Here is a 56273-nt window from a genome sequence, read left to right on the forward strand (position 1 = left end):
GATTCTGCGCAGCACTGCTCTTGCTAGGGCCAGTGTTAGCAACACTCCGGTTTGAGCCCCGTGAGCTCACCTACACGTTAGGGTGAAGCTGAAATAGCCTCTCAAGGCTATCGGCATAGGTAGGAAGAGAGTCATGCGTTTCGGTATAAAGAATGACAGTCTTGGACTTTATGCCTAAAAGTGAGTGGGCTGGCATGCTACTTCGTTATATCTACGGGTTTTAGTAACCACTTAGCATCATGTAGGTTCTGATTTAGCCCATCCACAAATTTCTATAAAAATATTTTAACAGCAATTTTTATATTGTAGGTGATCTAACTTAAAATATCGTTATAATACGTACTGGTAGTAGGTCCTCTTGTGATTGCGCACGGGTAGGTACCACCACCCTGCCTATTTCAGCCGTGAAGCAGTAATGCGTTTCGGTTTGAAGGGTGGGGCAGCCGTTGTAACTATACTTGAGATCTTAGAACTTATATCTCAAGGTGTGTGGCGCATTTACGTTGTAGATGTCTATGGGCTTCAGTAACCACTTAACACCAGGAGGGCTGTGAGCTCGTCCACCCATCTAAGCAATAGAAAAAAAAAAGTAACAAAACATTAAAATCGTACTCAAAATATGTATAAAAATATGAATTACATATGTGTACACGAAAGCTGATGTGAATGGAACGAGAATATGTTTCTGTACTGCACGAAATTCAGAACGATAGTCGATTATCATCAATTTCCTCGGTGAAAACGCCGAAGCCGTTCTCCCGCGGATGCCGTGACGAGTATGACTTTATGTTATAGATTGCGGAAATCGATTTTATTTCCAATGCTCCTATGCGATAGGAAGTTTCGTGTTCTCGGTTGCATTTAATGTTTGTTTACTTGTAAACGACTGCTTCAAACTTGTGGGTTTTAACTTAAAATAATTTCTTCCATTCCTTTTTAACCACCACTTGGGCAGCGGAAAAGGCTTGATGCAAGAAATTAGTGCAGTTTTTATGTTTGCGCTAATGCAAGCCGACGCAAGTATGAAAGCACGCCTTTTTTTAATTTTCTCTCATTATCAGTGTACAATTGGGATTTTCGCACATAAAATGAAATTATTCTACTCTTTTACAATTATTATCTAAAATCTTCATTAATATAATTAATTAAAAATCAACTGACACCTTTTACGCCTTGCCCATTCAACCGTCTTCGCCATCTCGATATATACTAAGTGTATAATCAATCTATGATCTTGATTTTCTGTCTTTTTGTCTGTCATTCTCTTTTCTCTTTCTTACCGTTTTCTTTCACTCTCTTTTCATACGTTTCGTTCTTCCCAATCGTACATTAGTATAAATTGCAAAAGCTAGGGAAGAAGGATTAATTTATCAATAGTTAATGCTTCTTTCACGTAGTTGAAGTAACAGATTCACATTTTTTTAGAGACTAATTTGTTCAGATTTGGTATCTTATTGTATTATGCCACTGTCTGCATGGCTCCTAGATCGCTTCTAATATGACTGATAACCATGAGTGACAGCAACCGTACGCGATCAAGGCTGAATAGAATTATGTCCTCGAAAGTAATAAAAAAGTAAGGAAAACGCAACGAATTTCATCAATTATAATAATGAACAATTGACGCACGGTTATTCGGCCCCAATTTAGGATTCCCTGTTTTATGGGTGCCAGAGACTAAAAATCATACTTATGGTACGTTTAAATATATACATATAATGTATTATTTTATAAACCATAAAAGAAAGTTTAGCCCAGTGAAATTGTAGCACAATCTGAGTTGCTCTATAATGAGAAACAACGTTTAGAGGTATTGCTTCACCAGTTCTTATGTTTCATTTGTTTCAATATTCAAAATGTTTCAATGTTGTCTAATGTTTCTTCTTCTAATGTTTGCATATTCAAAATGTCATTTATGTCAAACTTATTATAACCTCTTTAAGATTTATGTCATCTATACTTACTAATATTATAAAGCTGAAGAGTTTGTTTGTTTGAACGCGCTTATCTCAGGAACTACTGGTCCGATTTGAAAAATTCTTTCAGTGTTAGATAGCCCATTTATTGAGGAAGGCTATAGATTATTCTCAGCCTTCTAAGACCAATACAGGTGGAGCACCAATAAAGAATGTTTCAAAATAGGGCTTTAAATAGCTCCTTAACATTCTATAATTCAAAAATATTTTAACTTTCTACGTAAATAAAGTTGCGGGTAAAATTTAGCGTTATGCCAAAGTAACTATTTCACGCGAACGTAGTCGCGGGCAAAAGCTAGTAAATCATATAGAGGTTACATACATATTATTATGTAGATAACAGTCAACCAAATACAGAGAAAACACACCTGTTCATCATACAATGTTTGTCCGAAGTGGGAATCGAACCCACCGACCCTTGGTGCAACAGTCAGGGGTACTGACTACTTTTGTTTTGTAATGTAGTAACAGGATTTCAATTTGCCATAATCTATTATATTTTCAATAGTTTAACTACCAGCTTGATAATAAAAGATCAACTTGTCTTTAGGAAGGTAAACGTAATAATTGAGGTCATCCCGTTTCCTGCAATCCAATAATGTTGACATTCTACGATATGATAGAAGTTCGAATGTGATACATATTTTTTTACGTTAACAAATAATAATATACGTATATCTTATTTGCGTAGTAACTGGTGGTAGGACCTCTTGTGGGTCCGCGCGGGTGGGTACCACCACCTTGCCTATTTCTGCCGTGAAGCAGTAATGCGTTTCGGTTTGAAGGGCGGGGCAGAAGTTGTAACTATACTGAGACCTTAGAATTTATATCTCAAGGCGGGTGGCGCGCTTACATTGTAGATGTCTATGGGCTCCAGTAACCACATAACACCAGGAAGGCTGTGAGCTCGTCTACCCATCTAAGCAATAAAAACAAAAAAAAAACCGTGTGGAATGAATTACTCTCCACGATCTTTCTAAGCGCTGTGACATGTTTTTTTATTCGAACAATGTTTGAAGAGAGTCCTTAGTAGTAGCAGTTTAGTAGTAGCAGCAGTTTGTATATCTTCAGATGGGACATCTGACTACAATTACAATAAGAAAAAAAAAAACGATTACTTACGAGCCAAAATTATTCAGAAGTGACTTTTTTACGACGTTTCTATCTGTGTTAAGCTTCGATTAATGATTTAAAAAACACAATTAATAAATTTTGTTACCTGAAGTACTTAGTTCACGGTCGACCTGTGTGTGAAGTGGTTTCAGGCCCCGTAGATATAAGCATCGTAAATGCAATGCAACTTCGTACCCGTAAAGCTTTTGGAGTGTTTCGCCTTAAATATCGGTAGGCGTGTAACTTACCTTTGATTGGCACTAAGTCGTTTAGTTGAGAATTAATTAGATATTCTACAGTTATAGGCTATCTATTATGAGAGTAAATTAAGGTTAAATTTATTAACCGAGGAAATTGATGATATTGTCTTTTTTCAAAACGAAACAATATGCAACGTACATTTGTTTTTATTGTCGTATACAGAAGAATTTACCGCTAACAGACAATTGTAATGTGTAAGCTGCTGTTGTGGTTTTTAAGCCGGAACGCTCAACTGGTTCGCGATGGAAAGAGCCACGTTGGTGATAGCTAAACGAGCAGGCTTACAGTATTGTTACACGATTTGAATCCATCAAAACACGTCGTAATTACGTATTTGTATAAATAGATCGGAGCTTACCTGCGGGATACGAAATTTATTTGATTTGTGCTCTCATTAAGCAATTGCACACAAATGCTTATCCATACTCAATGTCATAAATTCGAAAATGTGTTTCACGAAACGAACCAACGGATTGATATGATTCTTTTAAAGTGATAGTTTTAGTCTATACTAATATTATAAAGAGGAAAGATTTGTTTGTTTGTTTCGAATAGGCTCCGAAACTACTGGACCGATTTGAAAAATTGTTTTTCCATTAGAAGCCGACATTGTCCCTGGTGAACATAGGCTACTTTTTTTTTTTTTTTTTTTTTTTTTTTTTTTTTTTTTTTTTTTTTTTTTTTTTTTTTTTTTTTTTTTTTTTTTTTTTTTTTTTTTTTTTTTTTTTTTTTTTTTTGGTTTCATGTGTGTTTTAATGTTTCCGAAGCGAAGCGAGGGCGGGTCGCTAGTCAGTCAGTAAAGAGTCTTAGGCATCCCGAAAAATCCTCTTCAGTTCTATTAGCTAAAGAAAATTACGTGACCTTTAGAAAAAATAATTGATACTTTTCCCTGAGACCGCGCGTGAAGTCGCAGGTAACAGCTAGTTATAGTTTTAATATCTATACAAATAAAAGTCGAAATACGTACGTTCCCTATTAAACGGTTGCACCGATTTTGATGGAATTTTCAGGAAATTTTCAATTTAACCTCATCCTGTGAAGTAGCGATCAGTTGGTAGCGATGAGGCTAAAGTCAAATCAAATACTTACCGGCGAAGCGGACCGGATTTGACTAGTATTTTCATAAAATCAATTTCGTTACGCAATGATTTGAAACGCCAGTTTTCCCGCATCAATGAAACTCGTAAACAGATTTTTATTTCAGTACGCATTTGGGTTAGAAAGGCCGACAGTAATGACCACAATAGCTGCTTTGACCTTTTCAGAGTACCAAATGAATGATGGCATTAGTCCGAATGCCCTTTTGAGGTGATAAATTGCTTTATAATTTCTGAGGCCCCTCATTGCAGGATCGATGTTGATGGTGCGGATTATGTGAAGTGTATACTATGATTAGTGTTTTGATTATTACACGTTAGATTTTGTCTTCTTGATTGTTCCAATGAGATTTAGGTCTGGTACAGTATTTACAAAACGCCACGCCAAATCTTAAGCTGTCTAGGGCTGTGTGGTGTTCTAGAGTTCTAAGTGGCGTGTATCTGTTCTATCTGATTAACTTTGATACTTTTATGAACTTCTACCATCTAATGTCGACATAAAGCTTGTGCATGAGATTAGTTGAACCAGGTTGGCCCATCCGGATGTCGTTTTCAGTTTATAGAAACTTTAAGCAAATACGTACTACTATAATTAATAAGGTAAATTACTGGATTTTTTATATTAAGCATTTATAACAATTTTTTTTTATCAGGTATCTATCTATGTCACGAGTCACAGAATATTATATAGGGTAAAGCCGAGATAGATGCCCCACTTTTTGAAATAGTCATGTAATTTTGAAAATATTAATTTTATACGAATAATTTCTATTAATGTAGTTAGCTCAATCCTTTATGTTTAATTAATATAATTTTTTTTTAACCTATCAAATACAGATTTTGCAGAAATTCGTTTTTCGTAGAACCTTTTTTTGGAGGATAGATGCCTACCTGTATGGATAGTTGCCCCACCAAGAAAATACTGAGTAGGATAGATGCCTGCAGTGCAGGATAGATGCCCTTTATATCGTGTAAACGAAAAAACCAAACCAAATATTAAGAAGTTCTATTCCTAACAGAGCAATAATTGTCTCCAAGAAACGACCCATGTTAATAATAAAAAATATTTTGTATTTTTTAAGTCTTTGAATGTTTATAATTAATAGATAATTCTCATATGACACAAATGACCATAATTTAATTTTTAAAGCGTTAGGTAAGCGTAAGCTAAACTACAATTTTTTTTGTTTCAACATGCATTATCCTATTGTTTTATTAAATTAAATTTTACAAATATTTATTCAACAAAAATATAAACTCTTAATTGTTTATAAAATATTCACATTAAGTATCAATGTGTACATTGCAAAATCATATTTTTTTATATTAAATTAACACAATAAAGATATCTTTATTATTTTGTCCAATTGAAGTTTAACTGGATAGTGCTTTAAATTTTCCACATCTTCTACATCATTTCTGAAAAAACACGTTTCATGTAGCTGGTTCTGAAACATTAAACATTGAATCCAGTCGGATTGCGACTTCGTATTTTTATAGTTTTCAAAACATTCAATGCCGATATTATTACATGCGTTTTAGGTTTATCCCTTGGATTTCTTTAGGGGCAAATCTATTGTTTTATTTCCTTTCATTTTATAGTTAAGTGGATTATCTTCATCTTCGCTGCTTGAACTGTAAATCATTTGTTTGTGTTTTATGTTTTCGTGGCATATTTCTGCTGTATTCTGAAATGGCAGAGTATGGAGGGATAGATGCCTCTAAAGGCACCTATACCCCAAAAAATCAGGGCAACTATCCTTTGTGATAAGGATAGATGCCCAAATTTTTTGTAAATAAATTATAAACTTAATAGCATTTATTTACACCTAGATGCAGACTCAATGAACCAATATATTCACGTAGCAAAAAATAGAATGGAATTTTACACTAATTATAAAGTTATACCACGCTAAATACTAACCTTTCAATCTTTGACGTGTTCGTAAAATTCCGCGCGGAGAAAATTACGTGCACGAGGAAAACACTTCGTCACCACGCGATTGTCAAATGGTACATAAGGTATAGAGTGACTGTGGTTCCTACTTATTAAATTAATTTTTTGTCATGAGTGAGGGAAGTTAGGTTTTTAGAACATGAGGCATCTATCCCGCTGCGGCATCTATCCAGGTTTTACCCTACATGTACATATATAATAGTTAAAAAAAAAACGAAACATGCTGCAGAAGAAAGCCGAAGATTATTATTAAATAATTAAATTAATTATTAATTAGATAAAAGTAATAGTATTTTTAAACATACATATATATTTTTGATGATGGCTAGACAAACTAACGGCCCATACTCTGTTCAATATTATAGTGACCGGAGCCCACATTTGGGTTGAAATTGATATAATATGCATTTTTCATGTTTCAAGTAATAAAGCTTTTAATGGTTTACATACATTACGCGTTTACTGTACAGAAACTGCCAATGCAAATATTTAATACATTTTAGGGGTTAACTGATTTCGTTGAAGTCGAATATTGTCGAAGATTTATTTGTTTTTACTAAAAAAAATTACAGATCAATCGCTCCAAAGAAAACAATCCTTAACAGAACAAATCTTGAGTTAAGTTGACCCACTAAATATTTAGGGTGCGATCTCGAAGCAATATTAAATTCTTGCCTCGTCTCCGGTTATTTACTGAGAATATTTTAAGAAATACCACGACATTTTATTGCTGAGATATTTTGATCGATTGGCCGCTATAAATGCTAAGATGATATTATTTGCATTGATGGGAACCATTTGTTGACTTTGATATAGGTTCATATCACTTACTGTTGTCTTGTTTGAGAAGATGCTATATATTATTTCGTTAAACAGCTTTATTGATTGCTTAACTTTAGAAAAAATGTTACTTTTATTGCTCAAAGTAATGACGATTCCATTTGTAGCCATCTACTAAGTCTAATTGAGATGATTGTCTTTAATCCATTAACTGTAATCTGAGATTGGCTATAATGGAAAGTAACTAAAGGAAAGGCTACTAAGGAAAGGTTAGTAAATAAAGTTAGGAATAATGTTGAGGTAGTTGTAGATACTCGATCTGGCGTTGATGGCATACCCGTTACTTCTAATAGTAGTCAAATACTTGATACTTCATGCCCAAAAAATATGGTCGAAAGTACATTAAGTTGATTTAATTTCTGGAGGTGTACAAAAAGAGGTATTATTACAATTCGTTGGAAATGTTTTTATAAGTTTTTTTTATTATATTCAAAAAAAATACCGAAACCGAAATACAAATCGACGCTTGAAAGGCAAACGTGACTAAGCGACAATAACTGCTTTGTACATAAATGATAGGTAATAACCATATTCGATGCGCAAAAAAATATATTCCTAGGTCTAATAAAATCATTTCAATCCTACAGCTAGATTCGTTAAAATGGAATTTTTTTCAAGTATTTCAATTTTAAATTAGTCTACTGTAAAGTTCACGCATTGTCGCTTAGTCACGTTTGCCTTTCAAGCGTCAAAATGTTTTGCCAAGGATAAATAAATAAATTTGTGGTGAGAGTCTATTGTAGTGTTCCTATTATGCGAGGGTGAAGTATTGTACGCCAGTCCAGTCGGATGCATTCCATTTGATAATTCCTGCTTGAGGCAATTTGGCATAACGCCCGGTGCTAGATCATTGTTTTTCCTGGAACTGAGAGTCCGCGTGCCACTCCTCGATAAAATATTGCCTAGTTTTGAATTAAAGTCGTTGTGGGCTAGTAATTTGAAATTTTTATTTTTCATTGAAATTTTGAAGGTTTTTAATTGGGAATTTGGGAATCCGTAATACTCCACATCTCGCATGGCTATTTCAATTTAAACGTTCACTGCTTCTTTTTGATTAAGTATGTTTATTAGTATTCTATAAAATGACCACAATTATTTATCTCTGTCTAGCTGGGACAGACATTTTTGAAAGTTACCTTTTAATTTAAATGTGTAGTAGAATTGCACGGGGAACGACACAAAAGATTCTAAGAGGGCAACTGTTTGTCCGGCATCTAAAATCTTAGAAAATAAAACAACGGTCAGCTGATAAATTTATTGGTAAAACAAGATTCGAACATAATTAGTAACTAAATTTATTCCAAGAGGCACAAAAAGAAAAAATCTGAAAAGGGGAATAGTTTTAAAACTTTCAATGCATAGTCGCGGTCTATTGATATTCGAACGTTGCTTTTCGATAGACTTCAACTTTATGTGCGGCACAACTTTGACATTTATGTGTTTGTAACTGTTATCGGTTGGTTTAACCGGGATTACCTTTTCAATTTAACAAAATTATCCCTGGTGTTTTCGAATATTGTTGGCCCTTGTTTATTTTCATCAAATTTTGGTTCGGCAATAAACACATCTGTTTTTTTAGTATATTATGTTTCGGGCTCAACTGAGTTATCCACATGAATCTTTGACTGTATTCAATTTATTCAGTTAGTCTGTTCGTTTTGATCTTTAAAAATTAAACGAATAATTGATAAAACGAAACCTATTATATTATAGTAAATACCTATTTTATTTTAATTAATTACTAAAGAGCCCAAAAGGCATTAACAAAAATTAATACTATTAAAATAGTTTTCAACTTTGTACCACTTAGATATGTATTTGAAAAATTCCGCTATCTGGGCATATAGGATTTAAAGCCAGCAGACAGGTGGTACTAGTTTTTTTAGGAAGGAACAAGCCTAAATTATAAAAAAAAAATCAAAATGTTCAATTTGGAGTTTAAGTAAGAGCTTTAAAGGACTCATTGCTTCATCAAAGCATATTTAGAAATTTTTGCTTGATATTCATACAACAAATTTTCAAATAGGCAGAGAAACAAAGAGTTTTTCAAAACCTTGAATATATAGGTAAGGATATCTCATCTATCCACATACAAAAGAATTTAATAATGATTCCGTAAATGTTTGCTTAGTAAAAGTTCTCTACTCAAACCCAAAACATTAAAAGTTTTGTTAGTCGGGTCACGAACTTTCTGTTCATTGCAGGTGACGCTAAAACGAGGGTACACATAATATAGCGATTGGGATTTTTTAAGCATTGCGGTCATTGCAGTATTTTTTGTTATACAGCTAATTAATATCTGCTATATATATAAAAAAGAATTGCTGTTCATTAGTCTCGCTAAAACTCGAGAACAGCTGGACCGATTTGGCTGATTTTAGTCTTGAATTATTTGTGGAAGTCCAGGGAAGGTTTAAAAGGTAGATAAATATAAAAATACTCGGAATTAAATAAAAATAACAATTTTGTTTTTCCTTTAATGTGTCCCCGTCGGGCGGATTCCTTTTGTTTATTTTATATAAAAGCTTAGGTCTTTTATTTATCGATTGAGGCACTACGAAGTCTGCCGGGTCAGCTAGTAATTAATAAATTCCGTCCAGACTTTCCGTCCATTGCTCATAATGATTTGACTGAAGTCCCAATACCCGCTGTAAATGATGTCCCAATAGTTAAATGTAAGCGGCTAACCTCCTAAAACAACCGTTTCTCTGTTCTTCAAACGTTAACTAAGTAATTAATAAAGTATTTGTTTCTCAGCATTATTCCGTTGAAGACGTAATTTATGCCGAATCGTTTTTTATAAACAATAAACTTTTTGTTTTAGTATAAATAAGGTTTCAATACCCTAAAAGCCAACTCCATTATCAGAGAAATAAAATACTCCAACAGTTTCGGAATGCTTTTGTTAGCTCATCTTATTAAGTGTCATACGATTTATTACAATGAATGCTGTCAAATCATTGCTAACTGCTATGTATGTAATACAGTTGAGTAAACTTTTTGTTTTTTTATTGCTTAGATGGGTGGACGAGCTCACATCCCACCTGGTGTTAAGTGGTTACTGGAGCCCACAGACATCCACAACGTAAATGCGCCACCCACCTTGAGATATAAGTTCTAAGGTCTCAGGTATAGTTACAACGGCTGCTCCACCCCTCAAACCGAAACGCTTCGGGGCAGAAATAGGCAGGGTGGTGGTACCCACCCGCGCGGACTCACAAGAGGTCCTATCACCAGTAAACCTTTCTTTAGTCTATGTACATTTGATTTTAAATCTGAAAACCAATATAAACGTTAGGGCCTATGTACTTTTCTCGTGCTAAGAATTGGAAGAGGAACTTTGCTAAAGCCTTTGTGTAATTCATCAAATATTAGAAAGACAAAGCAAATTCATATAATTTTTGATTAATTTTGTTAGATTGAAATTTTTCGAGAGGGGTGCAAAGTTAATCTTAGTACACACGTTCACCCTCTCTAGATCATTGACGACCTAAACCTAGAACCGATACGTTAGTCTCTTAAGGAAGCATCAGAACGCAACTTTGATAAAGCGGCGCGACACGATAGCCGTGTTATCGTGGCCGCCGCTAATTACATATCCGACTCAGATGACGGGGAAATGCAAAGCCGCCGTCGCACGAAACATGTCTTATTGGATCTCTCGAATCCGCTCGTGCTTTTCAAACACCGGTCTCCGTCCTCTCGAACGACGTGCGAACAACCCCAAAAACAATAACCAATTGAGTTTCTCACAGGATCTTCCTCCTTTAGTTCCTTAGATGACTAACAATTAGGTAGGGAAAAAGTTTGCTGTTTACTTTTACAACGAAGCATTGTAACTGGGTTTGAATTGGAACGCAATTCAAATTTCAGGGTCGTTTTTTTAATTGTCTCTCGTAACAGAATAACTAGTTTGTCTGCAATTTAAAAAGCAGAACATACAATAAATCTTAAGGTAAACTTACAATAAAGTGTTCACATACTTTACTGAATTCAAAGTTTTATCGAAACTAAAACTGACCCACATTCCGGTCTACTAAAGTCCCGGTTTAGTATTTGCATACGAAAGCCACACGCGCTATCCGGGATTCTGCGGCTAGCCACAGCGGCGAACCACTTGTATCATTCAACGCCGCCGCGGAAGAATCACTTGTCTTAAATTATGCAAATTAATTGTGACAGACAATAAAAAAAACTGGTGAAAATGGATATTGAGTGGAGTGTTTTGCCTTTATTGCCTTTGGTCTTGTTGATTTTCACGCTTGAGATATGTACAGACATCATTATTTCGTCTTCTGGCTCTACTAACTATATGCCTCAAAATTACTAATATGGTCTGGATCTGATTCTCAGGGTGAGTATATAGTATACTAAAGTTGTTTTGTATTAACGTTCGTATTGTAACACTAGTTCTTGGCTTGTACACGTGCATGTTACATGGTACCATTAATATGTGATATAATCTTAGCCTAGCTTAAATAAAACGAGCTACGCGATTTAGTTTCTAAAGTGTAATTACAGTTCAGAATGCGAAGCTCGCGCCACTTTTTATGGAAGTCGATTTACAATAGTCCATCGCAACGCCAGTAGATTCATTAATGGCAGCATTAATGGCCACTTTAGTATTATTGACTCCAGCGAAGAACACCATAAATTTTATGTCTTGATTCTGTATTTTATGTTTACGATCGACGCACAAGCTCTCTCTGTTTTTTGTTGTTTAACAAGTATTGACAAGTTTCATTCCAAAAATATTTTTCTGCAAAATACAATATCCTTTTCTGTTCCGCTTCTCACTCTGACATTGGTGATGAGTGGACACAGTCTGCCATCTGTCAGGAACGTATTATGGTCTTCTTCGGACACATTATCGGTCTCCCAGATAGAGAATTAGAGAAGCTTATAATTTCAGATCGCATAGAGGGCAAGCGTGTCGTATGCAGAACGCCAGCGGAAGCTTAATGAAGCGGTTGGTGGTAGTCTATACCATGCGGTCAATGCGGTTCGAACACTTTGGAGAAAAACCACATGTGGTCGTGATCCCTCACTGGAGGGAGCGATGATGAAGAAGGACACCGTAGCCAATTGTATAAAATATAAAGCAACATTTAAGGTAATTTAGAACAGAATACTGTTGAGTTTCTGAAATGAATAATAAAAATACTCTAAGCATACGACGAATTTCGTGGTCGAGGCGGTTGGCCAACCCCACGTGGGGTCTACGGACCGTCGAGGCGGTTTACCCAGTCTTTGATGACTGGGTGAATCGTGGCCGAGGATGCCTCACCTTCCGTCTGGTGCAGGTGCTGACTGGGCACGGATACTTCGGAAAGTATCTGCACCGGATAGGAGCTGAGCCGACGACGAGGTGCCACCATTGTGGACACGACCTGGACACGGCGGAGCATACGCTCGCTGTCTGCCCCGCTTGGGAGGTGCAGCGCCGTGTCCTGGTCGCAAAGATAGGACCGGACTTGTCGCTGCCTGGCGTCGTGGCGTCGATGCTTGGCGGTGACGAGTCCTGGAAGGCTATGCTCGACTTCTGCGAGTGCACCATCTCGCAGAAGGAGGCGGCGGGGCGAGTGAGGCAAAGCTCTCCTCACTACGCAGAAATCCGCCGCCGCCGAGCAGGGGGTCGGGACCGGGGTCTCGTCCGTAACCCGGCCCCCTAAGAGCTTCGGGCTCCACCCGTTTTATGCGGGAAGGAGCCTAGGCGTGGGGCGGCGTGGTAAGCCGCGTTCCCCCGACCGCTCCGGGGGAAGGTGTAGCGCGGCGCCATCAATGCGGGCTCTTGGCCCGTCGACCGAGGGAACCGGCGGTCGTGTCGCTGGCGGCCGCCGGTCCGGCGTCTGGGGGACGGCGGGATGGATGTAATATGCTCTGCGTAAACCCTGTCCCGCCGTCTCAATAGCTCCGACTGGGTTCCCACCCGGTCCGGGGTAGGGCGCCGGTTGTGAGCGGCAGGAGTTTTTAGTGAGGTTCAACTCCCACATACCCCACCCGCCGTGCGGGTGGGGATCCGTCGATATTCTCCTGTGGAAAAAAAAAAAAAAAAAGCATACGACGAATTGAGTTTTAAAAAAAATTGTCACTGCAATTGTTGGCTTGAGAATACTAGCTATTCTTTAGTAACATATGTAATTAATTATAATAGAATAGATATGTCTTTGGAAGAACTAGCACCTTGCGCATGTTTTTGTTCGATTGGGCGGTTGTTCGATTGTTATTTTTTTGGGTGGAGGGATAAGTTGTGGCTTTTCCAGCTGGGTGGGCGAGCGCTGGCTCAGTCAGGAGAGGGGTCAGGTTTTCAGGGTCAGAGGGGTCAACTTTCATAAATTGAAAATTCAACATTATATTGAAAATGTCGTTAGTCATATTTTTTCCTACCTATTCTTGTGACCTCGGGTGTCATACTATACATTCACCGAACGAATAGGTGCGCTCATGGGGTTCTAACCTGAGGAGTTTTCTAATACTAGCTCTAGCAAGAAAAGTGCTTCGCAGAATCTAACCACCGGATCGGAATCTTGACCCACTGAAAAGATTATAACGTGTCTGTGTCTAAGGGTGTCCCTGGTATGCCGATGTTACATGAGGCCCAGTCGCGTCACTCCCCAAAAGGTGGTCTATGGGTCGAGAGACACGAGGCCGAGTCGCACCACTTCTAGACACGTCACCACCGGTAGACAACCGGTGAACAGGAGACTCTGTGAGGAGGATCTCAGGGCGCCACCACTTACCGCTCTGGGAGACTTACGCCAATAAATGAAACAATTACAATATAATATATTACACTTGAGTTTATTAACTACACATGAATACAGAATTAATGTTTATAATTGTTCACACAGAATGAATTTAGTGGTAAGGTATCCTTGATTAAATATGTGTCGGTAAGTATACCGAACACACGAGAAAGTATTTAATGTAAGTGAGATTAAATTAACAATATTATAAACAATGACGGTATCACCAGTTTGGTTCACACTATGATGATAAACGTTTACTGGATTGCTTCCCCGCAACTGGGGTTGCTGGATCCGAGCCAGGTTGTGTATGCAGGTGTGTTTCTTGTTTTACGGTAGTCAAGCACTTTCTTGGATCGCCTAGCCAGAGCGCCTCGCTTCCGGCAGCGTCCACTCAGAAAAGTACTGCGGGATCTTGAAGGTGATAGTAAGGTCACGCTCCGCACCCTAACATGTACATGTAATGTACCAGTTATTAGGACCTACACGACAAGACAAAGTGGTGTTAACTTCTATTTAGATAATGGCTGTGGACACAGTGTGGAGAATAAATTATGAAACACTTACCCTGGTTGAATAAAAATACACCAAGGAACTGTTAAATTGACTTTGGTAAATACGTGATAAAACTTGCACTGCAGCTCGAGAGATGTTGATTGAAAAAAAAGGCTTCGGACAAAGTGACTTGTCCTTTTATAAGAATAGTCTTACGGTTCTCGAATGTTCCACCTATAGTGCTGTGACAATCTCACCCTCGAACCACAGACAAGATAGCACGGTCACGCCATGCAGTGTCGAATAATTGCACTACGCAGTGCTTCATAATTATATATTTCCCACACTGCGCCACGTACACGCTAGAGGGCATTAATTTAAAAAAAAAAAATTTATTTTTCTAGCGTTACAAGATCTGGCGAGAAACTCAGCGGGTGTGTCTGATGGTTAATTTGCTTGCCGAATCCTTCTTCGCAGCAACGGGTTCGACGAAAACAATGAACAGTGCCTGAGGTACCTAAAAGCACCAGTAGTGGATCGGGAGGATCCAAAATGATGTGATTGTTATCACGATTCAAGCTATTGTTTTATAATTTCTTTTCTATATTATCTGTTGCTTCAAATATATGACTCTTATAAAATTATCTTATAGGACTTCAATAAATTTAATTCACAACCTCCCTTTAAATTATATACCAAAACTGTAGCAATTGTGTCGTAATTATTTCGAAGCATACACTTTAATAATGTATTTAATTCCGACATAGGTAATAAATGTACGAATGTGTACGTTACGTCTAGAATTTCAGTTCAAAATTAATTTACTAAACTGGAATGTTGAAATTACATTAACGTAGAATTGTAAGATCTAGAATGTGAAGATATTCAGAAGACTTGTTGCTTAATTTATTACAGTACTGATAGGAGGATCTCCTGTATCTTAAAATGATTGTTTTATTTGTATGTTGGACGACTATGTTTCATCCGCGTACCATATGTAGAATTGAATAGTTTTCTCTAGTGTGTATTTGAACTTCGTCGTTCTTATTAAGTGGTTAATCGGTCTCCAGAGCATGTTGACACACTGCAGACCTGTGTCCTTAACTCTGACCGATATGTGTCTATTAGTTTTTTTTTTATGGCTTAGATTGGTGGACAAGCTCACAGCCCACCTGGTGTTAAGGGGTTACTGGAACCCATAGACATCTACAGTATAAATGCGCCACCCACCTTGAGACATAAGTTCTAAGGTCTCAGGTATGGTTACAGTTTGTCCTATAGAGTCATTGTAGAGCCTACAGTCGCCGCAAAACTCCTTGATCGTCCGTGACGAGGTAAACTGGAAAGTATTTGAAACGCAGGAAATAATATAACGACAGTAAAAAATGCGAGATTAAACCGAGAAATTATTTTTAATTATGTTTACGACTTGTGAAAACCGAACGAAATACTGTCTATGAGTTTTTCTTTATAGGAGTTAGCCCACTGATTTCTCGCCATATTTTCTCAGTGGGTCGCGTTTCTGATCCGGTTGTAGATTCTACGAAGCTCTTGTTAGGGCTAGTGTTAGTGAATTCGTCAGATCCCCGTGAGCTCATATACTCGCCTCGTTACGCTGGTATAACCCCTCGAGATTACCAACATAGGTAGAATAAAAAAATGCAATAGTTATAATAAACTAATCTTCTAATGCCACCGTGGTCGTCCGTGGAGCATGGAAACTGTAAATATTCGGAAATTAGGCTGCAGAAGAGAGCCGAAGATTATTATAAAATAATTAAATTAATTATTAATTAGATAAAAGTAATAATATTTTTAAATATACATATTATATATTTTTGATGATGGCTAGACAAACTAACCATACTCTGTTCAATATTATAGTGACCGGAGCCTATATTTGGGTTGAAATTGATATAATATGCATTTTTCATGTTTCTTAAGTAATAAAGCTTTTAATGGTTTACGTAATATATTTACGCGATTACTGTACAGAAATTAAGAAACTGCCAATGAAAAAATTTAATACATTTTAGGGGTTAACTGATTTTGTTCAAGTCGAATATTCTCGAAGATTTATTTGTTTTTACTAAAAAAAATTACAGATCAATCGCTCCAAAGAAAACAATCCTTAACAGAACAAATCTTGAGTTAAGTTGACCCACTAAATATTTAGGGTGCGATCTCGAAGCAATATTAAATTCTTGCCTCGTCTCCGGTTATTTACTGAGAATATTTTAAGAAATACCACGACATTTTATTGCTGAGATATTTTGATCGATTGGCCGCTATAAATGCTAAGATGATATTATTTGCATTGATGGGAACCATTTGTTGACTTTGATATAGGTTCATATCACTTACTGTTGTCTTGTTTGAGAAGATGCTATATATTATTTCGTTAAACAGCTTTATTGATTGCTTAACTTTAGAAAAAATGTTACTTTTATTGCTCAAAGTAATGACGATTCCATTTGTAGCCATCTACTAAGTCTAATTGAGATGATTGTCTTTAATCCATTAACTGTAATCTGAGATTGGCTATAATGGAAAGTAACTAAAGGAAAGGCTACTAAGGGAAGGTTAGTAAATAAAGTTAGGAATAATGTTGAGGTAGCTGTAGATACTCGAGCTGGCGTTGATGACATACCCGTTACTTCTAATAGTAGTCAAATACTTGATACTTCATGCCCAAAAAATATGGTCGAAAGTACATTAAGTTGATTTAATTTCTGGAGGTGTACAAAAAGAGGTATTATTACAATTCGTTGGAAATGTTTTTATAAGTTTTTTTTATTATATTCAAAAAAAATACCGAAACCGAAATACAAATCGACGCTTGAAAGGCAAACGTGACTAAGCGACAATAACTGCTTTGTACATAAATGATAGGTAATAACCATATTCGATGCGCAAAAAAATATATTCCTAGGTCTAATAAAATCATTTCAATCCTACAGCTAGATTCGTTAAAATGGAATTTTTTTCAAGTATTTCAATTTTAAATTAGTCTACTGTAAAGTTCACGCATTGTCGCTTAGTCACGTTTGCCTTTCAAGCGTCAAAATGTTTTGCCAAGGATAAATAAATAAATTTGTGGTGAGAGTCTATTGTAGTGTTCCTATTATGCGAGGGTGAAGTATTGTTCGCCAGTCCAGTCGGATGCATTCCATTTGATAATTCCTGCTTGAGGCAATTTGGCGTAACGCCCGGTGCTAGATCATTGTTTTTCCTGGAACTGAGAGTCCGCGTGCCACTCCTCGATAAAATATTGCCTAGTTTTGAATTAAAGTCGTTGTGGGCTAGTCATTTGAAATTTTTATTTTTCATTGAAAAGTTTGGAGGTTTTTGATTGGGAATTTGGGAATCCATAATAATTCCACATCTCGCATTTATCGCATTTATGCATTTTTGCTATTTCAATTTAAACGTTCACTGCTGCTTTGTGATTTAGTATGTTTATTAGTATTCTATAAAATGACCACAATTATTTATCTCTGTCTAGCTGGGACAGACATTTTTTGAAAGTTACCTTTTAATTTAAATGTGTAGTAGAATTGCACGGGGAATGACACAAAATATTCCAAGAGAGCAAATGTTTGTCCGGCATCTAAAATCTTAGAAAATAAAACAACGGTTAGCTGATAAATTTATTGGTTAAACAAGATTCGAACATAATTAGGTAACTAAATTTATTCCAAGAGACACAAAAAGAAAAAAAATCTGAAATAAGAATAGTTTTAAAACTTTGAATGCAATCGTGGTCAATTGGTATTCGAACATTGCTTTTCGATAGACTTCAACTTTATGTGCGGCTCAACTTTGACATTTATGTGTTTGTAACTGTTATCGGTTGGTTTAACCGGGATTACCTTTTCAATTTAACAAAATTATCCCTGGTGTTTTCGAATATTGTTGCCCCTTGTTTATTTTCATCAACTTTTGGTTCGGTAATAAACACATATGTTTTTTTAGTATATTATGTTTCGGACTCAACTGGGTTATCCACATGAATCTTTGACTGTATTCAATTTGTTTACTTTTCCGTTAGTCTGTACGTTTTGAACGAATAAATAATAGAACGAAACCTTCTAGATCTACCTATTTTATTTTGATAAGTTACTAAAGAGCCCAAAAGGCATTGACACAAATTAATACTATTAAAATAGTTTTGAACTTTGTAGAACTTATATATTTGAAAAATTCCGCTATCTACGCATACAAGACTTAAAGCCCGCAGACAGGTGGTACTAGTTTCTTTAGGAAGGAACTAGCAATAATTATAAAAAAAATCAAAATTTTCTATTTGGAGTTTAAGTCAGAGCTTCAAAGGCCCAATTGCTTCATCAAAGCATGTTTTGAAGTTTTTGCTTGATATCCATACAACAAATCTTCAAATAGGCAGAGAAACAAAGAGTTTTTCAAAACCTTGAATATAGGTAAGAATATCACATCTATCCATATACAAAAGAATTTAATAATGATTCCCTAAATTTTTGCTTAGTAAAAGTTCTCTACTCAAACCCAAAACATTAAAAGTTTTGTTAGTCGGGTCACGAACTTTCTGTTCAGTGCAGGTGACGGTAAAACGAGGGTACACATAATATAGCCATTGAGATTTTTTAAGCATTGCGGTCATTGCAGTATTTTTTGTTATTATACAGCTAATTAATATCTCTATATATAAAAATGAATTGCTGTTCGTAAATCTCGCTAAAACTCGGGAACGGCTGGACCGATTTGGATAATTTTGGTCTTGAATTATTTGTGGAAGTCCAGGGAAGGTCTAAAAGGTAGATAAATATGAAAATGCTCGGAATTAAATAAAAATAACAATTTTGTTTTTCCTTTGATGTGTCTCCCGTCGGACGGATTCCTTTTCTTTGTTTCAAGTTTATTTTATACAAAAGTTTAGGACTTTTATTTATAGATTGAGGCACTACGAAGTCTGCCGGGTCAGCTAGTAATTAATAAATTCCGTCCAGATTATTCGTCCATTGCTCATAATGATTTGACTGAAGTCCCAATACCCGTTGCAAGTTATGTCCAAACAGTTAAATGTAAGCGGCTAACCTCCTAAAACAACCGTTTCTCTGTTCTTCAAACGTTAACTAAGTAATAAATAAAGTATTTGTTTCTCAGCATTATTCCGTTGAAGACGTAATTTATGCCGAATCGTTTTTTATAAACAATAAACTTTTTGTTTTAGTATAAATAAGGTTTCAACCACCCACCCACCTTGAGATATAAGTTCTAAGGTCTCAGATATAGTTACAACGGCTGCCCCACCCTTCAAACCGAAACGCATTACTGCTTCACGGCAGAAATAGGCAGGGTGGTGGTACCCACCCGCGCGGACTCATCACAAGAGGTCCTACCACCAGTAGGTATTATAACGATATTTTAAGTTAGTTGGCCTACAATAAAAAAAATGCTGTTCAAATATTTTTATACAAATTTGTGGATGGGCTAAATCAGAACCCACATGTTACTAATTGGGTACTAAAACCCGTGAGTGATCTTTAGGCATAAAGTCCAAGACTGTCACTCTGCAAACCGAAACACATGACTACTTCTCACTAGAAATAGGCAGAAAGGTGGTACCAACGTGATGTCACAATTGGGCCCTACTATAAGCATTTAGGTGATATTATCATCTCATATCATACATGTGATTTGCGGTTATCATCCTCGATACAAATCGAAATTTAAGGCTACCGCCATGTTCATACAGTTATGTTATAACGCTATGACAGACTTTTGAGTTCACTAAAAGCCTTTCTTTAGTCTATGTACATTTAATTTTAAATCTGAAAACCAATATAAACGTTAGGGCCTATGTACTTTTCTCGTGCTAAGAATTGGAAGAGGAACTTTGATAAAGCCTTTGTGTAATTCGTCAAATATTAGAAAGACAAAGCAAATTCATATAATTTTTGATTAATTTTGTTAGATTGAAGTTTTTCGAGAGGGGTGCAAAGTTAATCTTAGTACACACGTTCACCCTCTCTAGATCATTGACGACCTAAACCTAGAACCGATACGTTAGTCTCTTAAGGAAGCATCAGAACGCAACTTTGATAAAGTGGCGCGACACGATAGCCGTGTTATCGTGGCCACCGCTAATTACATATCCGACTCACATGACGGGGAAATGCAAAGCCGCCGTTGCCCGAAATATGTCTTATTGGATATCTCGAATTCGCTCGTGCTTTTCAAATCCGGTCTCCGTCCTCTCGATCGACGTGCGAACAACCCCAAAAACAATAACCAATTGAGTTTCTCACAGGATCTTCCTCCGCTAGTTCTTTAGATGACTAACAATTAAGTAGGGAAAAAAGTATGCTGTTTACCACGAAGCATTCTAACTGGATTCTAATTTGAATTGGAACGCAATTCAAATTTCAGGGTCGTTTTTTTTAATGGTCTCTGGTAACAGTATGACTCATTTGTCTGAAATTTAAAAAGCAGAACATACAATAAATCGGTAAACTTACAATAAAGTGTTCACATACTTTAATGAATTCAAAGTTTTATCGAAACTAAAACTGACCCACATTCCGGTCTACTAAAGTCCCGGTTTAGTATTTGCATACTAAAGCCACACGCGCTATCCGGGATTCTGCGGCTAGCCACAGCGGCGAACCACTTGTATCATTCAACGCCGCCGCGGAAGAATCACTTGTCTTAAATTATGCAAATTAATTGTGACAGACAATAAAAATATCTGGTGTAAATGGATATTGAGTGGAGTTTTTTGCCTTTATTGCCTTTGGTCTTGTTGATTTTCACGCTTGAGATATGTACAGACATCATTATTTCGTTTTTGGTAATTTTATTCAAATTCCAAATTGAAGCATGATCATCTAATGGCTCTACTAACTATATTAAGCCTCAAAATTACTAATATGGTCTGGATCTGATTCTCAGGGTGAGTATATAGTATACTAAAGTTGTTTTGTATTAACGTTCGTATTGTAACACTAGTTCTTGGCTTGTACACGTGCTTGTTACTAGTACCATTAATATGTGATATAATCTTAGCCTAGCTTAAATAAAACGAGCTACGCGATTTAGTTTCTAAAGTGTAATTACAGTTCAGAATGCGAAGCTCGCGCCACTTTTTATGGAAGTCGATTTACAATCGTCCATCGCAACGCCAGTAGATTCATTAATGGCAGCATTAATGGCCACTTTAGTATTATTGACTCCAGCGAAGAACACCATAAATTTTATGTCTTGATTCTGTATTTTATGTTTACGATCGACGCACAAGCTCTCTCTGTTTTTTGTTGTATAACAAGTATTGACAAGTTTCATTCCTAAAATATTTTTCTGCAAAATACAATATCTTTTTCTATTCCACTTCTCGCTCTGACATTGGTGATGAGTGGACACCGTATGCCATCTGCCAGAAACGTGTTATGATCTTCTTTGGATACATTATCGGTCTCCCAGATAGAGAATTAGAGAAGCTTATAATTTCGGATCGCATAGAGGGCAAGCGTGTCGTGTGCAGAACGCCAGCGGAAGCTTAAAGAAGCGGTTGGTGGTAGTCTATACCATGCGGCCCATGCGGTTCGAATCGAACACTTTGGAGAAAAATCACATTTGGTCGTGATCCCTCACTCGAGGGAGCGATGACGAAGAAGGACACCGTTGTATAAAATATAAAACAATATTTAAGGTCATTTAGAACGGAATACTGTTGAGTTTCCGAAATGAATAATACAAATACTCTAACGAACTCAGAACTAATTTAGATTTTTGAAATGGTCACTGCAGTTGGTGGCTTGGGAATTCTAGTTATCCTTTAGTAACATATGTAATTAATTAGAATAGAATGTCTTTGGAAGAATTAGCACCGTGCGCATGTTTTCGTTCGATTGGATGGTGGTTTGAATGTTTTTTTTTTGGTGAAGGGATAAGGCTTTTCCCAATGGTTTTCCAGCTGGGTGGGCGAGCACTGGCTCAGCCAGGAGCGGTGGGGTTTGAATGCTTTACTAGAAATTTTCATAAATTGAAAATTCATCATTATATTGAAAATGTCGTCGGTCATATTTTTTCCTACCTATTCTAGTGGCCTCGGGTGTCATACTAGATTCACCGAACGAATAGGTGCGCTCATGGGGTTCTAACCTGAGGAGTTTTCTAACACTAGCCCTAGCAAGAAAAGTGCTTCGCAGAATCTAACCGCCGGATCGGAATCGTGACCCACTGAAAAGATCCGGCGAGAAACTCAGCGGGGTGTGTCTGATGGTTAATTTGCTTGCCGAATCCTTCTTCGCAGCGACGGGTTCGCCGAAAACAATGAACAGTGCCTGAGGTACCTAAAAGCACCAGTAGTGGATCGGGAGGATCCAAAATGATGTGATTGTTATCATGATTCAAGCTATTGTTTTATAATTTCTTTTCTATATTATCTGTCGCTTCAAATATATGACTCTTATAAAATTATCTTATAGGACTTCAATAAATTTAATTCACAACCTCCCTTTAAATTATATACCAAAACTGTAGCAATTGTGTCGTAATTATTTCGAAGCATACACTTTAATAATGTATTTAATTCCGACATAGGTAATAAATGTACGAATGTGTACGTTACGTCTAGAATTTCAGTTCAAAATTAATTTACTAAACTGGAATGTTGAAATTACATTAACGTAGAATTGTAAGATCTAGAATGTGAAGATATTCAGAAGACTTGTTGCTTAATTTATTACAGTACTGATAGGAGGATCTCCTGTATCTTAAAATGATTGTTTTATTTGTATGTTGGACTACTATGTTTCATCCGCGTACCATATGTAGAATTGATTAGTTTTCTCTAGAGTGTATTTGAACTTCGTCGTTCTTATTAAGTGGTTAATCGGTCTCCAGAGCATGTTGACACACTGCAGACCTGTGTCCTTAACTCTGACCGATATGTGTCTATTAGTTTTTTTTTTATGGCTTAGATTGGTGGACAAGCTCACAGCCCACCTGGTGTTAAGGGGTTACTGGAACCCATAGACATCTACAGTATAAATGCGCCACCCACCTTGAGACATAAGTTCTAAGGTCTCAGGTATGGTTACAGTTTGTCCTATAGAGTCATTGTAGAGCCTACAGTCGCCGCAAAACTCCTTGATCGTCCGTGACGAGGTAAAATGGAAAGTATTTGAAACGCAGGAAATAATATAACGACAGTAAAAAATGCGAGATTAAACCGAGAAATTATTTTTAATTAAGTTTACGACTTGTGAAAACCGAACGAAATACTGTCTATGAGTTTTTCTTTATAGGAGTTAGCCCACTGATTTCTCGCCATATTTTCTCAGTGGGTCGCGTTTCTGATCCGGTTGTAGATTCTACGAAGCTCTTGTTAGGGCTAATGTTAGTGAATTCGTCAGATCCCCGTGAGCTCATATACTCGCCTCGTTACGCTGGTATAACCCCTCGAGATTACCAACATAGGTAGAATAAAAATATGCAATAGTTATAATAAACTAATCTTCTAATGCCACCGTGGTCGTCCGTGGAGCATGGAAACTGTAAATATTCGGAAATTAGGAAATAATAAAATTACAATAATTATAACCAGAGGCTAAGCCGTGGTTTTAATTATTAACAAAAAAAAATGTAATGAAAGAGTCCAGTATACCTACACAAGAATATTATCACTTTCTCTGAAATCGGCCTAGGAATAGATTCACGCTCTGCCATTGGATTTGAAGCGGTATTCATTAAGCGAAGATTTCGTTCTTAATGCAGTAACGCCTCTTTAAGTAAAATTTATCGTTTCATTAGAGAAACGTAGACATCTAGATTAGAATTAAAATGGAATAGAGCTGCAATTCCATTGTATTCAATAAATTTATCGAATAATTAAATTCGAGCGCTTTATTTTTAGTGTATTAATGTAAGCAAAAATTAAATTTTTTTTTTGCTCACGTTGCTCAAACCGGAGTGTTGCTAGCTCTGAACCTAGCAAGAGCAGTGCTTCGCAGAATCTACCACCAGATCGGAAATGCGACCCACTGAGAAGATCCGGCGAGAAACTCAGTGGGCTATGTCTATGGGACAAAAATTCAAAGCTGACGACAAATGGAGCAACAATTACCAGTTAAGTGGTAATTTTGGTAAGGTATTTTTGGGATTTAACTTACCGTACCAATATCACATACTGAAAGAGAACCTGCAACATTTAATTTCAAATATCTGTATAATTCACACTTTGAAATCATATCGAAACTCTAATTTCAAATGCGATTAATTACATCAACTAGATTAATTAACGGTCCTACATATTAGACGTGCTTTCCCCGAGACGTCACGTTTGATTGAACAAAATAATAATTGGCAGATGTTGCCATAACTGGTGTTTTAGTTATTCGAGAATTACATAATAAGTTTGGACTTAGTTAAAATTTGGTAAAAGTATCTTAACATTTTGAAGTCGTCGTGCCCCAAAGAATAAGACGTCAGGTGCATTCGTAGAACTTATATCTCAAGGTGGCTGGCGCAATTACGTTGTGGATGTCTATGAGCTCCAGTAACCACTTAACACCAGGTGGGCTGTGAGCTCGTCCACCCATCTAAGCAATAAAAAAAAGTTGAATTTCCTTGTGATGTAAAGGCTTTATACTACACAGAGCATAAGGTCATGGCTTGGGTAAAGTACTGCTTCCATCTCTAGGCTAGAACGCTCAAATACGCTTCGGATCTCTGGATTCGAATCGATCTCTGCCTCACACTGCATGTAGAACATAGAGAGTGAAGAAACTGTTTGAGATGATCTTATCATCTCTAGTTATCCATTGCACTACCCGAATTAGTTATACCACTACAGAGGCATTCTCTAAGACTAGACTAAAACAAGTTATGAAAGTGACAAATGTTCTCGTATGAATCATGAAATCCTTGTTACAGAACTCCGGTGCGGATTGTAACCGACGTATCTGTCCAGCCGAGTAATTCAGTGTTCGCGGTGCTGCGCTTTGAATACGCGCCTGTTTTTACCACTACGCAAGGCTGATGGGCGTGAATTTACTTTTGTTTTACTACGCATATATTCTGGTTTTAAAAATAAATAATAGCTTAAAAAAAACAAAAAAAAAACGCTTTTATGGAAGATCCAACTAAAAAATAGAAAATAAATTTTAATAAATTTGGATTAAAAATAGTGTAAAAAATAATAATTTTACTGTAAAAAAAGCGTGGGGTGCATGGTATCAGCAGCTATAAATCTTATGAACAGATATGAGTAGAAGGGTTATTTTGATAATATTCTGAAAAGCACTCCACGCTTTTTTTACAATAAATTTTTTTCTTACACTATTTTTAATTCACATATATATTAAAGTTTATTTTCCATTTTTTAGTTGGATTTTCTATAAAAGCGTATTTTTTTATTATATATTTTTTAAACTATTAATTATTTTTCATTTTTTAGTTGAATTTAAATTTTTTCAATATTTTTTTAAAATATTGAATTGTCATCGGTCCTTAATAAGTATGCCAAATTTCAAGTTAATCCGACGTTTTGTAGGCGGTCAAAATCATGTTCTGCTAAAAGATTCCGTTACGTACATACGTCTGAAGCTAATAAAAGCATATTAATATAGAATTTTTGTTAACGTCATCGATTTCGACCTTATTATATTTTAAGGTGAGACGGGGAATTCGCGTCGTTTTCAACAGTTCCACTCGCAAATAGATGAGTCGTTCTGCATTATTAAGTAATTGTATGAAAAAATAATTTAAAAAATCAATAAGTAAATTATATATATTTCATTGGAATACTTGTCCGGGCTTTTGTGCGCAACATGTAATTTAATTTAATTCTGTATCATTGAAAATACCATGATACGGATTAATTTGATCTTTTTATCGGTGCGTTATAACATTTTGTTATTGCGTCCTACAAAATATAAGCTTTGTGATAGATCGAAATATAACAAATCCAAAAAAATTCATGACATTGCAATATTAGAAATTTTTGCAATATTAGACAGCTGTTTTTATGATAAATAACAAACATATTGCCAGCCCTACTACAAACAGCCCCGTTTTTTATTTACGGAAAAATGTAGTTAGTTTTTTTTTTTTACTTTTTACATCAGTTGAACACAAAAGGCGTGTACGTTTCGACGTGATTTATAAAGTACGTAAGGACGAGCGACGTAAAATAGATAGACGTATCGAAACTACCCGTACTTCGAATAACATTTTAGACGGCGAAATTTCTGCCGTGAAGCAGTAATGCGTTTCGGTTTGAAGGGTGGGGCAGCCATTGTAACTATACTGAGATCTTAGAACTTATATCCCAAGGTGGGTGGCGCATTTACGTTGTAGATGTCTATGGGCTCCAGTAACCACTTAACAGCGGGTGGGCTGTGAGCTCGTCTACCCATCTAAGCAATAAAAAAAAAATATATATATATATTATACTCCGAATACAAACCTTTCAACAATTGTAATTTAGTCAAGAAAAGACCAGAATTAAGAACTAAGAAACGCTAAAAGAACAACTTCTAAAACCTGTATTATCTACTTTCAAATTCATAGGTACTCAACAATATTTGATCAATTACATTTCATTGATTTGACGATTTATCCCATTAAATTTTTAAAGGAATTTCAACGGCGTAACAGTCCCAAGGAAATGCTCTAAGACGGTTACACCAAACTGCTTAATGAATCAAACGACACTTGTTGTGCCAACTCAACGTAGTGAAAAATAATTACGTACTTGAATCCAATGATGAATTTCTCCAGATATTAAACTAATCAAAGGATTTTTTAAGATTTGCGTAATTACTGGTATTGTTATTAAAAATGATCAGGTTTTCCGGTCATAGTTCTCGTCGAACCCGTCGCTTGCGACGAAGGGCTCGGCGAGTTAATTAACCCACAGATACAGCCTGAGTTTCTCGCCGGTTCTTCTCTGTGGGTCGCGTTTCCGATCCGGTGGTAGATTCGGCGAAGCACGGCTCTTGCTAGGGTTCGTGTTAGTACATCGTCAGGTTTGAGTCCCGCGAGCTCACCTACTAGTTAAAGCTACGCTGATATTGTCTCTCTGGACCATCAGCTTTGTTAGGAGAAAAAAAAAACAGGTTTCATCCTATGTTGATTAAATTTTGTCGCTATGCAATTGTGTTTTTAATGGTAATGCAATAGAGATTCTGAAAAGATATGCCAGTATGCGTGGGCGAGATTCAAGTTGTCTCTGTGAGCTGAACTTGTTTAATAATTCCTCCTCCTCCTTGCGTCGTATTCCTCGCTGCTGAGGGTCGTGACCACCCTTCTGTGTCACCTTCTCACGTACGATCTTTCTCCATCTGTTTTTGTCTAATGTTTACTACTTAATGAGTGTCATAATTAGTGTCGAGAAATAACTTACAGTATAAAACCTATAGAAAAGTATATAGCTTAGTGGTTAGAGGTGAGACAGTAATGATGAAAGAAAATTAATTTAGCAAATTTTATCTTTTTATAGATTACTCAGGAAAATAGTGACCATTCGAATTAAGATTAAGTAAAAAATCGTTAAAGTCTAAAAGTTATAATTATTTTTAACAAACACCAGGTGTTTCATCTTTCGATGCCCACGGGGCGGGCTTAAAGTATCTCTGAGAAAAATCCGTAATATTTATATGTGTAGGTATCCATTTTAGTCAAGGAGACAGCACTGAAGTTTTCAGGATTTTTTTTACCGAAATTATCAACTAATAGTTCGGAACGATATTTGCCGTTGCTTAATTTTTCCAAAAAAGTTTCCTAGAAAAAAACTAAGATAATTAAAAGCAAAGATCGATAATCATTACGTATTAGCTCGTATTATTTTTTCATTTTTATTACAAACGCATGATTTTCTTGTATTATTAATTCACTAGCGACCCGCCCTCGCTTCGCTTCGGAAACATTAAACACACATGAAACCAAAAAAACAAAATAAAAAAAAAAATTAAAAAAGTAGCCTATGTTCATCAGGGACAATGTCGGCTTCTAATGGAAAAATAATTTTTCAAATCGGTCCAGTAGTTTCGGAGCCTATTCGAAACAAACAAACAAACAAATCTTTCCTCTTTATAATATTAGTATAGATAAAGCATTAAAAATACTTTGTAACTATGTATATTGTAACAATTAAGTAACATTATAACATATACATATTATGTATGTTACTGGTGGTAGGACCTTTCGTGAGTCCGCACGGGTAGGTACCACCACTCTGCCTATTTCTGCCGTAAGGCAGTAATGCGTTTCGGTTTGAAGGGTGGGGTAGCCGTTGTAACTATACTGAGACCTTAGAACTTATGTCTCAAGGTGGGTGACGCATTTACGTTGTAGATGTCTATGGGCTCCAGTAACCACTTAACACCAGGTGGGCTGTGAGCTCGTCCAACCATATAAGAAAAAATAAAAAATTGTATAGCGTTACCCCTTCGACTATTTTGTTGTGGTATCGATTTTTCGTCAAACTTTGCCGCAGGTGTTCGAGTGGCAGCCCAAAATTATCTCGACGTTTCATTGGCAGTGGCCTCAATTCTAATAATTTAACTATGAAAACAAAATTTTACGACCGCCAAATAATAAATCGAAAGGGTTAGGTAATGAAAATGAGAAAACACTGTTTGTGCATTTTATTGTTTATTATGTATTTAGGCCTTGTTGCGTGTCAAAGGACCTAACAGTATTAGCAGATGATAATATTATTACATATTTATAGTTAAGGTGTTTTAAATTTATTAGTCAATGTAAAAAAAAAAAACTCGAACGCTAATTACAATAATATTAGCTTTCTTCAAGGCATACTGCATAAATGTTGTTCTTAGATTGCTTCATTTTACCGGCTATTTGTTGCTAAAAAATCAATTCCTTTAAAACACCTTCACATAGAAATAATTTATTAAGACGCTGCTCAAAACAAATACTAAACAATTCACTAACAACTATTTTAAAAATCGTGTATAGCATTTCATATCACATTATTTTATTATTTGATGTTAATTTACTTTGTTTAATACCGTCTAAATGATTACAAACATTTTTAAATTACATTATGTTTTCTAAACTACGTTAAGGTGTGTTTTAAAATCGCCATGAAAGTATATAGCGTGTATTCTATTACTTCTGGATGAAGTAGACATTCCATTTTATTGGTTAGGTATATATAAATCTGGTTGGCGATTATAAACCACGCCCTACATATAACAATGATGTCAAAATGTCATCGATATAATATTTTAATAGTTATTATTTATTTGAAATTAAGAAGACAACAAATTATCTATATCAACGTTACGATCTAGTGTTCAATTGTTTGATTCTGTGGTGTAATTTATTAATTAACATGTTACACCATTTCAGCTTAAAGCAGTGGATATATAAATTTTTTCCTATTAAGTTTTTTTGGGAATCCGAAGACTATTTCAGGTGCAAAAGATTCCAAACAGTAAAATGTCTAAATGACAGAATTACGCATTCCTTTTATTTGACATTTAGTGAGTGAGTTTGGGCATGTACCTATACCGACTATGATGGTCTCCAGCCAAAAATCTGGGTACAAAATTAATTAACGCATAGTGGTGTTAAGGATTAAGTGATTGAAAACAAGAGAACGTAAAGCAGTAAGATACTTAGCATTTGGTTAGACGACTCAGCTCTGGTTGATCCTGGAGCAAGTAATGACATCATACTTAACATTTGCTTAAGAATGATTCCCCTTATGAATGAACCACGTTTTGAAATAAGATTTTTTTGATAATTAATTTTATACTTAACCTAATAGGTGTATAGCTCTAATAAAGAATGGTAAGAAAGGAAAGAAAGAATGTTATACACAAATAATGCTTACCTAATATGTGTATATAGCCTGAATTTTATATTCACAGTCTTTAAAATGAAACTAAGTTATGCGCTAGATCGGCGTGCGCAGCTTCGCCACACGTTAATTACACTGATTTAATTTCTCAAAGTCGAGATTTCCCTAAATCACCGTCTCTAATACAATTGATATTTTGACTAGATCCCGGAGTAACAGTATTCACGCTGTGGACTCAAGAAACTCATTACGACTAAATCGGCACGAGTTCTTTTTGTGTCTACACGTCAATATTAATTTTTTTTAAATAATATTACCTTATTTTTTTCCTCAACGCGTTATTTATAACGATGAAAATGCACACGGAAGTATGTATTTTAAAGTCGTGGATCTTAAAAATAAATTCAACAAACAATTATATCATCCAGGTACATTAATTTAGAAAAGCACTCATTAGTATTTCGTGAATAAACGTAATAAGGCGGTAGCTTTGTTTACTAACTCAGATTAATTAAAAGGTCAGCGTAATTGTTTTTTGTAGATCTTATAACCGAAATGATGGAACTTATTAAATCATGCTATTTTATATTATCTCTTCTCTTCAAAGGAATAGAGGTGAATCCTCCTTAGCACATCTCATATAGGTAATTGTAATTATTTGATTAAGCTATTTGATATCTAAGTTATATTTGTTCCAACAATGATGGAACAAATGAGATTTCTTTTTATAATTCAATATCTATCGATTTTTTTTTAGTAAATTGATGTTTTCGGTTTGAACAAGCTAGGAAGCAAAATTTGCTAACGTAATTTTTAAATTGATATGAGATTAATCTTCATAAAACACGTATTGTCCATTTCATTATTATTTTAATTCTTATAACTAACGTACATTATATAATTTAAATGCTTCGAATACATATATACGAAAGTACTGTAGAATTTTATGCAAACTAACATATAAAGGACATGAAAATGGAGTAAATGAACAATGTCAAAGAAAAAGTTAGACAGACTATTTTTATCCCTGAGTTTCACAATAGAGATAGAGTCACTCACAATAGAGTTATTATGAAAATGATATTTTAAAGCCTCAAATTAATTGTATTCAATTAAATGAAATTCATTCTTAATTCAGAAGACAAAAAGTATCAATATGGCATAATTATCATTATTTACCCTCTAGAAGCGTACATTTTAATGTTTTAGATGACGTTCTCGGGTTTTTCAAACAAAAAGTATTAACTTGAAAAGTAATTTAGTAAGTTCTGTGCCATTCGTTTCAAATCGAAAATACAACAAGTGACCAAGAAAATGAGTTAAATTTCGGATAATTAATTAATAAAGAATTGATGAAGTCGGAGCTGAATGAAACTACTAAGACAATGCGAGGACTACACAAAAATCGAAACTACTCTTACAAACAACGTTCGGCAGAACACAATACTATAACTATTCAACTATCACTTATTAACCTATAATTCAGTCACGTTCGTATTAAAAAGCATTTTATACGCGAATATTTCATATGGAAAATTGAACACAATAAACTATTATGTGCTTTAACTATTAACAATACAGCTGCTTACAGTTTGCGAAGGCAAATGTTTGCGATCGTCTATTCATTGAACACTAAGAAATTATATAATTGAGACCGTCAGCGCAAAAGTGACCTAAGCTTACCATAGATAATGAGGTTTGAATTTACTTTTACTCTGCTTCGTAGGTAAAAATAATACGCGCCAAAATAGTATTTTTCGAAACCATCTGCTATCTATGGGATACACAGGTCATGGATCACATTTATTATGTTTTCAATAAATAATATAAGCAAGAATATGAAAAATTGTGGATTACGCCACTTTTGCGCTGACAGCCTCAATTAGGCCCGATGTATGAAAATTCTAGACAATAGATTATATTCAGACGTAGGTATATCTTAGTCATTTTAGGAACGAACTTTGATTTTACTACTTATTGTACTTGACATTTTTTCTGTCCATGTAAATTCTTAAGTCGTTTATTGTCAAAACAAGTACAAGTTTTTAATTATTTTTTTCGTGTAGCTAATACCAGAGATACTCTCAAGCCACTATCTCCAAAGTACAGTCTACCAGATCGTTTTGAAGAACATTGATAAAAATCCAATATAGATAAATACATTGTAAACTATTTTGTTTCTGCTAATTTTATGTGTAATGCTCCTTCAAAAAAACATTCAATAAAAATTTATACAATATATGTATTTAATAAGCTAAGTTAAACTTCGCAATCGTTTACTGCATACGAGATCTTCACATTCATTTTTTTTTTGTCCATTGCGTCCCAAACCTTACTTACAATAATTACGTAACAAGAATCTCATTTAATATTTACTAATTAGTAAAAAATGTCTACGTTTCCACGATTACATCATAAGGCTTCTTCATAATAAACTCCTACGTTGATCTGTAACAACACATAGTTTTGGTTTAGCGAGAATCGAATCAAAGCCGCAATCCATTTCGGGAGTAAATTTTGTGGATATCGGTACCAAAATAAGATCAGGCTTAGATTTTCGATTTGTTATCGAGATTGTTCTAATAATTATGACACGAATTAATGTAGTGTAGCGTATATTATTTCTTAATGTTTATAATATTCGATATCGGTCGGTTTAAAATCAAAGAAATAAATTGCCGTTGATACAATCCTGAACTTTATCAATCATATAGTTTAATATATTTATTCAATGCTAGAATGATAAAATATAATAATAAAAATCATGACTAGTATTCTAGCCCACGGTAAGATTATCTGCATGCGAATTGTTTAATTCATTAAAGTTTTGATTATTATTGCTAAATTATTTATGATGATTATATGTATGACATGTTGGGAGGTGACCATAATCGCCACGCTTGGCATGAGGATTGGCGATCACGATCACAGAGTGGTGTTTTAAGAGAACGCACGGAGTACGCTACTGCCCATTCTCTGGTGAAGGAGGAGGGTTATTGCTGTGGCATATACTAACTTAGCGCTTTAAAGAATTACATATTAGTTTCTGAATTAGACGTTCGTAGCAGCTTAAAGTTTGTCAACAATAAAAAATAGGCAAAAATACTTACATCATGTCAGTGCTTATATTAAACAATGTGTACGGGACATCCGTCCTTTGCTGTGTCGTTGTCCATTGGTGGCGAGATCACGACATACGTATCACGGCAGCCCGAGGGAAATCCGTCGTCGCCCGCAAACAATGGGGGAGGGGGGATGACGTCATCATCAACGTCGTCTTCTGTGGCTTCCTGGCGCTTCCTTCCCGGCATGTAGTTCATCACACACGTCACAGCGATCAGGAACAGAAAGAATATAAACACGACGTCGAACATTATTAAAAAGTTTAGCATTACTAGTTGCATCACGTCACTTTACCATCTGATCACATTCTGTGTCAGTCGGACAATCACAGTTCACTTCGGGTGGATCTTTAAACATTTTAAATCATTATTGACGGTGACGGTGACACGGTGACGGTAGCTATATCTGAAACAATGAAACATTATTTTAAACAAACGTGTATATTACATGCGTTAGGGTTAAACTTGAATTTAAGTGCTATTAACATATATTACTAAAGTACTCATTACTTTTATTTTGTAATCATTCTTGAACTTAATGAATCAAAATTATTCTCTCATTACCAATAACGTATTTGTATACTTTGCATAGTAGGCCATAAATTAAATAGTTTAAGTTATTTTCAATGTTAAATGTTTGTGATGTGGCAGTACTTTTTTAAATAAATAAATAGAGCAGTATGCAGTGCACTTGACTCATTGTGACGTATAGTAAGCATTTGGAAACATCGAAGGGGACAGTTTATTCCAGGCCTTCAAAGTATTCCTCGCGAAATGGGCGAACCGTGACTGAGGGCGTCTCACATTCCGGTTGACGCAAATGCTCACCGGCCATGGGTGTTTCGGCCGATACCTGCATCGCGTCGCCCGAAGGGAACCGACGATGGAGTGTCACCACTGTGACTGTGACGAGGACACGGTCTAGCACACGCTCACTCATTGCCTCGCATGGCTGGGGCAGCGCCGTGTCTTCGTTTCGCAAATAGGACCGGACTTGTCGCTGCCGACCAACGTGCCTACGATGCTCGGCAGCGACAAGTACACCATCTCGCAGAAGGAGGAAGCGGAACGAGAGAGGGAGAGCTCATCCCTCTCCGCACCTATCCGTCGCCGCCAAGCCGGAGGCCGGAGAAGGACTTTTGCCCGACTACGGACCCTGTAGGAAGCGACCTTCCACCGGTGAAGGCCACGGGGCGACCTGAGGTGGTGAGACCGCGCGGCGTGCTGCCTGTGTTGCGTGGCAGCAGTACCACGGAACTGTTGTATAAGGGCAACCAATTGGCGGTGTATCGCGTTCCGACCTGGCAGGCTGGTTCTGGTCCAGCGGGGTATTCCGGAACACCAGCGGCACCGCCTAGGGCGGCCTTCCAGGCTGCCGTACCGAGACGGCCGACGTAGAGTCGTGACTATCGCCTCGACGACCCGTCGGTCAGGCGTCCTAGGGGGTGGCGCCGCGAGTCTGCTTGTTGTGTTGACCGTGGGAGCTCCCTATTCTCCCTGGGTTCTGACCTTGGGCGGAGATCGAACGTCGAGTGAGAGAGTGCAAGGTGAGTCGTTTGGTGGGTAAGGCCCTAAACACCCTTGGGCCCGCGTTCTGCTCTGAACAGCTGCAAACCATCAAGTCCTACATATCATACGCGCGGGGACGTCCTAGGAGGTTCGGGCCCCGGCCCCCGGCCCGAAAAAAAAGGTCTTAAGTATATACATTAGCCCTTTATTCAGTTTTCGTGATTCGTAGACATAATTAAAATTACTTTTCAATACTTTATAGTTAGTAGAAAACTGTAAAGTATTTGAAACGTCGAAAATAATATAAAGGAAGTAAAAAACACGAGATTCCACCGTGAATTTCAGTAAAGTTAAAACCGTTTCAATTGTGTGTAAAATCATTTACCAAAACCCTAGCCTACTACCATTAGGAAAACGAAGTCTCAAGAAACTTTAATATTAAGCACAATATAGATATTCTGACATTTAAACACAAAAGAAACGCGTATAAAAACTTCGCTTGACAAGAACTCCGACAGAACTTGCCGAAGTTCACAAATTTTATTTGGCTGCAGATTGAAGAGCGAATGTTTGTCTTTGGTAGAAGATATCAATACCGTAAAAGGGGACGAATTTTATCTGAGGATTCGTGGGTTTGTTTTTGAAATGTTATTAATATGATATTTGAGGTTTTTATTATTTTATGAAAACAAGTAACTAAAATTTTAGCTACAAAATAACATTAAAACGGGCAACGATTCTAAATATTTTCATTCGCATTTCAGCAATCTTTTCTTAATTCCTAAGGAAAATTCCTATAGAAACGCGATATTAATGTAAATTGATCACGAAATTGTTAAAATAATAAAATTTCAGGGATAATTTTCTGAACGAAAGCAACTAAAATTTTGTCTTGAGATATAATTGCGAGGACAGCCTTGGTTAAGAATCCGCCAAGTCTCGTTTTGTCCAAAGCAATAATCTTAAAACTCGGCAGATGACTTTTATACCCGGATTATTCCAACGTAATGAGGCTCAGGCCGAAATCTATGAAAATTTGGATTTTAATTTCTCAATAAAAATAATAGTTACAAAGCCTTTTATATCTAAAGTATTTGCTTAGAATGTAATTAAATATAATTTCACTAGTTTTTTTGTAGACCCTTTTCATTTTCATTTTGCTTTGATTTTTTTCTCATCTTTCAGTTTGGTTATTTGGTTTAGTTCGGCATTTTCTGGATTTCATCAGCGTAGCATTTTTTTCTAATATCCATTTCCTTCATATAAAAATGGAGAGTGTTTGAAAAATAATCCTACATGAAACATATTACTATTTTCGTCAAATGGCTTAGTAGATATAAAAATGTTATTAAATAGGTACAATAAATCATTACACACATAATTAAAAAAAAAATCTGTTTTATTGACACATCACAAGAATAATATAATAATAGTATTTGTTTGTCATATTAACCATAAAATTTTATCATTTATTCTAATTGCAGACTTATTTTAACATGAGAAAATTATATTTTAAGAGGTAATTGTTCTACAGATTCCTTGTGACATAAAATTTTATGTATATGTTAAAATTTAATTAAGAAATGAAAAAATACAACAGAAAAATACAAAATAATAATCAGCGGAACGAAAAACGTGTATTTTATTATTAAACTTAAGGTTTAGCCGACTTAACCTAATAGATGTATGGCTCTAATAAAGAATAAAAAAAAAAAAACTTAAGGTCGCAAACAACAATGAAAATAACGATAATGAGGCGATAAGAATTCGTTTTAGATATTAATTTTCAAGTTTCAATAATAAATTCAATTGAATATATTTTTAAGCTCAGATACAAAATAGCTGCTTCCAGAAGTCTCCTAATACTTGGTTTTTATAGGTTAAACTTTCTACTTGACTATGTACTGCGTCATCTATAATCTAATGGTTTTCGTATGTAGAATTCTTCCACCAGAAAATTGCCTTTGGTACTTCGAAACCAATATCAAGCAGCGTTATTGATCGTGAAGCGAACCGTGGGAATTATTGGTAGCAGTTCAATTTAGTAAGGGGAAGTCCTTTTGATCCAATAGTTGATTTCATTCTAACATTCAAAACAGTATCTTGCTTTAAGAGTCGTAATTGTGATAGCTGACCTTCATACGTTCTTTGGCATAGATAGGCTATGAGCCTTTTTTTTTGGTCAGGAGGAAATCGTCAGAGTTCCACCCGCCACTGGGGATTGGAGGACGGGGCATGTCGGAGTCGAACGGACTAAAACCTCCTGTCGCTCAACAACCCACGTCCGAACCTCGCATGAGACAGAACTCATGAAAAGGCAAAGGGGGGAAAGGGAAGCGTTTAGTGCGGAGCGTATCTCTCCCATCACCTTCCCCCTTGGAACGCCGGACCGGCGGTCGTGGGCGCCACGACCACCACCTCTCGGTCGGCAGGCTATCCGGAACCCGCCTAGATGGCGCCGGTTAGAATGGGTTATCTTACGAAACACCACGCTGGGTCAGAACCAGCGTGGGTCAAGGATAGCTGGAGGCGATGAGTTTAGGGGAATTGTACCATCAACCTTAAAGCATAAGCGATCATTTCAGTAGAATTACAGTTATTGCAGCATCTCAACCAGAACTCAGAACTACTTCGCGATTTAGATTATATATTTATTTAGAGTATTTTTATTACATTTCGTCATTAATTATTAATATTTTGAAGCAAAAAAAGCTACTGTCTATTTTCAAAAACAAAAAGCAGAAAATCGGTTGAGCTGTTTTGTTTTATGCCTATTCATCTGTAAATTTGAATCACAAAAGCGGACGAACTCATCAACCACCAGCCAGTGTTAAGGGGTTACCGGAACCAACTATTATCAAATTGTGAATTTTGTCATCCACCCGATAGCCGATACCACCAAACATGAAGTCGAAAGGTCAAAGAAATCGTATAGCAGCTGTATCACAATTGAAATCAGAACCCTAGTTAACTTCGCCGCAGATTACGATGTTTCTAGTTTCCTAAAACCAACAAAACTAACAAAATATTTCGTTTATGCCTTGTATATTCCACTTCCCAGTTATTTAACTAACAAACTACACATAAGCTGTACGTATGTATGTATACATCATAATTTGTACTTTTTGGAAGTCCAGAGCATCCGCATTAACCTTTCGCCGGATTGAAATTGAATTAATTATAGCTCATTTAACAACTATGCTCATATTGTACTCATACTGAGAATGTTTCAAGGAAGATTGTAAAAGTTTGCTTTAACATAGACTGTTTTTTTAACATACAGGTATATACAAAATTAATAGAAAAATCCAAAAAATAATATCGGTATATTAATGTTATAGTCTGTTATCTGCCACCACGAAAAAACTACATCACTTCAAACTCCATATTAAAACACACGGAACACTAATCAGCATTACATTATATAATTTCTACGATTGATTCGTATTATATTTGAGAGGCACAGAAATTACTACAATTCCTGCTTTTAAAAGAACCATTTTCTCTTTTTCTACTCCATATGAATTTATAATATAAGAACTCATTAAAAATTTACTGCTGCATTTCTAAGCTCAGCAAGAGTGTACACACACAAGAGTTTGCGAGTACTAAGGGGTTATTTACACAAGAGGAGTTTCTCGAATACGAATAATATCGAATGCGACCGAGTCATACGAGTGAACTTCGTTTAATTATGGTCTTCAACATTTGATACAACCATAACAATTGTATTTGTATTGTGTATATTGTATTTTGTATATTGTGTATAATGTATTTTGTATATTGTGGGTACCAGGAGCGTGGGGCGTCCTCCAACCAGGTGAATCGACGACTTAGTGCGCACGGCGGGAAGTCGTTGGATGCGGAAGGCGAAGGATCGCGTTCTGTGGAAGGCATTGGGGAAGGCCTATGTCCAGCAGTGGGCAGATAAAGGCTGATGATGATGATGATGACGATAACAATTGTTAGTAACAGGATAATTATTAAAAGGTATCGATAACGTTTGTTCATGTTGGGGTACAACATTATTTCTGGATATTCCAGTACGCTGTTATAGCGTATGCTCTGAAGCGTATATGCTGCAATAAATGACATATTACACAGTAACACAGTAGTATATTAGGGTTTTATTAAGAGTTATACTCCAACCAGACTAGCAGTGTCATCCTGAGCATACCCGAATGACGGGATGTTCCGCTACTGTTCCGGGATACTTCGCTGGGTCAGAACCACCTAGCCGGGTCATAAGACCGCATTGGAAGGGGTTTGTAAACACGTTTTAAGAACTTATGGTTTTTTTCTATTATTTAGATAGGTGGACGAGCTCACAGCCCACCTGGTGTTAAGTGGTTACTGGAGCCCATAGACATCTATAACGTAAATGCGCCACCCAGCTTGAGATATAAGTTCTAAGGTCTCAGTATAGTTATAACGGCTACTCCACCCTCCAAACCGAAACGCATTACTGCTTCATTTCATAGATAGGCAGGTATTTCGGTAGGTATTTCGATAGAAGTATTGGTACATGCCTGATTTGAAAGCAAGCTTTGATATTGATTACTGCTTGATACGAGTCCCCGAAGTAGTTGCCTCTGAGGTGTTAGGCTACCTACGGGGACACTTGGGTGTCATTATAAGTCCCATTAAAACTTTGACTTCCTTCATCTATGCTGGTGAAGAAGCAATAATTTTCGGGCCAACAACGAGCCTTCTTGCCCAGAAAAAATATAGCGCGAGTCTTTCCTTTACGCCACGACGACTTCAAAGATTTTGTGAATATAATAATATGTTAATCATTTTTACTCAACTTATTTTAGTACCATAGTAGCATGACGACACCAAACGATATTGGAAGAGCCATGGAGAAAGAAGATTGTTACTTGGCTAATGCGAAATGCACCTAGTGTGTAAACAAGCCCTAAGTTTGTCGTTTTGAGCTATACTGTAAAGAGCCAGTTGTTTATAAGCTTAATTACGCCGCGACTAAACACAAACGTGACGCTCGCCGGAATTTCATTACACTTATTGAATTTTGACATTGTTTCATTAAGTGGAGCCTCGGCGACATTTGTTAACTCGATAACGTTACGACGTAATAAAATAATAATTTTGCTTGTTTTCTTTTCTTTAACTTTTTTAGGAATACGATTCAATATATAATAAAATTTAGTATAATCTATTCTTCTAAGCGTTGGGGTGTACGAGTTCTGGAGTGGAGACAGCGGATCCGAGGAGATGCCCAGTAAGAAGGTGGACAAAATAGGCAATGGATGCCAAAGGTCGAGAGGCCAAGGACCAGGTGAAAATTTCAAAATTCAAATTCAAAATCATTTATTTCAACTTGGATGTCATCAAAAACACACTTGTTGAATGTCAAAATGTAAAAGAAAATGTTAACTCTACCACCGGTTCCAAAAAAAGCCACAGTCCTGAGAAGAACCGGCGAAACAAACTCAGCGGGCTTTTTTTTTTTTTGTATTTTCTCAACTATTTTCTTTTTTTTTTAAACAAGAAAACATATTTACAGTATACAAAAAAACAAGTCAAAAAAATACAATTCAAATAAATAATAATAATAATGAAAAATGAAAAGGCCAGGAGCGAACGCCTCATTCCCACGTAGTGCCATCTAGTAAAAAATCCTTAACTTTATAATATGCCTTGTTGCACAAACGTTCCTTGACAGTTTTCTTAAATCTATGAACAGGTAGTAGTTGAACGTTTTGTGGGATCTTGTTGAAAAGCTGTACACCCAGCCCCCTGAAAGAGTTGCTTATTTTCTTAATTCGAGCCGCCGGCAACGCAAGCCTATGTTTGTTCCTAGTGTTCACATTATGCAAATCGCAGACTCTGGGGAATTCTACAATGTTTTTACGCACGTACAATAAATTTTCAAAAATGTATTGGGACGCTAAAGTTAGAATTTTGATTTCCTTAAACTTGTCCCTCAAGGATTCCCTCGGGTGCATATTATAAATAGCACGAATAGCCCTCTTCTGCAGGATGAAAATCGTTTCGACATCGGCAGCATTGCCCCATAGCAAAATGCCATAGGACATAACACTATGAAAATAACTGAAATAAACTAGACGTGCCGTATCTTCATCAGTATACGTTCGTATTTTTTTTACCGCAAACGCTGCAGAACTAAGTCTATTCGCTAACTTGCATATGTGAGGACCCCACTGCAGCCTGGAATCAACTGTTATACCAAGAAAAACTGTCAAATCAACAAGCTCCAGTGTCTCTCCACTTACAATGATATTAGTGTCTACTTGTCTAACATTAGGTGTGGTAAATTTTATACATTTTGTTTTTTTGTTATTTAATAACAGATTATTAACACTAAACCAATGTACCACGCGCGAGATAGCATCATTCACATCGTCATAATCTTCCAATTGTCGTTTAATTTTAAACAATAAGGATGTATCATCAGCGAATAATACGACCTCGTGACGGGTTTCAATAAACTTTGGTAAATCATTGATATACACAAGAAATAAGAAGGGACCCAATATGGAACCCTGAGGAACACCCATATTAAGTAAGACACCGGAAGATCTCTTTCCTTTAACGTCTACCTTTTGGATTCTTCCGGATAAATAAGATTTAATAAGTTCTAATGAAACGCCCCTAATACCATAATGGTGTAATTTCCTCAACAATGTATTATGCTCAACACAATCAAAAGCTTTAGATAAGTCGCAGAATACCCCAAGGGCATTATGCGATTCCTCCCAAGCCTGAAAAATATTTTTAATAAGATCTACACCTGCATCAATAGTCGAACGGCCTCTAGTGAATCCATATTGTTTGTTATGAAGCAGGTTATTGGAATAGAAATGGTTCTAAAGCTGTTCCAAAATAATTTTTTCAAAAATTTTACTCAAACTTGGTAGTACTGAAATGGGTCTAAAGTTAGTGGGGTCAAAAGTACTACCAGATTTAAACAGAGGTATTATTTTACTATATTTCATTAGATCAGGAAACACACCACTATCAATACAGTCAGTCAGTCGCGTGGCGTTCCTTGAGTGAGGCGTATGTCCAACAGTGTGCTAAAATAGACTGTTAATGATGATTACGTTTTGTTTTTTAATTTTGTTTGACTGTTAATGATGATGAAATGCGAACAAGCTTATGTACAAATGTACAAAAAAAGAAAAGTTGAGGGCAATTGTAACGATTTGCGTGATAGTACTGAGCAAAATGTTTTCTTAAATAAGATAATTTAAATGCAAAAGGTTGGCTATACTAGGACAATATATATTAATTTTTTTATTGTAACCTTTGATTATTACTGGACGTGGGGAATACTATGAGCTCGCACGGATAGCTACTATTCTGCCTAATTAGCGTGTAAAGCGTTCCGCTTTGTAAGTTGGCATAGTCATTGAATCAATTTAAAATTATATATAACAGCAAGAAATTTAATAAATACGATAAATATGTTTCGTGTTAATAACTAAAGTGATGCTTCTTTTTTCTTCTATATACTTCTATATTTTATAAGCTGTAACAACAAACAAGATAATTTCGATGCCTCCAATGAACACTACTCTAACTCAAAATTTTGAAATTTTCATTTTTCACGCAAATCGCTTCAATATTTTAAAAGTATTACAATTAATCATTATTAATGGGGTTCAAAGCAAGGGTAAATAAGCTAGCTACACAAAAAAACCATAAATATATCTGCAATAATAAAGATTTTATCAACTTTTTTCGTTTAAACGCTCCTCCTGTAAATCTACGAATTTGGAGTTAGTGTAGTGTAGTGTACATTGGAGGCATCGATTTATGTCTGAAATGGAATATCTCCTAAGTTGATACTGTTTTTAAAGTTTACTCTTATTGTGAGATGTGACTATGTATTTACATATCACGATTTTACGATGATTACATCGTGTAATTATAATTAGTCGTAATATCAAGAAACCGTTGTTTTCTAAAGCATGAGACGCCCGATATATGTACTCGTATCGACTGACGCTATTGGGCCGGTGTTCAAATCCGGCAAGCACCAAAGTTCCTAATGAAATACGTACCTGACATAATATGTTCAGGATTGACTTTCACGATTAAGGCCTAATCATAGTGTAAAAAATCCACAAAAAAATTAAATTCATCAGTTTTTTTTATCCCGAAGAAGTCATACGTTCCGAGGTTTGGTGTGAGCGAGACAGCCGATATCCAATACATTTAAAACAAAGCTTTTATGAGATAAATGAGCGGCAGTAATAATTTAAAATCATGTTTTGTTTATGTTTAATTACTTTGAAGGCAGTCGAGCATACGACGCATCTGATCACCCCTCCCATAATTCCTTACCGGTCTGAAGGTTGGGACGTAAGATAGTTTGTCTATCTACGAAAAATAAGTAACAACTAAAGAAATATTGAAAAGTAGCCGAACTTGAACCAGAAACCTGTCAGATGAGGGATACACGGGAGATCTTTAGGAGTGGGGTTGAATTTTTAATTACATCTTAGTGTAAATATTAGATAATAACCATTAGAATGTCTTAGAACGTACTTATTGCTAAAATATCTTGAATTCTCAATAGGCTCTTAATAAAGGTTACTCAGTCGATAACACACAGAGAAACTAAGTTGAAATTGAATCAGCACTTCACGTGTATAATGGATTGAAACTAATGTCGGGATCAGCAATCTGAGCGTTGAAAACATCAATTTACGTGAGATTGCTATTCCAATATTTCGAGAATTATGAAGATCACAATACAACTAAAATTTCAACACCAATTGAAATAATTAAAACTCGAAACTGTCAATCAAATTGAATGCAAACATGCTGTTCGAGATGATACCGGCATCTCGTTTTTACCATCGCACCGCCCGCTACCGGAGTAGAGTTCATCCATACAACCTGGAGCCACTGCGGTCATCCACAGTGCGTTTCCAGAGGTCTTTTTTGCCACGTACCATCCGGCTATGGAATGAGCTCTCCTCCACGGTGTTTCCCGAGCGCCATGACATGTCCTTCTTCAAACAAGGCTTGTGCAGAGTATTAAGCGGTAGGCAGCGGCTTGACTCTGCCCCTGGCATTGCTGAAGTCCATGGGCGACGGTAACCACTCACCATTAGGTGGGCCGTAAGCTCGTCTGCCTCCAAAAAAAAAAAAAACATTTGTGCTGGAATATTGAACGTTACATAATTGTATTGTAAATGTACCGTGAACAAAATAACAACAGCAAAATCGACAAAAAAAATAAATTATCGTGTATACTGAAACTGTTTGAGACCGTGCAATATTTCCGGACCGGTTATTACGTCATTCGGTTTGCGCTTTTTCGGATGGGCGCCGATATTCATAGGAAATTCATCGACTCAGTGAACTGTAGCCGGCGTTTGTATTGTGATAGATTGCCCTTTTAGCTGAACTGCTCTCCGATATAAGATGATGACAAACGAGCTACAAGTTCGGATTAGAGCGATTGAGCTTTTTGAGAACAACACCTGTGCCGAGTTTCCAATTAAATTTAGCCAAACAACGAACCGTCTATGTACACTAAAATTTTTATCATAGACTAGCTGAACCGGCAGACTTCGTAGTGCCTCAATAGATAAATAAAATACCTGAACTTTTGTATAAAATGAATTTAATATAAACAAAAGGAATCTTTCCGACGGGGGGGACATCAAAGGAAAAACAAAATTGTTATTTTTATTTAATTCCGAGCATTTTCACTTTTATCTACCTTTTGAACCTTCTCTGGACTTCCACAAATAATTCAAGACCAAAATTAGCCAAATCGGTCCAGCCGTTCTCGAGTTTTAGCGAGACTAACGAACAGCAATTCATTTTTATATATATAAGATAAGATAACGCTTTCATACTTAGCGTTCAATGTAAAGTAAAGTACAGTACAACCAGAGAGCTTATGAGAATTCACTGTATATCGAAGTATAGCTTACGTCAATAATATGTTGTTTTGCGATAAAAATAAGGCCCTTTAAATGTTATTTACTGCCTTTTGCTTTTAATTTTTATATTTAAAAATAAGGTTCCATTGCTTACTTGTGGTAAGGCGTCTAGTGATCCCGCGAGGGTAGGTACGACTACTGCCTATTTCTGTCTTGTTGAAGTAATGCTTTTCGGCTTGAAGGCTGAGGCAGCCGTTTTACCATAAAACTAAAACTTAAAACTGATGTCTCAAGGTGGGTAGCGACATTTACGTTGTGGACGTCAAAAAAATCCACATAAAAATTTATAACTAAAATGAAAAAAAGGAAGTACGAACTAAGATATGACCTTAAACGAAGTTAACGAATATATTCAAGAGAATCGAAATCTTCGTTTCAAACATTCTGTCGCTGTTATTTATTAAAAACAAATCATTATTTTTGTTATGTAACGGTACATGAACAATGTTTTAGTAATAAACTATTCTGTGTGTAAACTTTCCTAGACGCGGGTATCACAAAGGGTTCGGACATAACTTTAGGTAATTATTGTTGTTACCGAGTTTGGTATTAAACATTCTTCGATTTTTTTATAATATGAAAATAATAAGTTTTCTTTATTAGTTGGTTATTATTTTAAAGTTGGGTAATGTAAGTGACAATTCTAGTTTGTTTGTCAAATGCTGCTCATCGCAAAATGAAGAGCTACGGTTTATAATTCCAAAAATAAAATATATAATTAGTCATAAAAAAATCCGTGGTGTAATTTTAGTGCTTTCAAACATATAACCGCGCTTATTACTTTTAAGATAGTTCATTGTCTTGTTTTAGGTTTTGTTTTAGTTTATTAAAACTATGTACAATGCTTACCTAAAAATAATTCCATGTGAAAAAAAAAGTCATAAATAAATATTCGTCTAAAGAAATTACCTTAGTTTCAAAACGAATTCGAAATTTCTTTCTCTGCACTTTTCCAATCATTCCAGCATAGCATGAAATAAAAGCGTTTTACCCTTTTGCGAAAATCGTAGGATACACGACATTTAACGTTCAAAGAAGACACGAACGTCTCGAAATGGCTGTACACGAAAAGCAATAAAGTGAGTGAAAATACCACGTAGGCTTTAATGGAGAGTAGTTTTTGTAAAGGAAAATTCGGTGCCAGGCGCGGCCGTGAGCAGTGACGCGGATGTTACACGCGTATAAAATGTATGGATGTATCGAACGATAAAATATTACCGGGATCATTTACACTGTCGTTACTACTACCTACTAACGTTTATGTAAGTGTTATAAAGTACTCGTTACTCTTTGAAAAACAAAACTCAAAATGAGTACAGTAGTAAAAATAATTTAATATTAAAGCAATAATAAAATAAGGCCACGCTATATTTATAAATATTAACAAAAGCAAAACATCAACTGTCTCCTTCACACTCATAAGCTAGACCGCGAGAAGGAGAGAGATGGGCAGACTTTTCATAATGCGCATCCAGTGCGACGTCACGCCGCGCGCTTATTCACAAACACTACACAAGCGCAACGTGTGAATGTGTTGAACGCGGGCTACATGGTAGGCGGAGTGGGGGTGTTAGGTTTTATTTTCGTTACGGAATTTCTTGATTCGGTCGCTGCGCTCAAAGCTCCCGATAAAAGCTATGCTATTGCATAAAAATTACTAACTGCATATTTTGTTAAGATCAGTAAAATTTATTACATTTGGCGGTAGCTAAGAAATTCTCGTTTATTAACAATAATAATAAAATATACAGTACATTTTTTTCTACTCCATTTTTGTAGTCGTTGACTTCTTTAATACGTAATCGCTTTGTTAAGTATTGTATCTCGAAATGACAAAAAGTAAAAATAAAAATAAATGATAAAAGTCGCTGCTCCGAATCTGAAGCAACTAAAAACGTGAAAAGCGACGTGGAAAATCTCGTTCTACAAACGGAGATGTTACAATTACGTTTTTGTTGGACGGCTTAAGGGCAGAACCTTTTCGGATACACGGAACGCATTCTGAATTGAGGACTGGAGAACTCATAATTCATTCGATGTACTGATAGACGTAAACTTTGCTTTTTTTTAAGAGATACCTTAATATGATATGTGCTGTTATGTTTAAGTAACTTAAACATTGTATGTGGTTAATAATTACTTGAAGAAGTTGTTTTCATAACATTTGGAGAGTACTCAAGTTATAAAGATTTGTATAAGTAGTTATAAAGCTTTATTTGAATAATGGTGCATTCGTCATAATTGCATAGGCAATTGCATAGTTATATGCGCCTCAAAATTGAGCTTCCTATTTTTCCATGTAATGAAACTTTATGAAATAAGATATCTTTAAAGATAGGCAGGGGTTTGGCCGTGTTCCTCGTAGTACCCGATATTCTTGAGCTTTTCTGTTTTGTGAGTTTACGATGTTAATAAAATATAAAGATTAATTTTCTAAATAAAATCTGATAATAATAAAAAATTAGACACTCAAAGCTAAATGCTAAATACAAAGACTAAATGTTGAGATGTCCAATGTTTTCGTAAGCGCACGTGTATGCCCAAGGTTGATCCAAGCGTTGGTATACTATTTCTAATTTAATTACTTTCTCGAGATGCTATGAAGGTTTGCCAATTACATTGGGGATAACATTTATTTGGAAAGAACAGCGGGTTGAGCATTTTCTGGTACTGCCCCTCACTCATTCCCTCTGCTATGATTCCTATATCAGGACAGCGTGATAGTTGTCATAACTATATATTTTTCTCAGTCGTTCACTCCTGGCGGAGTGGTCGTGGTTACGTAAGTCTTAATGTTTGGTTGCGGCTTTTAAGAGACTTCTCCATCTTTCTCTATTTGTGGCGGTACGTGTACACTCAGTAAGGGAACACTTCGTTGATAACTTAACCAAGTCTGTCCACCTTGTGAATGATCGGCCGCGAGAGCGTCGACCGTCTACTCTTCCTTGAACCAATAAACGTTCCAATGACCTTTCATTACGAATGATATGTCCAAACATATTAAGGATTATTATATTATATAAACATATTAACTATGTATACATAACTATATATAAACGAAAATACTCTGTATACCCTGTACTCTGTAACAGCAGGTAAGTTTCGGGATAACGGAAAGCTACTTTACCTTGCATATAATAAGAGAAGTACCTACAAGGGTAGGAAACATAATTTCACTGCAGTTGAAACATGGTAAGCACCTAATGTCTCAAGTGTATTTCACTAATTTCAGCTAATGATATTACGTCATCATCATTTATGGACATTAATACCTGAGGCACATCCAACTTGTAGCTTACCCTTAAGGTTTACTGGTGGTAGGACCTCTTGTGAGTCCGCGAGGGTAGGTAACACCACTATGCCTATTTCTGCCGTGAATCAGTAATGCGTTTCGGTTTGAAGGGTGGGGCAGCCTTTGTAACTATACTTGAGACCTTAGAACTTATTTCAAGGTGGGTGGGTACGTTGTAGATATCTATGGGCTTCAGTAACCATTAACACCAGGTGGGCCATGAGCTCGTCTACTCATTTAAGCAACAAAAAAAGGTGTCCTTTTAAAAGTCGCTTTAATGACAAATGCGCTGGGGAAAATTATTAAACCAGCGAACGTGTTATATAGCACGTAATTTTAATTAAAAGAAAGTATCTTAATTACATAGTACTGAAATTTCTCATTCATTCACTTTGCATGTTAAAATATAAATTAGCAAAGTTATGTAAATCAAAAGATAAACAACTTTAAGGAAAAAACTTTTCCGTGTATCGAAACGACGTTTCAGAACGAATAATTTTCAAGACATCTTGAAATCGTCATTGATGTGGAAACTTTGCTGAGACGTTTCTGTTTCAAAGTAGATTGAAATTGCATTTTTTTTGACGTGACAACGTCTTATAATTCCATGGAGACGGCTGCGCGCACGAAAAACATGACTCATGCGGCGTTACCTCGCTCTGAGGCGTTACTTTTAAGGCTTGAAGTGCAAGCGAGAGCGTGCAACGAGCGACAAAAAGACACAATCGGCCTCCGCGTTCGGCAGCGTTCGGCATCTGTCTCTCTCCTGCTTGAGTGAGCGATGCATCCGCGTGGACAGCTGCTATACAATAATACATTTATATGTTTTCGTCAAGTGTGAAGTTCAGTGAAAAGTGAATATGGTGTCAATTTTTTATAGCAACGATAATTGCGATAATTTAAAAATTAAACCATTCCATCAGTATTTTCTTTCCATCTATCTATACTAACTTTTGTCTGTGTGTTGTCGATCTAAAATAACACAATTTAATTCTTCAATTGAGTGTTCTAAAAAGCTTGTGAGTAATTCGCCGGACAATTCGCAGTGTATTATGCGTACTGCGATTGCTATCTCGTATTTGGAACAAACTCACAGCCGATCTAGTGTCTTAAGTCGGGCGGAGCCCATAGAGATGAAGATATCAGTGCAGTCCCACTCATCTTGAAAGATGAGATCTTAGTTTCAATTCTATAACAGCTTTCCCATCTTTCAAAAAAAAAAAATAAGGGAGGCGATGGTTTGATGTTTGTTTGAAAATTTCATAATGTTGAATAACGTGTCTCAATTGGTGCGTTTCGTCTTGTGGGAGCTCTTTATTAAAGAGAATAACCTAAGTCTTATACACATTTTCTGCATCATATAATACTGTAGGTACATGCGATATTTTTTTATGTAAATAAATTTGTTAGATTGACTGAATCATATCAAATAATTTATCAAATTGAAATGAGCAGATTCACATTTATAAATGTTGAATTTATAAAAGCTCGATGGACGATTGATATAATCGATTTTGGCTAATGAAATAGAAAACATATTAAAGTTAAAGCACTCTATTTGAAGGGTGGGGCAGCCGTTGTAACTATACTTGAGACCTTAGAACTTATATCTCAAGGTGGGTGGCACATTTACTTCATAGATGTCTATGGGCTCCAGTAACCACTTAACACCAGGTGGGCTGTGAGCTCGTCCGCTCACCTAAGCAATAAAAAAAAATACGCTACGGAACATTTAATATGTGAATTATACTTTGATCACCATACAACGTGCTAATAAAAGTAATGTAACTATATACTGTAACAACGGCCGAAATCTCATTTCCGCGAAACGATAATACCTGTGTTGATTGAAACACAGCAAGCGGTGGCTTAAAGCTTTAATTAAAACTATTCCTAATCGAATGGAATTTCACATAGACATAGTTGTAGAACTTTATCAGTAACGACTGACAACGCCACAATATATCGACGATAATTTGGCGAATATCACAAAGCCAAACGTACAAAGATTACACACATCATAGTGCAACTATAAATTGCCACAATTTTTCCTGTTAACCTAAGATAAATACACAAATGTAAATAATATTGTAATTCTAGTATTTTCTTATTGGTCAACCTAAAATAAATATTACTGACACCATGAGAAAAAAAATAGATGTATGTATTATATTTTCCTTAATGTTTTGTAATTGACATTATTTCTCCGTGGTATGTGAGGAATGTGGATCTTCAGGACGAACTAAACCTAGTACCGATACGTGAGTATCTTAAGGAAGCGTCAGAACGTTACTTCGACAAAGCGAGGCAATACGAAAACGATCTTATCATGGCCGCTGCTAATTACTTATCCGATCGCGACCGGCAACGCAAAGCCACCGTTACCCGAAATATATCTTATCGGATCCCCAGGATTCACTCTCAGTGCTTTTGGACACTTCAGTACCGGTCACCATCCTCGTCGAACTCGTCGTAATCGACGAACTAACCCATAGACAGGGCCCACTGAGTTTCTTGTCGGTTTTTCTCAGTGGATCGCGATTCCAAACCGTCGGTAGATTATGCGAAGCACTGCTCTTGGTAGGGCTAGTGTTAGCAAATCCTCTCAAGTTAAGCTCGTGAGCTCGTGAGCTCACCCACCCGTCCGGGCGTAGCTGAAATAGCCTCTTAGGCTACCAGCATAATAGAATTATCTGTTTTCAAAAGCTGTACTTGGAAATTTCTTTTTCGTCGAACTTGATTGCGGCAGAAATAAGCAGGATCGATCGCAAACCCTGCTGCCAAGGCTCACAAATACGCCGTGCCAATGCACTGCAAATAAATATACAACAGACGTTGATTCCATAAAATACGAAAAAGTCAAGAAATATAAGTATTTAAGAGAATTCCCTTCACGAAATGGAATGCTAACACGCTAAAGGTGAAAGCTTCCGGCGATGTTGTCGAGCTGCTAATGAAATACGTCTCAACATTGATGTCCGTACATCGCAAAACATATTGGGACCCTAAAACAATAATGTCTTGTTTGATTGACATTTTTCCTGTTAGAAAAATCCGTCATACCGTCTTAGTTATTTATTTTCAATAAACAACTAAATTTGGAGTTTTTTGTAATGAATTTTATTGAAATCTAATAATACGTTTTCAACATGTACTTTTACGGTCTTTACATAATACATATTATAATAATATGTAGAATGCAATAATATATTAAGTGTCTGTCAATCTAATCTAATGTAATACTTACTCTCTTGAGAATAATTGACGTTAGTCCCAAAGCCTATCGAAATACTGTCAGCTAAAGTCAATTAGACTACAGACAAACGTTATTGTTACGAAAAAAAAAATATTTTTTTGTTATTGAGGCCCTTTTTTGATTGACTGTAACTTGATCAAGTTATTTACAATACTATAATATTAACGTAACGTTTTTTTTTTTTTTTTTCATAGATGGTTGGACGAGCCTACAGACCACCTTGTATCAAGTGGTTACTGGAGCCCATAGACATCCACAACGTAAATGCGCCACCCACCTTGAGATATAAGTTCTAAGGTCTCAAGTATAGTTACAACGGCTGCCCTACCCTTCAAACCGAAACGCATTACTGCTTCACGGCAGAAATAGTAGCAGCGGTAGGCAGCGGCTTGGCTCTGCCCCTGGCATTGCTGAAGTCCATGGGCGACGGTAACCACTCACCATCAGGTGGGCCGTATGCACGTCTGCCTACAAAGGCAATAAAAAAAAAAAAAATAGGCAGGGCGGTGGTACCCACCTGTGCGGACTCACAAGAGGTCCTACCACCAGTAATTACGCAAATTATAATTTTTTTGCGGGTTTCATTTATTGGAATGTTAATGTAAAAGTCGGTATCCAAAAGTATCTGAGAATAAATTTTAAACAGGTAATATGTATTTTTTACCACAAATACACCTACATATAAGTACTAATGGTATATATTACAATTTGTGTTCTGACTATTAATAATGAGTAATGTTACAATTGTTGTACAAAATACGTCGATTCAAAATTCTGAAAAATACAGAGTTTGTTAGACAACTTGCTTACCTATTTACAATGTCTATATGGGAATGCCAATTTTATTTATTGGTTCGGATAATCTAATGAAAACAAATTCGGCGGGTCCAAATTAGAACAGAATTTCTCACCAAAATAGGATTCATTACGCGTGCCTACAGCGTTTGAATATTAATCACATCGAATTATTTAGACCGTCAGGAAAATTGAAATTGTATTTGTGAAGCGTAAAATATCAGAAAATAGCAAATATTTCAATAGGAAACGTGTTCACTATTGCCAGCGATTCATCATCTGTTCTTAAGTGTCACTCCGGGAGGGTAGCTAATGGTTGTGTGAAACCAAGCTTTACCTGCGTCATATGTAAAATCCGACAGTAAATCAAGCAACGAGTTGTTGCCATCAAAACTGGTAAAATTATTAAAGTATTAGTTTATATTAAACTAGTGTTGGTTTCAGTGATTGTCGTATTAATTGATAGATATGAAAACTGTATCATTATGTTAGGAGTCATCGACGTAATAGTATAATTTGAAAAAGTATGACGAAATTGTTTTTACACTTATATTAGTTGATAATTTTAATGAATGTCCATAGACGGAATCACAATATACAGCTAAACGCTTAGTAATAAATATAACTAATAAAAACCTTATAAAAACCAAGTGATCTAGAAAATACTGTAAAATTATCACCTTTTTTTTCGATAAATTAAAGTTTGTTAGGTGCTAGTAAATTATTTTTCGATAACCTCTTCAAGAATTAAAACGGTTTTTTTTCCTTGCTTGAAAACCACTTTTATTTGTCAAAGAAACAATAATTAAGAGACAATTTCTTTAAATGATATCTAAAGTTGTCGTAAAAGTTGTAATATTAATATAAATTTAAAGCAATATTTTTCAAAACTCTCTTAAAAAAAAAATCTTACGTATCACCTAAATTAATATACTTACTGAATATTAACTTTCGAAAAAAGAACATCGACACGGTTAATTTACCTGAATATTTTTAGGAAACTGCACGATTACGCACTTCCATAGTGTTTGAGGAGGAGCCGGCGGTCGGTTTGTTCACGCGAGCCGGCGACACGAGACTGACGACTGCCCGCCCGCCCAACGCCGCCCTACCGCACTGATTCACAAGCACCGAACACCGATGCGAGTGTGCCTTGCACTGCATGCCGTAAATTACTGTTCCCTTTTAAAGTAATTGGTTCAGAAAACGGTTTTAATGTTTAGTTTGTTATTGCGTGTTTTTTAAAAAGGTTTTCTGTACGTTTTATAGTAAATGATCAGGTTGAATATCTTTTTTTGACTTAGTTGGTTGGATGAGCTCACAGTTCACCTGGTGTTAAGTGGTTACTGGAGTCCATAGACGTCTACAACGTAAATGCGCCACCCACCTTGAGATATAAGTTCTAAGGTCTTAGTATAGTTACAACGGCTGTCTCACCCTTCAAACCGAAACGCATTACTGCTTCACTGCAGATATAGGAGGTGTGGTGGTACCTACCCGTGCGGACTCACAAGATGTCCTACCACCAGTAATTACGAAAATTACAATTTTGCGGGTTTGATTTTTATTACACGATGTTATTCCTTCACCGTGAAAGTCAATCGTGAACAGTTGTTAAGTACGTATTTCATTAGAAAAATTGGCACCCGGCTGCGGGATTCGAACACCGGTGCATCGCTTCAACACGAATGCACTGGACGTCTTATCTTTTAGGCCACGACAACTTCAATACATTTGTTTTAAATATATATTTTTACGAACCGCTTTAACCTTAATGGTGGTAACCAGTGAATGGGCAGATTTGCGGAGTCCATATAGTATAGTATAGTATCCTCAGTTGTAGCAAGCAACGTTTTGGCTGTTCCCTTCACAATGCTGACATTTATGAGCGATTGTTACCACTTACTAGCAGGCGGGCCACAATTCTGCCACAATCGAGTTAGAGAATAGATTCGAGTATCAATTTGAGACATGACGAAAACATCCCATTTGTATGATGAATATTCGATGAAAGGTAGTGCTTTGATACCTTTGCTTAATCACAATACACGTTATTTTCAGCAATTACATAATTTTGATTGATTATATATTTTGAAATTTGATTGCACAAAAGAATTCTTCATTGTGTAATTAATTCATTCATGAAAAAATAACAATTCAGTCTTCATTTTCGTTGACGTTTCTATGATAATATGTTATGAACACAAAATTTTAGAAATTTATTTTAAGCTTACCGCACAAAAACACAGATAAATCTAAATCTAGTTCCAAGTAAAACTTCTAGAGCACTGAACGCGTTTGTATAACTGTTGCAGTTAATTAAAGTCGATGTCATCTAATCGTTCCTGATGCTTTCAATTTTGCACTCGAAAAGCGATAATGCTCGTAGGCGGTTTTCTAGTATGCACTGAAGTTTGTTTGGTTAGTTTGAAATGGGTTGTAGTTAAGTTACCCGCTAATCCGATTTGAATATATACGTAAGTATAAATTTGGGAGTTTTATAACAAAAGTCCCGCTACTTGTATTCCAGATTTACTGGTGGTAGGACCTCTTGTGAGTCCGCGCGGGTGGGTACCACCACCCTGCCTATTTCTGCCGTGAAGCAGTAATGCGTTTCGGTTTGAAGGATGGGGCAGCCGTTGTAACTTTACTTGAGACCTTAGAACTTATATCTCAAGGTGGGTGGCGCATTTACGTAGTAAATGTCTTTGGGCTCCAGTAACCACTTAACATTAGGTGGGCTGTGAGCTCGTCCACTCATCAAGGAATAAAAAAAAAAAAAAAAGATTCTACTGGATTCTAATTGTAACTATACTGAGACCTTAGAACGTATATCTCAAGGTGGGTGGCGCATTTACGTTGTAGATGTCTATGGGCTCCGGTAACCTCTTAATACCAGGTGGGCTGTGAGCTTGTCCACTCATCTAAGCAATAAAAAAAAGATTCATCACGAAACTAGTCCCAAACTGTTAAACTGTTGTCTTATGATGCTGATACAGATATTATGTTTAACTTCAAATCTATACAATTGTTAGAGGTAGGTTTCTTTAGGTTTTTAAATTTTGTCGAAATAATTCAAGCTTATAAAAACGTCTCTAGGGTAATGAGAACTGAAACTACACTTTTAAAATGTAGCTAAAATGCGAAATATTGAAAATGAAATGGTCGTTATTCTTTAAAGTATAGTATTTATAGACTTTGAAACTGAAATAGCCAGAAGGCAGAATAAAATTCAGTACCGAGTGCTTAGGTGCGAAGGGAAAATATACAGGGGAAACATGTTTCATTTACTGCAGTAATTTCATTTTATAAATTTCGGAAAATTGTAATACTTCCTATCTGTTCCGCCTTGATTAGATGCTGCTAAGAGAATTTTTAATTTTTAAATCAGTTATTTAAATAGCCTATTTGAAAACCTAGCCATATAATAATTATCTAATATTGTAGCTATTTATTTAAAATTATTTCTTTACTATTAAGACCTGACGAAATATACATATGTATAGAATTATTTATTACAGTTTTTTATTTTTAAAGAATTTGGTAGAGTCGCAGTTTTTATTATACAAATTAGATTATACAAAAGAAATGGAACATACTAATTTGTTAATTCATTTATAAAGGACAATGGAATTTTTTAAATATATAAGTTATAAAAACCGATGGTTAATATTATGTAATAATCTCAGGTTATTTAATAATTTCATTCCATTAATCACTTAAACCGTAACTCCTACGCGTATATTTGGGTGGGTTGATACCGCGTGGGCGTTGGAATATCATTACCTACATTTTGTTTCAATGTTTTGTTTCATTATTCATGGAAAATTCGAGATGATATATGAATAATATATATTTTTTTTAATTAAATTGAAAATGACATTTTGTTATGGTTGCCGCCGTATTACGAATTTAAGTCCATACGACTGTCATGCATCCTTGTTTGTAAGTCTCTCCACCACGCTGCTTTTTCCTGGGCTATTCCAGCTACGCCCGGACGGGTATCTGCGGCTGAGTTCACGGCTGAGTTCACGGGCTTAATCTGAGAGAATT

At 36.0% G+C, this 56273-nt stretch overlaps 1 long non-coding RNA gene across 1 annotated transcript; it reads right to left on the bottom strand.

Moving 5' to 3' along the window:
* Window positions 1–29105: 29105 nt before the first annotated feature.
* Window positions 29106–53325, bottom strand: LOC114250561 (uncharacterized). The gene is made up of 3 exons (XR_003625055.2): window positions 53204–53325; window positions 33407–33824; window positions 29106–32744 (listed from the first exon to the last, which is right to left on the bottom strand). It is a non-coding gene; the product is annotated as an uncharacterized LOC114250561 (long non-coding RNA).
* Between the last annotated feature and the right edge of the window lie 2948 nt (window positions 53326–56273).

This window comes from Bombyx mandarina, chromosome 12, assembly GCF_030267445.1.
Source record: "Bombyx mandarina strain Sakado chromosome 12, ASM3026744v2".
In the NCBI taxonomy this organism is placed as follows: domain Eukaryota; kingdom Metazoa; phylum Arthropoda; class Insecta; order Lepidoptera; family Bombycidae; genus Bombyx; species Bombyx mandarina.